Below are 72,089 nucleotides of genomic sequence, written 5' to 3' on the forward strand. Positions count from 1 at the left end.
CTTTTATGTGTTGACAAATTGATTGTGATAATAACAATAATGTAAATGTTGATACTTTGGTTTGAGATCGGCGAACATATTTTATTTTTATTACCGCTATCATGTCATTGTCTTATTCAATAACAATGCAAAGTTCAGTTAGAAGAGCATTGCATTACGACATTTTTTATCACAATGCACTGTCTGCAGGTCGATCCCTTTGCTTCTTGTTATGGTTACAATGTATGGTCTCCAGCATTTTCTTCAGTATAGAAGCAAACAGCATTTTTAAAGTGACACAGCCTCGCGATACCCATGGCTGTTCAGTGATATCAACCCATTGAATAATCGTTGTGTAAAATGCAAATGTATAAGACATTTAGGAGCTACAAAAACCATGGCAGGATAAATCGTTTCCTCTGCTGTTTGGATAGAAAACCATCGGAAATCAAAAAGAAATGTACTTCTTTTACAATTTTTATCTTTGTGAATTACAGCAATACATCTCGGACTCGCCTGTTCGTAAGGTTTTTTTCTGCAATTAATGGAAAATTAGGGTTGTTTTATGCTCAAACTATATTCATGACACGATTTAAAAATTGTCTTATGTTTACAAATTTCCGTTAGTATATTATTAGGTATTTTCAAATATGTATATAATATTCCATCTTAACTTGGTCTTGAAAGTAATATTCCAATCAAATAAAAGGTAGTAATTTGAAAACTTGTACTTTGTTATTACTTAATAGTAAAGAGCTAACAAAGTGTGAGATGGATTTCAATCCTCTCGGACTGTTTGGGTGAACGACATCATTTGAATGTATAATGGTTGAGATTTTACATGACTAAATTTCATTCAAGATTGAAACTTTATAGTTGTTTAACTAATTAATATCTAACGGCCGTGCTAATTTGGTTTAGTTCAAGGGGAATTAATTTTAAGGTATGCCTTTAGATATTTTTAACCTACAAATTAACTTATTTTTACTTTGGATTTCTTATCTTTAACAAATCCCATTTAAATATACGTTAATATTTTACATAATGACTCGGAAACAATTAATAGCTCACTTATTTTAAGATAAGATAATGATAATGTATGTTTTCTTCATATTTATCGACCGATATCATTCTTGTTAATTTAATCGATCAAATCATTAAGACTGATTAAATGCCGAAAAAAAAAGAAACATGCCATACTCAAAGTAAAAATTTTGAATTCTGAAAAAAATTCTCATAGTTAACGAACTAGAGATAATCGTTTTTGAATTGCAAAGTAGCACATTGGAAATACATCAATACATGGAGCGTATCATTAACAAAGCATTATCAAAAACTCAAGACGACTCATGCTATTACGATAAAAGTGTTTTAAGGTATTTAATAGAAATAGGTTATGGAAAGTCAACTCATATTAATTATAGCTGCAGCTTTCAGACTATTACATTTTCAAATGCAAAATCTATGTTGATTTCATAAATATACACTGTGCCGCCTTCAGTTGAGGAACGACCCTGTCAGAAATGCTGTGGTTTCTGTAACATAACTTAATCTCCATAATGGTAATTGCTTCTTCTTTTAACATTTAGCATTGTCGGAGTGGGACGACAGTTTGGCCATTGTCAGTATAATGTGAAATAGTAGGGCGTACTGCTCGGTGTCTTTGGCAATACATTTCTGTGAAGTAACACTAGAAAGTCGGAAGCTGACGGCAAACACGGACTACCGTAGCTCTCCGAAACCAACGCATTTACCAAATACTTTTAAATCTCACAAGTTAGGTGTAAGGTCTTGCTTAACTGACCATAGCTGTGGATAGGACCTTAAACATCATAAGTAATACTATGTAAATGTTGAAGCAAGGTCTACAGTAATAAAACTTTCAATGACGAGTTCTCCAACATTTGATAATATCTTTGTCGAAAATGTATTGCGTTTATATTGCCCTTATTGTAAAATGCACAGCATACAAAGGGAAAATGCAACTTGTAAAATGCTTCGGGCTTTTTGGAGAGAATGCAGTTTAGTTATCACTTTCTTTCATATTTACTTATGTCCATTCATTGTTACAGTGGTTAATACACGACTCCACGAGTGTTCTCAGTGTTCCGGAAAGTTGTCATGATTATCCGAAATTCACCACGATATCCAAAATATTACCCACTTTTAACCAAAACCTTTTTATTTCCTCGGATATGTATGTGTAACTGAGTTTTACGTATCATATTGATGTTTTTTAAAGACTTTAATCTTTTATGGTAATATAACCATTTAACGTTTTTAGCATTTGTCTTTTACCTTTTACTTTGACGTCATTTCCTTTTTGGATCGCCGTGTGTTTCAGCGGTTGATGGCCCTAATCACCTTTAATGTGTTGACGAGTCATTAAAATTGTAATGATAATAAAAATATTTGTCAAAAATGATTATACTTAATATTAATTCAATATATTGTGTTGAATATTTTAAGCTTGCATTTTTATCTTTCGTGAACCAAAATTAACAATTAGTATTACATAATGCAGACCTCAAGGTGATAGCTGTATAAATCATCTGTAGTTATGTGATGGATCTGTCTCATGTATTCATGGTTTTATCTATAAATTTGTTATATGTACATTGACAACATTTAAACGTCACTGCTACATACATTAAAATGATAAATATAAACGTCTGAAGTGATATCTTATCATCTTGACAACAAAATTAACAAACAAGGCATATATGTTCGTAAATTAATTTACTTGCTAATTTCAAATAAAAATGTAATCATTCAAGACAAGAAAAGGAGCAGAATGTGAAAATTAAAAACTATTTCCATTGTAAAAAATAATGTATATTAACCTATCTCGTTTATAAACTTAAGAAGCTGGCATGTCGCACGAATAATACGAACTTAATTCTCGTAAAAAGATTTAATTGATAAGAACCTACATACGAGATCTGTTTTGACATATTAGTGCACTTACCTTAGTCACCGAATTCTTATGCTTCTGGGATGATGCATGCTACATTTAAAAAAATTGTCATTACAGCAATTGTGAAATAAGTAAAAGCCACGTGTTCGTACAGGTGGCCCAATGAATTGGGAACTGAACTCAGGCATGTTAAATCGTGCTATAACATGACCAATAATATCTAATCAATGCACATGCTAGAAAACACTGATTTAAATGATATATATTACCGTAATTGAATTTTTGGCCGATATACACTTTGCGTGAGGTCACACTAACTGGAACAGTCATAAACAATAACAGCGACATCAAATAGAATGAAACCGCTTCATGCCATCAATGTGACACCAGACCTTTATCATCTGGAAAAGCATTGTCTAAACCTTTCAAAAAATACTGTCATTCTGAATATTTTTTCATTTCATTAAAAAATAACAATTCTAATCTACAAAAAGATAATGCGATATATCGGCAATATTTGGACGGAAAATGGGTTTAATTTGTTATTTTATCATGGATCATGGATTGCTAAATTTATTTTGTATATCAATGACATATTTGTTCCCAATTCTATATAGGCTACAAGGTTTAAGGCTTGAAAATGCGGCATCGATGAATAAAACTCCCTAGCGTCACTCGTACACGCTTCCATGACAAAAGTGCTATAAAGGTTCTAGACCCTACATAGATATGATCAATTTAGATATACAATAACAATCTTTAATCATCATTTAATCCAGTTCTAATGAACGTACAATTTATAAAAGATAACGAAGCATAAAATAAATATCACATCACTTTAATGACCTCTACAAAATAAATTTGACAATATAGTGTTTTTGTTGTGGTTGACGATTGTGGCCATGGCTTCGTCACCAAGAGGTTACCACCCAAAAGTGGACTGCTGAACTGCTGAATAGATAGATGCGACAAAAACTGTTAATTGTAAAATTTTCAAGCCATCTACAGAAATGAATCTGTGAGCAGCCGTCAATCTGAATAGCTGAAATTTTGTTGAATATATATACTGTATAGTTAATATTCCTGGTGGCAACCTCCAAACCGCCAAATGGCAAGGACCGCAGATAGAATCGCTGGTGCTATAAGGATTCTATCCTGGTACTTGCCACCGCTGAGCAACCCTTACATTTTATTACAGGTAATGGGTATCCAAAGCAGCCAATACAACAATCGCCAATTAAACGATCTACTGGCTAGTGACGCATGGGAAAAACTTTCTGGGATAGTTTAATATACAAATAAAGACCTTTCTGCAAATTGTGCAGAAAAAAAGAAATTTCCGAGCTTTGACAGGTGGACCCGATCTTCCAAAAACAAGACAGAGTTGTCACACACAATCTCTGGATAATTAATATATCCTCCCCCATACGCCAGATTGACAGTAGCTGCTCTGCTGTTTATGGGTACCCTATGCTTATTCAAATTACCCCTTGGCCTTTCATATCTCCACTTACTTGGAAGTATTTGAGACCATATGATATGAGTTTGAGGTAGCCGAGTCCCAAGAATATCCAGTGTACTCAAAAGGTCATGTCTGAAATGACCTTAGGAAAATCTGCCTACATCATTGCCACCACAATGAATGCCTAAAACCTGAGGGGGCGGTTCATATGTGAGCATTCTTTCCACAGAATTTAAAACTCCGGCGCATTCCTCTTTTACCTTGCCATAACAATTTAATTCCACAGCGTTGGAGACCCAAATGCACACCTTCTGAAGAAAATCTGGCATGCACAAAAGCCCGCTGAATAATAGAGGAGCCTAGCAGCCAAACCTAATACTCCATATCTGCAAAAAGACTTATTCAAGGTCAATTGCATCGTCAAGCTTACAAATAAACCTATCTATAAGTATAATTGGGTTAACTAGGTAAGATTCAACGCCCCAGTTTAACAGTAGTGATTCGTATGTAGGATTTGTAAGCACGAGATTCCCACCTTCCCAAATGCTTTATTTCATCTTCGGTCATGCCCAGCTTATGAGCCCTTGTTGCTGCCCCAATCCTGAAAATATGAGACTTAAAATTCCCAGTCTTAAAGCCCCCTATGAATAGACATCTGTGTAGAATGGTATTAAACTGGTATCTTGTGACAGGTTGCCTTGTGCATATACAGGAGCCAGAGCTCCTGGTCAACAACACCCCATGAAATACTCTGATCCCTTGCTTTTCTGAGACGAAACTGCTGATCGTAATCTATCCAGCCATTGCCTTCCCCTCTTGATACCCCTAATCTAACAGTGCTGATATATTTTAACATTGCCGTTGCTTCATCCTGGTGGGCAGAATAAATTGACATAAAAACTAAAAAGGCATCCGTCCATGCCTGAATATCATTGGTCTTTTTCCTGCTTCTTTGTTAGTAATTTTGAGCTCCCCGTCAGCCAAGTTGATTTTTGGGGGGGTGCTCATCAATATTACCAGGATTGACTAGCATGGCTTTCAAGTCTTTGTATTCATCATTAATTATTTTTTGCTGTAACTTAGTTGCAACATTTGCCCCCAAGTAGCTATAAACACTAATAAAGAATGCTACCAGCACTTTTACTAGGAGCCCTTCTTACACGCTGACCAGAATTACTGGGGTCATACGGTTGTGGACGTCGCCTTAGCCTCGATGGACGAGTAGCCTTGCCTCTTGGCATGTTTTGCTGCAATTAACTATGCCATACAAAACGTTAATACAGTTCAATACTAAAAACTACATGTATAAATTGTCAATAATTGAAAGCCTTAATTTACCTACAATAATGATTTATTTGATTGTTCAACGTCCTATCAACCAATAAGGACGACATATTAACATTTAAATCTTCAAGACGTACACAAAACTCATACCACGAAAAATAATGAAATTACCACTTAAAATAAAATAGATATTTAGCAGTGCTTCCATTATATATTGCCAACCGTAGGAACAATGTTATAAAACATACAGAGAGAACAATTTAATTATGAGATTATTAATATCATAATCCTAAACTACACATGTGCATAAAGCTTGGGGGCAGGGATTATATATGTATAGGATAAATTGAAATAGGCGCATGACATTCAATACACATTTCCGTTGATATTTAATTATGAGACGGTTCATAATCGAACGTAGTCACGTGGTCTGATCATCTAAACTTATCGGTTTTTTTGTAATAGATAAGGTGATGATTTTCCTACTTATGTAAAAATTGGTGCATGAAATTAGTGCCTTTCTGAAAATTTTAATGAGAGCGTGCCGAGGTCATACCCCAACAATAAAAAAAAACCATTCTGCGACGGCCCCCATTAGACTGCTAGATTCAACACACAATACACACTAAACCTCTGTGTCAAACTAAAACTGTATTATACATTGTGACAATTTCATCACTACATCTGATCACTATTGCCACCCTAATGACATATGTATACCAGATAAATTTTAGGAAACAGACGTATATTTAAAAGTGAAAAGGGGGTAGCCATCACTCGAGTGTACACCGTGTAAGATCTATGTAGCGTGGATTTAAGACCAAAACTACACATGCTATAATATTAATCAGGTTAAAATACATGACATAATCACAATCTATTCACCCTCTCTTCTAAATGCAGATGATAGCAGAGAACAATATTATCTGCCTTGAACAACTGACCGCCTCTGGTGTAACCTTCCCGCCAATGTGTAAAAACGATAAAAAGAAGGGCGATAACTTTGATTATACCCGATCCAATAGGAATATGGGAGGCAACTCTGGATAGCAGATACTGGTATAACACCCAAGAGTGGCTTGCAATCTGATAAACAGATTTGTTTATTATAAAATAATCCCAGTATTTACTTTAATGAAGACACGTTACCTGTAGGCTGTTGGCATGCAGTGTACATGTTTGTCAGCGGCTCACCATGACAACTGTTCTAATCGAAAGTTTATTGCCGAGAGAAGCATATCAATATAAGTTAATGTGTTAGGTACTTCTATCTAAATTGTCTCTGTATTAAATTTCTCGACATTTATGCATTTGATGAATTAAATTAACAAAATATTGTTAAAACCATATTGGGTTGCTCAAAAATATATGTAATAAATTAAGACTAACTTACATTGGAAAGAAAAATATCGTGGTTATATTTATTTATAGAAATGTTTACGAAAAAAATCAAACAAACAAAAGAACAACGTAAATAATTTACATTTAGCTAATGAAAGAATATTACATAGAAAATGTAATATATGCCGGAGAGAAAATATGTAAAAAGGCATGACCTAGAAGAGTTCTTTCTGACATTTAATAGTCTACAGGAACATCGTATATATTTACGTCTTGAAATGTATTAATCCAAATTCAAATGTGCTGTGTTTACATGCATTGTATCTTATTAATTATTGCCATAAAAACCTATTTATGATTATTTGTTACAATATGTATAGATAGTACTCGGCAGATTTTTCTAGAAAGCACGGTTACTAGAATGACCTGTGTGTTTCCGGAAGGAAGTTTCTAAATCTATAAAGCGCGGTTATTAGAATTACCTAGGTGTTTTTTTTGGAAGTTTCTGGAGACACATGTAAACAGGTTAGGTACCTGCTAGTCTAGAATCATCTAAAAAAGAACTTTCTAGAAACCTTTAGTGTATATAAACATGATGGAACTGAGCATGAGTTGCCTTTTTGAAGTATTAACGCCTTGAGTGAGCTTACTTTTAGATTTCAGTCTATGAAGTGTGGACTTTTACAATGATTTAGTGATAGTGCCTTGTGGACTTGCACTTGTATATACCCAGCGAGGAAATAATTCTTTAACTATTCTTCGGTTACCCGGTTTTCTGGACAATCTATTGTGAATTCTTCTGGATTTTGAGATTTCCACCGAAAGATAAGTTCTGACTTTTGATCAATTGGTCTAGCTCTGTACACCATTGCAATATTTGTAATTTAACTGTATAGAATGTATTTGTTGTTATTCAATCGTTGAATTTTAACCTAGCTCTGTGATTTTATTTGCTGTACGTTAATTCCGTAACGTAACAGTCTGTACATGTTTTAACAACTGCATCAGCGAATTCCGATGATAAAAAAATTAAACAAGGAGAATGTACAATAGCTTCGGAAGATTTCGTAAAATATATTTTTATAAGCTTCACCAATTTCTTATTAGAAAGAAATTCAATAACTTATATGGTTAGAAACATCTATGATTTGATTATATATAAATGTTTTCTGCAGAAAAAAAGGAAAGACAGGTTAATTCATTACAGTTTTTACAAATTTTAAACAGGCTGTATGAAGTTTTCAGACCGAAGAAGTAGGCCTCGTTAGTTGAATAATAGTTCATTGGTTAAACAAATATAGACAATTATGTTTTTAACAGCTGTAGTCTTTGTGGATGGGGTTTGGATGTTAGTATCCCTGATTGGGTAATCATGAATATGTATTTTATCCAGCGGCAAGCTCGATTAGTATTACTATGATAATGTCTACTTCATAAGTCATGTAGATTAATGAATCACCAACTTGCTTGCCAGTCATTATATGCTTAGCAGCATCAGGTCGAGTGATATACCTATGTAGAGTGACGGAGAGGTGAACATATTGACCCTAGGTTGACCCCGATGTAGGCGAGTCTATGTAAACTCCTATTATGTACTCCTTTTACACACCTATTTTATATGTAAAGTTAGTCTACACCTACCAGTGAACTCCCAAATCACCCCATAATCTTATATGTAATTAATACTTATTTTTTTTCATTCAGCGGAAATATGTCATTGTTCATGTTATATTTAACAGTAAATAAAAAACCATGTACTGTATACATAAGTTATGAATAATTGTTTTCTATCAATGCATATTTTTAAATTTCGACCAATCGGAGTCCAGATTCTCTCCGATCGATAAATGGAATCCAGGTTCGCAAAATTATTTTACCCTTACACACCAAAATTAAATGAAATTGATGAAATGTTGCAATTTCCCATAATATCAAATCGGAAAGCGGACGTCGACATTGTATTCGCAAAGGTAAGACAATTTTATAGAATTATGCACTACTGCATTTGTGTGTTTGAAAGAGTCAGTGTTGCAGCTTTTCTAAAAGACTTGAAAGTAATATATATGTTTTACCATCGAGAACACCAGGAGCTTATCGATAACTTTTTCCGTAATTAGCAAGCTACATACCGAATGATTCATACGTTAGTAGCGTATGTGTTATTGAGCAGACACTCGATAAATTCACGGTACCGTATAAGTATATTTTTAAGCAAGGAACAGACTTCCGATCTTGCTAACTATGTAAACTTTTGATTAATAGTATGATAAAAGACAAAAAAATGAATAAAAAATAAGTAAATGCTGCCACACTAAAACGATGATAATTCATCTTAATGTAGTTACCGGTCGATAACAGTAGAGTTTTGTGTTTGGCAGTTCGTTTATGAATGCTTTTGTATCCCTATCCTACGTTGAAGGGCCCTGGCTAGCGGTTTATATTCAATTAATGTTAATCATATAATTATTGTAATACTAACAACAGGGTGAGAAGAAAGGTAGCAAATTCAATATGCTCTCAACTTTGTTTATGGAACTTTATTATGTGTAACAGATGTATGATTTGACACTAACCTGACCAGGTTTTTCTCATACAATGCGTTCCGTATTTTGTCCAATTATGAATATTGATCAACCTTATGTTCAGAACCATGCTGATGTAATCGAACAACGCACATTTTTGCATGGTGTAGTACATAGCGGACAAAGTCTGGACGGCGGACAAATGATGACTTGACGGCTTGTAGACGATGCACACACGACATGTAATAGGTCTTTTTGGTGCGTGGTGCGACCTCACATCTGTATCTATCTTCAACAGACCATCAACAGAGAAAATGTAATCAACCATATGACCATCCATTTTTGTAATTTTTATTTTACAGTTTATAAACTTAAGAAGCTGGCATATCGCACGCACAGTACGAACTTAATTCTCGGGAAAATAGTTACTTGATGCAAACCTACATACGAGATACGTTTTGACACCTTAGTGTACTAAGCTTTACAGCAATTGTGAAATAAGAAGTAAAGCCCACGTGTTCGTACATAGGTGACCCGATGCATTGGAAACTGAACTCAGACATGTTAAATCGTGCTATAACATGACCAATAATATCTAATCCATGCACATGCTGCAATGCTCTGATTTAAATGATATATATTACCATAAATGCATGTTTGGCTCATAAACACTTTGAGGTCACACTAACTGGAACAGGCATAAACAATAACAGCGTATGACAGATAATGGCCGGACCTCAAACTAATTGCAACAGAAACGATTTATGCATTTTTACACTTAATACTTCACTAATACCCACAAAAAATCGACACATGAGAGTTTGTGGGAAATTCAGAATTTTTAACTCTAACCGTTACTCCCGCGAGAATAGCTATCGCGAGTTTTTGAAATCATGAAAGCTTCAAACAATACATTGCAACAGACTGGAAGTCCCAGCAGAGGTATTTGACTGTTACTTTTAGTGATTCAACAAAGACATGAAATTGATAATAATATCTACCACAGAAAAGGCAGTGTCCCCGAAGGTTAAAATCAGGTGTAGACGATCTAATGCTTCTGTTTGGAGTATTACTAGCATATTCAACTGTCGATTTGAAACTACTAGGATCAACATAATCTCGTCGACAACTTTGATGGACCTTTTGGCCAGGTACAGCCGTAACATTGTCACCTCTTAAATGACTAGCATGGTTTATAATCGCACATCTTTTCAGACGAAGCTGTGCCTTTGTATCATTCCCATCAATTTGTTTTTTGCAAATCACACAAGCTTCCATCAAAAGCTGCAATGAAAAACACATTTTACCTAAACCTGTTGCCAAAAACTGATTTTTGCCATTAATGTGTAGAAAAATAAAGGTATATAGCGATGCGCATCCAGGTGCAGTTGTTCAGAAGACGATTAGTTTCATAAGCGATTATTTCAAAATTCGATGTCTTTGCATCTCGAAAATAAGCCGATAATTCCAATTAAATCTTTGAATAAGACAACGTAACTATATCAAATCACGTGCGAAATATAATGTATAAATTGTATATTTACAGCATTACCATCGTTTTGTGTTGCTAATCACTGATTAAGCTAATTATCTCTTAACAACTCGCACCAGAAATAATTATGTGTATCGCGTCTGGGGAGGTGATGAGAACATAAGTTCGAGTTTTATCGAAATTTGGTCGAATGAACAATTACAGATTAAGAAAGTAACTGAAAAACATCAACTGAGAAAAAAAAGAAAGATCGAAAAATAAACAAAAAACAAAAATCGAAAAAAACAAAAACAAAAAACAATGGATTTGTGCCGACAAGCACCAACTTACCATAGATGTGTGCATTAGCCACCCTCCGGGCTTCCTTTCTAATAGGAATGGAAATGAAAGCGAAATGAGGCCCAAATTCTAACACAAACACAGAAATAAGTAAGAAATCAGATGAGTTAAGAAATATAAGCATTACATTTAATACAAAACTAAAGCTCAGGAATGTTTTTTGCATTTTGTGCATCATGTAAAGTATGTCCGTAATTTACACGATCTGCATGTATGGGCTTCCATACCTTTTTTATTTGGCCGTAATTTCTCGTATGTAGTATATGTATACTCATTGTGTGTTTTCGACTAAATAATTGTATTTGAGGTACGACCATGTTTGTAAAAATAGTAATGTATTTGGTTTGATAATAAACACTGCTTATATAGATAAATTCCCTTTATAGACAGTAAAATTATACAAAATGTCTCTAGATCTACTCGAGTGATTGACATCAGACTAGAGCTGTGTCGACCTTTAATTTTTTTCAATAAAAACAGTTGGTCTTGCTATAATACGGTAAAAGATGCATCCTAGTTATGATCAGTTGTTTATAGCACATAGAATTTGTATTAAAAACATACTTTTTAAAGAGTTACTTATACTTACCACGGCTAAAATCACTAGTATGCAGTGCGTCGTCTGCATTGAGATTATCGCCCTTATGGAACTCTTTTTTAATACGGTGGCCATACGTGCTGGAAAGATCATCGCGATTTCCGACGTTCAGCTACTTATTAATTATGAAGATTTCATCATTTTCCCCTTTGTCGATTTTTGATATGTTGTTTATGGTTAGTTGATGTAATGTTAGCATAGAAATTATTTCTGTTGCAATTAGTTTAGGGTTTATCATAGGGTGACTAGACTAACCGAGATGAAGTTGTCCTTGCCCATCTTCGGATGGTTCATACTTACCTAACACATTCATATGTGTTGAAAGGCGAAGATAATCCTCGGTGCATAGGATGTGATGAGCCATTCACCGTTAATTTTTTTTATTGGACTGCATTGACCTTCTGTCTACTCGAGAACGTTTTTTATCGTACAATTACATGTCTCAAAACCCTTTCTGAAACTGTTGAAATTTGTAAAATTCTACATTGCCTGAAAGATGTTGGCCTATCTAATAGACTATGGCGTACCATTTTAATCTTTTGTGTTAACATAACCATTTAAGATTTTGAGCATTTGTCTTTTACCTTTTGGTTGGTTTAATGCTATATCCATTTGGATCGCTGTGTGTTTTACCGATTGATGACCCTAATGACCTTTTATGTGTTGACGGGCTTTACGAATTTCATAATGATAACAACAATAATAATCTTATGTCATTGAAGAAACAAACTGGAGTCTGAATTATTTTCACTGCATTCCGTTTGAAAAACAAAAAAAACCCCAGAATATTCATGAGTTGTACATATTGTGACAGTGATGCTAAGTGGTCCATGAGTATATTAATTTATCACGCTTATATTGACCTTCAGGTAATTAATTAATCAGAAACACGTGATGACTACTGGAATTATAATTATAATGTCTGGGCTCAGTTTAACACAACCACTTACATAAACATTAATGTACATAAATTCAAAACGAAACATCCATTCTATAAATAAATGTGTCTGGTATTTTCAATTAATCTTATTTACGATTACGACAGAACAGGATTAGCTAATGTTCTGCTCTCTATTCACATCTTAAGATTTATATGACGGTAAATGACTTTTGTTCATGACATGTATAACATTGGGTTGCAGCAATCATCTTTTAAATTGATATAAATGATAAACTTTAATGTGAAATATTGAAACGAATTGTACTATTACATGACTCTTTATTAACAAATGTCAAAGAGATGGAATATGAAAAAGGCACGGATGACAGGCTACAACACAGTTTTGTTCATTATAATATGCAATTTGACCGGAACCATCCCATTCTAAAACTATTTTTTTTTACACAATTATATGTATGGTTGTTGTTATGTATATCGATTATGTCTACGTTAATGTTTTGAATTTTGTTTTTGCTTGTTTCCTTATTTTTGGTTTATAGGTCTTTTGTATGGTCTGATCAACAGATAAGGTCATTAAAGGACGGCCTCCCGTTGTATGCAAGGTGGGCACATGTGTTTAATGTGCTGAATGGTGCATGTGAGAAAGGAATTGGAAGTAATTGTATTCAAATATGCATTTGGCCGAATGTAAGGGACCTCCCATATCTTACATTGGACATTCTGTATTAAAGAACCATATCAAATGACAACTCATCAGGACATATCGGAATGCTTTTAGAAATCTAGTGAAAATATACAAAATTGTTAGGAAAATGAATTTACAGAACAGGAAGTGCTGTAACATTTTAAAAACGTGGTATTTTTTTCAGGTAAGACTACGTAGAAAATATCTGTCTCGACACCTTATTTATAATTCACACATCTCTCACAAGATCAATACACATATCTTTATCACCATCCTGATAGAACAGAACATCATTCTAAGGCGTGACACCAGCTTCCCAGGTTTTAGCGCCATACTTGACAATTTTTGGGCAATCATGAATTTAGGTGCCAAATGTTTGGTGTGAATACCAATGGGGTTTATATTCGAAAATAATTTGCTAGACAAAGTTGTCCTAGTCCCGTCTTCGGATGGGCCATACATACCTTACACGTTCATATATATTGAAAGGTGAAGATAATCCTCGGTGCAAAGGATATGATGAGCTATTCACCGTTAAACATTTTTTATTGGACTGCATTGACCTTCCGTCTATTCGATACATTTTTTTATCATAACGTTACAAGTCGAAAGGCCCTTTATGAAACTGTTGAGATTTATAAAATTCTAGGTTATCTAAAAAAATGTTGGTCTATATGATATACTATGACTCACCATTTAAACCTTTTATGATGATATGCCCATTTAAGATTGTTAGCATTTGTCTTTTACGTTTTAGTTTGTTTGAAATAATTTCCTTTTTTCAGGTTCACGTCCTTTTATGTGTAAATGGGCCTTTAAGATTGTAATAATAATAATTCCCTACTTGTGTGATTTTTTTTTTAAAAGCATCATTTTTAGATACGGTTTTCTTGTCGCAATATAGATTGATTAATATTAGACATCTTTGGCTGAAAACATAGATATACTATGTTCAATTTCCAAAAATTTTCTAAATTATGAATGAAGTTAATCGCAGAAATATACCCCCCTTTTCCTTTTCAGTATTTATTTTTAAGACATTCTTAACATTTTACTTACTTCACCTTCAATAAAGAAGGGGGAAAATTTCCTAATTTGGATCCGAATCCGTTTTTGTATTATATATTACTCCATTGAAATCTACTGTTATCCTATTGTTGTTAATCAAGCTTTACGATTTTGGTGGAGACAGAGGTCATATCCTTGTTTACCTGTTCAATCCGTGCTTCATAATATTTTCGGTCGAATCGAATTAGTGATTAAGGCTTGATACTAACAAATACATTCAGCCTGATACTGTGGATTCATTTTATTTCGTGGGGGTCCAATTTTCGTTGTTTTCGTGGATGAGCAAATCCACGAATTTAAAAACACAACGAAATATGAACTACTTACTAAAGTAATTTTGAAATTTGACCAAGTAATCTTTGCCGACACCGGAAACGTCCACCGGTAATGACAGAAGCCCCGTAATTAGTCGGGAGTCGGGTAGTCTGAGGCTCGACATGGATACGCTAAATTGGTGTCAACGATATATAATTATATATTATTAAACATAACAAAGGGTAAGTACCCATTGTGATGCTAAGTATGATGGGATCGCAGTCGTTAGCGACACTGTGGACACTAGGCTTGATCGGACCATCCTGTCGATTGAAGATTGGATCCGTATTTCTATCCGACTACAGGTTCACAATAATTATTAATAATGCAGATCTTGTTTACACACCTGTTTACACACATGGTCCAATCGATACGCGTGGTGTTTTCATATGACTGCGGTACACCGACTGATCAGCACACAATGTTTATCCACTGAAAACAATTGTTTCTGATAATTACCGATTGATTACACGCCAGGATATATACTGATTTGTGGTTTGATATTAATGCGAGACTGTTATACAGCGTTATAAAAACACAGGACGCCATCTTGAAAAAAACGTTCTTTTATTCTTGTCTTAGCCTTAATACAAACAGAAAAAATTTCGACTGGAAGCAAAAAGAGAAAATTCTAACGTTTTTATTTTTTTCCCACAGAATAAAAAATCCACGAATTTATGAGTCCACGAAACTGTCTAATTTGTAGAAACAACGAAAATTGAACCCAACGAAAATAAATGAATCCACAGTAGTCAGTTTTACCTATATAAAGTGATTTTTTTCTAAGTGTTTGCTACACATTTTCGGTAAGATTTTACAACCTGATAAACGTCCCCAAATTCGGCATTATAGACATAAATTCGATGTACCGAGGTGACATTTAGTGTTTAGTGCCGATTTCGGTCTCTATCACCATGGCGTATTTCGTTGTTTTTTAAGCTATTACTCTTTATTACAAAGAACGTATAACTGCCGTTCTGGTTAAGCTCGCTTTGACCGTTTTACACACAAAGATTACCATGTATATGAGACAATAATGTCTTGCATTTATGTAAATGAGAGATTAATCATGTGTTGTTCTCATGAAACTATTGGGTAAATATGAACCAGATGTGTCGGGCGGTCCTCAGGATACGACAGAAAAGTCGAGTTTTTCTTATCATTACTAACAGATATCTAATATCCTGTTACAAATTATGTATCTCAGTACAAGATTTTCATGAAAATGAAGTAGGAAATTGAGTTTCACTGAAACTGTGTTGCTTTGATGATGTTTAATTAAATTTCTGTAATTAAGCGATGAATACATAAATTTATAAGTAGTCGTAAATATAGCCTGCACGTTGTAAGAATATGCCATGTCTTATGTTTGTCACTATGGCTTGAAATAAAAAGTTATTACCTTTATGACATTTTAAACAGCCCGTGAACATATAAAGGTCATCCAAAAGGAAATGGCATTAAACAAACAAGGGTAAAAGACAAATGCTAAAATTCATAAATAGGTATATTAACACAAAAGATTAAAATCGTACGCCACAGTCTATTATATAGACCAACATCTTTCAGGAAATGTAGAATTTTACCAATCTCAACAGTTTCAAAAAAAGTAATTTTACGATAAAAACGTTCTCGATTAGACAATGCAGTCCAATAAAAATGTTTAACGGTTGGCTCATCACATCCTATGCACTGAACATTATCTTCGCCTTTCAACATATATGAATGTATTCAGTATGTATGACCCATTCGAAGATGACTAAGGACTTCGTCTCGGTGTTTGGCTCTATAGGATGGAGACCATTCACCGATAAAAGGTTTTTACGGAGTACAATTTATTATTGGTATATGTATTCCATTTCTGTATTTATATATTTTGGATCAAATACAAGTGAAAAAGCAGGATTTGGAGGAGGATTTGACTTCAGCTGAAACCTATATTGTAAAGCCTATTGTTTCGACGGCTATATAACGATGGTTCGCTAGCCTCTACATAGATACTCATTGTAGGTGTGGTCTTAAAAACTCTAAGAGCGAGCCTGAGACCTTGGTGATGAACAGTGTCTAATAATTTGAGAGATGAAGGTCTATTAAATCCAAACACAATGGAACCGTAGTTGGATCCCCATGAATTACCCATCTATTCTGAGAGTGATGTTGCTTCAAGGTGAGTTTACCAATATATTGCTTGAGAAGTAATTATGTAGTAGTATGGAATATTATGAAAATTGCAACAGAGGTCATTATTTATTTAAATGCCTCTGCTAGGATTCAAACCCAGGATGTTTGGTTTACAAGTCTGACGCTCAACCGATTGAACTAAAGAGAAGTTCTCTCTAACCGAACGGTATATTGCAACTAGTATTCACCAGGGTTACTACATACTCTAAGACTTTATCCTCAAGTTTCTAGGAGTTACAGCGATGCTTAATGGGTATGGCCATGTATTATTCCCGAGTCCCTACGTGGGCGGCAATGGCAGGCTGACTAGTCTAATGCACAGCCAATCAAACTAAAGAGAAATTGTATTTAGCCAAGAGGAATATTGCGGCTAGTATTCACCAGGGGTACAAAATGCCACCACTTCGTCTTGAAATCAGTAAATATGCACATTTGTATACAAGGTTAAGATCGTGTGATAGCATAGAGATGCATCATCGGAAAGAGAATCCATATCAATCTGTGTAGTGTAGTAATTAGTTAACAGTAGGATTATCTGTTTCTTACACAAGATCAGTTGTGTTAAGAATATTGTCTTCTCAAAGAGGGGAACAGTGCAAAGTACAACCAATTTACTAGTTTAAAAGCAGATATCTTTTATCAGACAAAACCAAAAAGCTGTGGTTGTCATAAATTTATGATGTGTTCCAGATGTATGTTATAGATGTTTGTTACCTGTTTTAGGTCTTCCAGTCTGTCAGGTGTACATCCCCATTCTGAGGTAGAGGAGGAAAAACCCAAAGATTCAGCAATACAGTAATTTATAATGAAACAGACAGATCTAACACTGTCTAAATGCTGGCAATTATTGGTTTCATAGATAGATCTGATATTTTCAGATTGAAGTCCAAAGTCTTTAGGTAATTGATAAAGGTATTATTTGGTTACAACTGTATTGCTGCGTAATGCTGTAGTGTCAGTAAAGTTATGTTGGTTTACTTTTCTTCCATTTTTTTAAAGGAAGAGAGTGCGACGTCAGTCAGCAAAAGTACAGAGGGAGAGCTTCATTGGCCCTTTTGAGTAAGATAATTTTGTATCAATGATTCCAAAACTTATTGTATAACTGTTTTGAGTTATAGAAAAAGTTAAGTTTTGGGGTCAGGTCAGGACTAAAGTTCACAGATGAAACTACAAGTTAGAATGAAATCAATGAATGGTTTTTAGCCCACCATCCTCAGATGTTGGGCTATTCAAATCACTATCGTCCGTCATTTGTCCGTTGTCCGTCAGTTGTCCATCTCTCTGTAAACAATTATTGTTACCGCTTTTTCTCAGGAATTACTGGATGGATCTTTTTAAAATTTCATATGTAGGTTCTTCAGGACCCCTAGTTTTCGGATTAATAACAAAAACCAAAATGGCTGACAGGAGGCCATCTTGGATTTTGACCGTTAAATTTCATTATTGCTAATTCTTAGAGGAATTTTCAAATATCATATACTTCTGACCAAATAACAACGGAAGTAAAAGAAGGGAAAAGATCCAACCTTTAAAAAATAAATAAAGATAAAAAGATGGTGGGCATCAAGTTCCCTCTGGGATCTCTTGTTTATAATGATTTTGTCTTACATAAGTTTTTGATTATCTGTTTCTTATACAATTGTAATGGGCTGTTTTTTCACTCTACAGTTTAACCATTGATGTGTCTACTGAAGAACTGTCTGACCGAGAAGAGTCTGATGATGAGTATGAGGTTTCTTGCGATATAACTATAATGTATGTAATATGTTACTGATAAGTAGTTCATATGTTTGTACCAACTTATGTAAAGCCAGTCTTTTTACTATGTCTGGAAGTTTACACCTTCCCATCCAACTCATTAACATTCTTTACTGGGCCCTGACCTAATACTTCCTTACTAGAATAATAGCAGGAAAGAAAGGTGTTTATAATATTGTCCCCTCAGCTTTGATGTACTGTCTTGTGAAGGCACTAGCAGCTACAGTGTAGATGTATAGATGATGAAATTTATTACAGATTCACAATAGCACAGTTCAAACAATGTTGATAACATTTTTTGAGCTGACATAGATTATACAAGTTTGAATGAAAATGTCATTATTGAAGGCCAGATCTCTTTGGCATAGAGGTTTGGAGCAGGATATTGGGAAAGATGTTTTCATACTTGTATTTACTTTGTTTGCTTTATTTATTTTAGGCCTAACAAATGTGAGGATTTAGAAAATATTGCTGTCGGTGATATAGAGTTTGGAGGTGGGAGCAAGGAGACAGATGAAATTGATACTGATGAAGATGAAGAGATGGGTCCAGGGATACAAAGGGTGCTGACACCAGAGGAAGCCCCAGTTATTACACAGGACAACTGCTTCCTTGTATACCTGAAGCCTCCGATGACATTGGCTAAAAAACATGTACCATCAACCTGTCCAGTGAAAGAATGTGGAGGAATGGTCTCCATCAGCCATAATGTGATTGGGTCTGCAATTTACTTGAAATGGGTATGTGGAAAATATGTACTTTGCTTTTCTTGATTGCCTCAAAGATTCACACACGTTAGGCACCTAGTATAGATAGGTGGGTGTTAAACAGTCTTGCAACAGCAGAGCTCACATGAGGATGGGTGGAAGACAGGAAAGACAAGAGAAAAGTAGTATTATCTCAGAAATTGTATTCAATTCTGTTTACTTGCGTACCACTAACCTTATCTATGACTTCCATTCAGTAAATTCGGCATTGTAGCTTATTCCCTCATGCCCACCATTGAAGAAATTTGACAGGATGTATTGTGATATGGTTATCCATCTGTACGTTCATCATACATTTTAATTTGACAGAAGATATCAAGTCTGTCTTCCACACATTTTAGACTTTATCACCTTGACATTAGATTGTTCTTTTCTGAAAGGTATTTTGGTAATATAATATTGTCCAAAGATATTTTATCAGTTTCCAGACCTTTCTGGCTTGCTTGTATAATGGCATGAAGTTGTACTTCTGTACTTTTTAATAGCATTTTTAATAAGTTCTGTATACTATGCAAAAACTACAAAGAAAATGTCAACAGAATCATAATTGAAACTCAAATTTAATGTAACTAGGGCAAATATGAACAAAAGAAAAAATCATATGGTGACTTCTGAAAAAGGACAAAAAGAACTACTTTGGTGCAAATTATATGACGTGTATGTACATATTACAGGAATGCCAGTTTGGACACCTTGTGTACAGGTGGTGTTTTCAGGCTGTGATGTACAGACGCCTCCATGCTGGTGACCTTATGCTTGCGACTGCCTCACTTTTGTCTGGGAACAACTTTTCGAAGGTTGCGCTGATGGCAAAATGTCTTAAACTTCAATTCCTCAACCAGTCAAAATATGACAAGATCCAGAGTCATTACTTAGTGCAAGCAATTGAAGAGTACTGGCTAGCGCAACAGGAGTTGTTGACAGAGGGATTAATTGGAGAGGATCTAATTATTCTTGGTATGTACTTTATTCTTCAAGTATGACAACAACTCGATTTCTGAAACAGGAGCCATGAGAGAGTGTTAACATATATAATCTCAAGTGGAGATTTGAGATATTTAGTTCAATGCTCCCACACCATGACGGTTCGTGTTTCTCAGAAGATGAAAAATGGACTGGTATATGCTGACATGGTTCTATCCTGGGGCAAGACACTACTCTAATTGCTCTGGATGCCATGCTTTGGGCCTCCAGTATATTGTTCAGTGAAGTAACGTACCACCTGCTTCAAGTAGACCCTGGATATTCACAGGGTGATAAATACAGTAAACAGCACACAAAGCCCTGAAAAACTGACATTTGTAATTAAATTAGCAATATTAAAATAGTGAAATAACAGATGTTTGAGGTTTAGAGTTACTTGAATTTGTTTACCGCTAATACCATAGAAGAGGTCATATTATAGAAATGGCCTGATTTGATCTGGCTTTCATTTGTTGTGTGGATGGCATGTTGGCATGAAATTCCTACAGTGAAATATGCTGATTGTCAAAACAATAAGTAATAATCAAGTTATGTTTTTTTCACCATTTGTTCCTTCTGTACTTGAGACAGTAGAAGATGGTAATTTTGTAATTACTCTTTATCTGAACTTTCTTTTATTGTAATGTAGGTGATGGGCGGATGGACTCACCAGGACATTCTGCCCAATATTCACATACACTGCAATGGACAACAACACCAAAAAAATTGTCCACATGATAACAATGGACAAGAGAGAGACCGAAAAAAAGTGGCAATTTTGAGAAGGCTGCCTTTGTCAAAACAATGGAGGAGCTGAGTGCTAAGGGGCTGACAGTGAAAGAAGTTGTAACTGATGCACACACTCAGATTGGAGCCATCATGAGTATGTAACAATGTGTTGGCATTATCTTTGGAGTATTTTTGCACAAGTTCTAAATATCATAACAGAAAATAGATTTTCACTTGTCCAGCTGAACTTGACAGTATATCATAAAATTAAGTTTTACTTCATTAGTTTTGTGATGGTCAGGAAAGGGCTTGTAAATTTGTACCGGTATGTATGACACAAGTTACATAATGATATAAGATAAACAATTTTGAAGAATGGTATGATTTTTCCTTGTGATGTAAATGATAAAGTTGTTGTAAATACTTTGAAATTTCTAAGAGTTTTATTGATGATAAACTATGATTTTTTCCATGCCTTTATGAAACCTTTAGTTTTACTCCCAAGTGTAACTAGATACTTCAGGTTGTAGAGACAATATCACGGGGTTATTAATGATGTATGTTTATATTTCTATATTTACAGAGAGATCCTTCCCAGACATGAAACATTCCCAGGACATTTGGCATGCTGCAAAAAATTTTGGGAAAAAAATATTTGAGTAAGTATATTTATATATAATTTCATCCTCTATAAAACAGGCATTTTTATAGGCCAGCACAGCATCCACTGTCAGTCCATCCTGTTTCACCTTTTCCTTTCAAATGTCTTTACAAATAGAATCAAATTTTCCAAGCCATTTAGCATACATGACTAATTGAAAAACAGGTGGATATAAATTGAACTATATAAATGTTGCTTTATGACTATTTTGACTATTGCACAGGAAAGCCAAACCAAAGCAAACCGTCCTCTCAAACACTGGGCAAAGGACATCGTCAACCACTTTTGGTATGTCAGCCAAACAACAGACACCTACATGGACTTTGTGGTAAGTAGCTAGACTATTGTTATCACTTGTTGAAATTTTACAACTTGATGTGATTTCATATGTCAATTATTATATAGCTACTGTTATTGGGAGAAAAGGGATACCTGATATACATATTAGTATGTTATGGTGTATCAAAATGTAAAGAGGTGAAGTATTGGTCTGCTTAGTTGTATAAAAAATTCTATATCCTATCAGGATGTGTTTATTTCAAATAAAACATACTGTTGCATTATTATATAATGTAAATAGTAATGAAGTCTGTTTTAACAGGGAAGCTGGTGTGGAATCCTTCATCACGTAGTGGATGAGCACTCTTGGACAGTGCCCTACACAGACTCAGGGATGACAAATTGTGCACATGGTCCTCTAACTACAGGTGAAGGTGACCAAAGGTACTTGGAGAAAGGGACTGATGCACATGTGACCTTGCGGAAATTGGTCCTGTACAAACCATTTCTGAACAAGATACCATATTACCTGAATTTCAGGTTTGTATCGTTATGATTATTATTACTGTCAGTATTTTGCGTATGATTTGTGACATGATCTAAGAGAGCTAACTTCTAGGTGAAATTTCTGTGATTGAGAGATACGTTATAACAAATGCTCTATTGTTCATCTGTCGAAAATATCTATTTCATACATGTGGATGGATTTACATTTAGTGTTGTAAAGGTCCTTACTTATGTTACTTTATCTTTATATTCTTTCCAGAAGTACAGCCGAACTGGAAAATTTCCATCAACTGATTCTTATGTATGTCAGTAAGAGATTTGCGTATACACCTCCAGTATATCAGGCAAGAAATTTCCTGGCAGCATTGGATTACAATGCCCATCTTGACAGAGAAATCCAGAAGAACCAAGAAGGTTCCATCCGGTAAATATTTAAAAATTATTCATAACAATCAAACCAAGAAATCTTACAACGCCTCCTTTGCATGCTACCAGATGACCACTGTAATGTTTACGATATGATTGGCAAATTTTTACTGAAATTTGTTTGCTTGAGTGATTGAAATTAACATTGATTTTCAGCAGGAAAATATTGTTTTCATTTTTGGCATTTCTTACAAGTATCACAGGATATACAACAAAAAAGTGCCCGTTGGTCAGTTGTGCCATACAAAGTGGAAAAGACGTACTCACATATCCAGGGGCTCATCAATCTGATTGTCCAGAAGAGAATTGCAGATCGAACTGGAATGTCAAAACCAAAACCTCTGGACCCAAAAGATCCCAGAAGGATATCGGCGGTTCTTGCTGATGTTCCCCCACCACCCACTGCCCAGCTGGTAGAAGAGAAAAGGTCCTGTTTAAAATGAACGAAAACAAAAAAATATTCGTAGTACAAGACTTTGTCTCTTGATTTTCTAGTCTGACGTGTCCATACATTGATGTCTTTGTGTAATGGTACATATGTTTATTCCTAATATTACCTCTACCTTAGTGTTATAAAATACTGGTCCTTATAATATTCATTTACGATGTCCAACAGTAAAATTATCTTCAATAAACATAAAGATGACGTCAACACTCGCTAACCAATTGATGTCAACACTCCATGGTCATCAGCCTAACTTATTGATGTCAACACTCCATGGTCATCAGCCTAACTCATTGATGTCAACACTTCATGGCCATCAGCCTAGCTCATTGATGTCAACACACCCCATTGCAGTCTAATAACTGATCTTCACAATTACTTTTGTGTCCAGATAATGGAAAGTATTGTACTTAGCTTGTGTGTCTTGTGGATGAACACTTCATAGATATTTTGTTTATGTGCATGTCCAATTGGACTCTCTCTCTCAATGTTGTCTGTGTAAAGAAATGCATTTGTAAACCAAAATTGTACCTGCAGTACTTCATGTGTTACCCATACCAATAATCGTCATTATTCCACAAATGTACTGATGAAATTAGTTTGCAAAGAATTTTTAATTTTTTATATACATTATAACCTTTCTAAACCAAATGCTATCAGGAACAAACGTTTGGTCGGTTTATACAGGTGTCCGGTTTATAGAGGTAACTATTGCTAAGATTGTGAAATGCCAGGACCAAACATTAAGGCCGGAATAGAAAGTGATCCGGATTACACAGGGGCCGGTTTAGACAGGTTACACTGTATATATATATACAGCAAATAAAACAAAACGATCCAATAAAATGAAAAGATTTATTTGTTGTCATTGTGTACACACAAAGTATGTTCTGTCAAAACAATCACAACATTATTTTTTAACGAAACGCCCAGAATTATTCCAAGCGGGAAGCCTTAAAACCAGTGTATTGTCCAAATTGTCCAGATACCTTTCTCGGATCTTCCAAACGGCACAACTTGGTATAACGCGGCGATCACCTGTTCCTCGGCGACCAAGCTGCCCCAAAATGTACTGTCTATAGGCAGCATGTCGATTTGCCTTGTTCCAGTCTTCCTCTTCTAGCAAGGCAAACATATACCGGCGGTATAATCGTGCTAGTGCCAAAACCGCTTCATCTAACACCAACACTTGAAAGTCCTGAGGAGAACATGTAACTTGATCAGGCATACTGCATGTTAAGATTTATTTAGGTCATAAACTGATCAAAGAAGTCAAATTGCATTGAAAAAGGTAAAACGCAAACCAAACCAAATGATTCATCTAATTATTGGAAAGAAGTATAAAGGGATGAATTTATATCACATAAAACTAGGTCTTACCGGCAGATTGGTTATGCAGTTTGCTGGATCCTTCCTGCAACACAAGCGTTCAGGCGCTGTTGACATTTCCCGGCAGTTTCCACAGGAGCACCAAGGAGTTAAATTTGCTCCGGGTGGTGGGTGATATCCTCCACTCCAGCTCCTCCAACATCTTCCACAAGATCAAAGACCATTGACGGGAAGCGTTCAACTACTCGCAAAAGTAGTGACCTGGCATCTGCAGCCTCCATTTCATTAACTCTGGTCTATATATATAAAAAAAATCAAATGTATTATTAGTAAATTACTATCAAACTATGTCCAATAAATACAGTAATACCCATTGTATAATTTCTAATTTTACATCAGATACAGTATTGGTTGGTGTGACACGTGGTTATTTGCTACACTTATATAAACAATATACAACTACGTATCAACTTTCCATGCTATACCCCTATCCAGTGCAGAGAAAATGAGCATTTATTGAGTTTCCTGAATTTTATTCCGCAAGTGTCAAATCTAACAATAAAACATTAGTCAACTATAAACAACACATTAACTAGTCCTGTATCTCATCAAAAATGTCACATTTCATATTTCAGTAGTGCCCTGTCCCAATATCAAGCTTTCAGAAAATGAAGATATTGTAGAAAAATGAAAACTCGAGAAAAAAAGAATTACAGAAACAAAGTATACCAGATAACTTGAGCTACATCTTTTCATACTACATATGTATACACATTTTAATTCCATACATTCTTCCAATGAAGACTCAATAAATGGCAAGTGTCAGCACTTTCCCAGGTTGCAATTTCATGTTAGGGGCATAAAACCTGCATTGCTGTTTATATATATATATTGTAATTGGTTTGACAAAGGAATTGTACTCCTAATGTAAAATCCATACAAACCCTTAACGGCTGCCTCCTTTGTTGAAGGGCATCAACAGCACTGTCTGCTCGTGTCCCTCTAGTCCTTCACTTTCCTCGCCCCCGCCCTCGCCCCCGCCCTCTGCCTCGAGGTCTACTTGCTGATGTCTCTTGACCTCTTCCCCGAATCTCTCGGACTCCACGTCCTCTGCTATGGCCACTTCTTCCTCTTCTCTTACCACCTCTACCTCTTCCCCAGGTTGGACTGTCCCTACCATGTTGACTTAAGGATGATGAATGGGATGATGCTGTTGATGTTGACTGAAATACAAAATCATGTTAGTGAACATGACTGACAACTCAAAACTTACATCTGACATATAACTATTTTTTTTTAGTTCTGTCCAATTGCAAACAAAGACATACCCAGTGATTTTAGTAAATAATAATTTTGTGATAAAACGATTGAAATGGTCCTTACTGTACTGCTATGACAAAGCGGAAAATATATAATGATAGTTATCAAAGAAAAACGCTAGATCTATCATTTTTTTGTGTAAAACTTAGAACGAGAATTGTCTTAATATTTTCAATTTACGTGTTGCTCAGCTTTATGAGCAGAAACACTAGCTCTATAATCTGGCATTAAATCTATTCTTTTTTTTTTTTTTTTTATCTTTCGTTTTCACGTCTTGTGTCGAAACAGGACTGATAGGACTATCTAACAATAATAAGTACGAGATGTCGATCTGCGTTGTAATGGTATGTCAAAAAACGACGTCACAGAGATGGGCTGCACAAATATAGGCTAAATTTAAATTTACCTTCTACTTTGGTCTGTCATTTGCATGCCAATTTTTTACACATGAAACTTCGAAATAAAGAATAACAATATTTATTTCCGTCCACCAATTTACCTCCCAGTCGGGGTCCCCATCTTGAACGTCAACATTTCACATTTATCGCCAGAGAGCAAATAATGAGCATATTCTGCATTTTTATTTATTTCTGTTATCAGTAAAACAATAATAAAGAGTAATGGATGGTCCTAGAGGTTATACAAGTCGTACACTTTAAAAGTAAACATACATTCTGACTCCACGTGACAAATGTTTACACCTACCTCGGACTCCATTTTCAGCTGGTTAAAACGAGGTTACGGAAGGTCACGTGATGTACTCGGCTTTTCCCGATCAAAACATCGAATGGCGGCAGACACAACATCGAACGTTGTCTAGGGATAGATTGAAGCTGGTGATCTTTGCCAGCTTTTCAATAAAAGTGCTATAATTTTGTAAATAGTCTAATTTCAACTGTTACAACTCTTGCCCGAAATCAAATGCACAGAGAAAAAACCCAAATCTAACCATTTAGTCCCTTTAATCATATCCCATACCTTTATGGTGGATGTATTGTAATTTAATTTGACACATTAGATCTCTCAGACAATTTTTTGTGTAAGCGTATGGAACGACGGGATTTCGCTCGAATGATTTTGTAGTTGTTTAAACTATCGCTTGTGGGTTGATTTTTAATTGCCTCAAAGCGGTTTTCCTATTTCTAACAACTTTATCACAATCTTCATTAACCCAAGGTTTTTTTATTCTGTTTCTTTCGGATTTTGGTATACATGCTTCGGCTATCTCAAGAAGTTCGGAAGTAAAGAATTCTATCGGGTCTTCTAAATTCAGGAAATCAATGGTGTTGAGAATTTTAATACTGAGATGTTCAAATTTACTCTAATCTGCTTTATATAATAATTTCCAATAGGATACAGGATCGCTCTCTGTGGATCCACACTACCTTAGAAATATTGGAAAGTTGTCGTTTCCACAGAGATCGTCGTGCACTGTCAATTCGAAATCGAGTAACAAAGATGGATGACATAAAGTTAAATCAAGGTGCGAGAATGTTCCTGAAGCGGAATACCAATAAGTTATTTATCATTGTAAAGACAAAAGTTATTTTCCAATATATTTTTTTTCAATTTTCGTTCCTCTGTCATTAGTGTCGGGTAAACCCCAAAGGTTATTATGACCATCAAAGTCACCAAAAAGTATGAAAAGGGAAGGCAGTTACGATAGGAGATCGTCTAGCTGGTTGTTCTTAAAATCAGAGCTTGAAGGAAGATAGATGGAGCATACTGTTAGCGTTCTGTGGAGCGTGATACGAACAGAAGTTGCCTGGAGGTCTGTATTTAACGGTATGTTTCTGTGAGGAACTTGGTTGTCAACCAGGATAGCAACTCCATCGATTGCTTTGTTGCCAACAGGACCGAAGCAATTAGAAAATGAATAATTTCTTAAATTGATATTTGTCTCGGTTCTGGTGAGCGTTTCTTGGAGACAGATTACACTGGTGTGTCAAGAAAGTCAATCAACGACAACCGATGTTGTTGCACTTCGCTGGAAACGAGGTTAAGGACATTTTCTTCACATTAACAGAGTAGATGTCGGGGATGTGTACGAAAAGCAACCCAAACTATGCAAGTACATTGAGTCTAAAGTACAGTACAGTTGGATTAGGTGATTTGGCTGTCAAACCCTGCGGGAGCGACAGATTTGCTGACCTGTTGCTCGTAACCGCGGCGGGTTTGCGGGATAAATTGGTATATTCAATCGCGACATCGCGGGGAACATGGGCGACAGAGATTAAGTTACTGTATACGGTTCAGACATGTGTACATCAGTCCGCCGGGACATCGCCACAATGACGATCGAAATTGATTAACTTTTCACTGTTAACGTCACATGGTTACGATGTTTCCTTGCTGTATATATACATTGTACGTTTACAAATCGTACGTTCGCGAATTCAGCACCACACCCACATTCTTTGCAAGTTTCTGTTAAGTCCTTTGTGAAATTTTGAGACATACAATGCGGGAATCACGTGAAATCACCGCCAAAAATAATTCACACGTACAGTACAGTTTCACGGACTTCATCTTGCATATTACCCGTATTATAAGACCTATCAAATATATAGGTGGACTTATTGTCCTAGTACATCAAATTATGTCGCTATCCCAGGTAGGGACAGGCCTGACCATAAAATTTTAGACGTTTCCGCCTTAACGCTCGGAAAATGGGAATGGGTACATTCTTTTTTGTCTTAATATATGTGTGCTGTTGATATTTAGGTGAAAACTTGGAGATTAATGACATTTAAAAATGTCAAAATGCAATTGATGTACGGTCTTTACCTGCAATCATTGCCTTTTAAATCTAAAGCCAATTGTTATAAAACAGGTACAGATAGGCATATTTTCCATCAAATGCAGCACGACGAGTCTATCGTTCTGTTCCTGAATAGGAATTAGAGAAAGCTAATGTTTTCTTTATGAATCAATGATGATGTGATATGCGAGTCTTTATAAACTTGAAGTGGATTTGAAAAGAGAAAATATCTTATTCTTCCAGTTATTTGTGGCGATACCAGATTTGTCATCGATATGTTGTATGCTTGTTGATGTCCAGACAGTTGCTGACGAGTAGGTATTTTTGGCACAACACAGGTGCCTCCAGTCGGTACACTACAAGTTGTATTTAGTCAACTTATCCTACCCAGAGGAAATTTGAAACCCTTTCGAAATCCACAGTTCTGGTAAGTTCAGTCGATTTAAAGGATATGAAAGACGCAAATAACTGAACGAATTTTTCATTAAATATTTTCATATAAATCTTACTTCAGTTTTCCTGATCCTGAAATATTATTTTCTTAAATCAGAATCAAGAGACTGATCAACACCACTTTGCGGTCCCCTTGGGTGTCACGTAAGCATGTATAGTTTGTCTATAAATGGTAAGTTTTAATTTGAGTTTGTTTTGCGGTGTAAGGACTCTTAATTGTCCGCACCACTGGGCGGATATACGTCACGGGCTTGACCGGTTGTGCACGGAATGGACACTTGTTTACGGTCCACAGTTTTGTGAGTTCGTGTAGCCGATATGTAAATATAGCTGTTTCCGATATTGTGAACAAGGCACAGACGACAGACTGTGGTAAGTTATGTTTCTTTCTTCCGTTTCCATATGTTTTTTTTCTGGCATTATTTTATCCATGCCGTCAAATCCATCGGGTCAAGCAATCGAGGTGTCGGTGCGCTCCAATCATGCGTAACTATTGTTGATACATGTAGTACACTTGTTTTGTGGTGTGTTTCTGCTATATCATTTTAATTTCATACTTCCTATTGATTTCTAGTGTATTTAGATAATATAAACATAATAGATTGTTGTGTGTAGAATTATTTAATAAATATAGGGTTCTTGTCCGTTTTAAAATTCTATGGAAGCTCTGAGCTAGAGCTATAGCGTTAGTTGGATTGTGTACGCGCACTGGGTAAAAAAGTATGGAAGCCGTGAGACGCCAACTTCTATGAATTGTGCTTAGTCGTGTTTTTATAGCCATTTGGAGCCGCACACTTATCCCTTTATCTTTATTATATTGATTTACGTATATTTACAATATATTAATGAATATTTATATTATTGATAATTAATTATTAGTTAATTAGTATGCCAGGTGAGAGTGAATCTGTGTGACTACAGCATTATTTTCCACTATGTATTATTGTAGCTTCACATGACGGACTAGGAGTCTCAGCTATCAAGCCAGGACCAGTCAGCTGTGTTGGGTCGTTACGTAGGCCTGGGTCAGCGACTTGCTTGGAGGCTGAGTCACAGTATATCTACTATTGGGATGGCTGTCGTGTCAAGGACACTAGTGTGTACATCCCAGCATTCCTGTCGTGTCTTGGACACCAGTGAGTTTGCCAATTTGGGCGTTTCAAGCAAGCATGGTGCTGCTTGATGTGTTTATACCTCTTGGCTCTGGATTGAGGTTGGTTGCAGGTTAGCGACTGTCTTGCACCGGAACTGTACCAGGATCCCATTCGTCGTTGTGTGTGTAGCTACAGACTGTAACTTGTAATAATTGTGTTTGTGAATGAGTGAATTAGTGAGTGTGACGTGTGGGTATTATAGGTTTTTTTATTTAATCTCTTTATTGTCATCATTGTAAATAAACATTTGTCATTGCAATCAATCTTTTCGGTGTTCATTTCCCGGATCGCTGACCGACGCTCGTTCCACGTTAACAATGGGAACGAAATATAATTTTCTAGTTCTTTCCCCTCGTGACGGTATTGTTTGTGTTGTGTTTGCAACGATTGTGCGTAAGTTTAGTGAAGTTATTCCTTCAACAGGGTTTTTCCAAATTTTCTACTAGAATGCTTCTTCAATTTCACAACGCGATCTTATTAGATAAAAGCCTACCTTATAGATAGGTCGTAAGCATTGTATAGTCTGCGCAGATCGCATGATCGCTAACGGTGATTTTGAATTTAAATTTTACTAAAGTACTAGTTTTCAAAACGATATGATGATATATACCGGAGCTTTCAGGAATGATCGGTTATTACCACAGTACTATCCAAAACTTGAAACACAGAACAAAACAAAACATACATCAATACATCCTTTATGTCATCACAAAATTTTCAAAACTCTTAATCTCGCTAAGCACACATCCTGTTTGGGTTTAGGATGTATAAGACAGTAGCTATAGCTACTTTGCCGGACGACCTTCACCAGTGCGAAGCCGTGCCCTCATTGTTTGACGAGGAGTAAAGAAAGTCTCCCTGACTCATATCTTATTTAATTCAATGATAAAAGTGTTATGCATACTGTCTTGCTTTTTTCAATCACAAATCTCTAGTTATAATTCAACATCTTATTGATGCTCATCAACATGATGAAAAAAGAAGAAATTTGTTTTTTCTTCATTCTTTTGACGACCAAGCCATTTGCCACATTTTAAATAACAATGGCAGCATTAGGAACAAAATATATTTAAAGCAATTTGTTGCTGAGGTCTGTGCACCTATCAAAATTCTAAAACTTATCCATTAAAATATACGGAGAATAAGACTAGGCTATCGCTTTCTTTGTTTTAAATTATAGATGTCACTCGCATCAACCGTTATCATATGACCCTGGCTGTTTTTTGGACATTAAATTACGTAAGATCAACCATGTAGGTTGACAATTTGCAATGAAGGCACTCATAATATGCATTGTGTTTACATTGATTTTAGATATGGTGACATTTGCATGCAAATAAGATAGAAAGCTTTGAAGTGGTGTTGGCATCAACTCATGGCATTAATAACAGTTTTCAAAACTTTCGAAGGCTGTCACTTGTTACAAGATTGAGAGACATACTTTTCGTGACTTGCAAAGTAAGGGACACCCATAAAAACAGGTAATATATACGTATCCTATATCCATTTGACCTCTTTTTAATTGAAAAAGGAGAAATGTTAATTCTTTCCAGTAACATATGTCTTATGTAGACAGTGTACAGGAATGATGAGCAAAAATAAATAGCTAAGTTTTGAGTTACTAACATTTTCAGGACTATATGCCATGCCTAGTAAAGACACACGATACATTTTGCGTTACCAATATCCAAAACGATAAGCGTTTTGACGTATTTTCTTCCTGATTCAGGAAGAAGATTGCTTTCAGTTAACTGATGTTCAATAACTATGCTTACGTTTAATATACAGATTTTTCATCCGTATTCACTGATGAACGCCGACACACCTTCACACTTGTTAATAGGTGTAATAATTCTTCAGATTAAGTCTTAGAACAAAACCTAAACACCATGCAAAACTCGGACTTCATTCAAAACGAATTTGGGAAAGATCGTTTAAGTCTGTATTTCGTAGTTGTGTTTCTCTCAACTTCAGGTTATATAATATCTATGCTTATGAGAACGTATTCTACTTTGTCAATCGTATTTCAAACATTAGTCGAATGAGTAGTATACTAATAGAACACTTTTATGACCAGCGAAATTCAGTAGTTTTGTGAAGAAATTCATTTCCGACACAAATAGTAGAATTACTGTGACGTTTAGGTACCTGGTTGCTATCATTTGAAGGTAAATACTAGGACACAAGATTCAAAATCCTTCACTGGTTCCCAAAGATACTCACTCGATGATGAGGAGTTATGTATTAAGTCTTAAAAACAATACTTATTTGGAAATGGGTTCACGTCACGGAGACTGAGTATGTTATTAAAGTACTACTTTCAAAAGACTAAAGAACAATATATTGATTAATAAAAATGTTACAAAAATAAGACAAAAGCGATGCTTTTATTCAAATGACGTTTAAGAATATTGATAAAAAAAACCACAATTCCTTGAAAGAATTAAGATGAAACAACACAATTGTACAAATATTGAGTCAAGATAATGTTATCCAGACCAATAGATAGAATGGTGTTGATTGCTATGTTTATAGCAGTTCGATCATAAATGGATCTTCATTGCAACATGATGAGAAATGTTAGGAGCATCTAGGATGAAGACTTTGCACGATTCCGTTTTTCGTATCATTATTCATCTTTGGCAATGGTAGGAAAAAGGTCGTTGTTGATATGTAAGTAAAACAAGGTCGCTATGTTAGGTTTGCATACTTTATATCAAATGACAAATTAGACATGTGACCCTAATCTTATTTACCTTTTTTTTCTTTGTACCAACGTATAATTATCTTTATTTATGACCTCGTTGTAAAAAGGTGGCTTCTGGGGTCAGACATAGGAAAATAACATCCTTAAACTAGGTTTACTTAGTGCAGGACGAATTTAGAAGTTACGTAAATGAAAAGCATAACGAAATGATATCACGAGATAAAAACAAAAAGGCCATCTGACAAATCTGATTTGAACTTGATGTGCAAAGACCATAACTCCGTAAATTATTTATCAAACCGGTCCCCTTGTTGAACCCATCCGAGAATATGTTACGCCTCCAAAAGTTTCATCAACATCCATTTTGTATTTTCTTATATCATTGTCTCCACAAGGTTCAATAATAAAGCTGCAAAGGACCATAGTGACGACCGAATCGGGTCCCATGTCCAGTTACATCCAAGATCTTTTTGATATAAGGCTGCATAACAAGTTTAATCTAAAAATGTTCATACTAATTAAATGCATCGTGTTTACAAGGCATATGGCAGTAAAACTGCAATGGGCCATAACCATGTGTTCCAGTGATCAAATTTCAATTACTCATAATTTTCATCAAAATCTATCTTTATTTACTCGAGTTATCGTGTTGAGGACGATGGTATAACGATCACAATAGTTTGGCTGTATTGTATCTTACTCATATTAATGAATATGTGTTATTTACCTGTTTGTCTTTTGTACAATTTCACGATCACCTTTGGTTAGGTGACCTAAACACCAAACCCTTCTTTCATGAATCAGATTGAAATTAAATTGTCTTTCCACATGTCAGTTACACGCCAACAAATCATATTTAGGGGGAAAAATGATTGCTCTGAATATGTATACGTTTAGACAAGATTGGCGCGATATCACTCACGCGTTCATCTTTACTCTATTGCAAAGTATATTCAGGTGAAAGGTGACACAGACCTCAAACTGTAACTTCGCGTCCTGTACATTAGCATATGCATGGCATTCTGACAAAAATTGGGGTTTTGCCTGCCTATATATATTCGCCATAAGGTACACGAGAATATTGGGAGAGTATTACCTGCAGCCGATGGAGGAGATAGAAGAGATAGCAATTGTCGGTATCGGCTGCCGATTTCCTGGAGCCAACAACATCCAAGAGTTTTGGAATGTTTTGGTAAACGGAGAAAACCATGTGAAAGAGATACCAAGAGACAGATGGAATCTTGACGCGATCTATGATCCCGATCCAGACGCGTACGGGAAAACTTATGTCCGCAGAGCGGGACTTTTGTCCAAGTAAGTAATACAAATCATTTTTTTTTAATACAACATTCGTGGAAATCTAATTACCAAAGCAATCGACATATTAGCATGGCAACCGTCAGTTCACATATAACAATCAGTTGTTTTTTTTATTAATCGAACTGTCAAGAAAATAATACTAAGTACCGTTTCTGTAGCTTTTGGTTTGTGTCAATTTAGGGACACATCTGCTTGCTGGAATTTATCGATAAATAAACACTTTATTTCATCTGACCTGTATATAACATACAAAACAAACAGAAGACATTGGTACAGGAATTTTGCTTTATTTCATAAAAGTTTAATTTTCAATATTTCCCGTAAGATCGACTGTGCATTTATATAAAACAAAACAAAGTTTAATTCATTTTTAATATATGTACGAAGATTCTGTGTTCGCATTCTTATCTTGTGAATGGGTAGACTGATCATATCGCTGTGAACACATTACTGTCGACAACAGGGTTATTTATTTGTACATTTAGACATCAATTTTTATTATTTATAAGTTTAGGCTTATTATAATGCAGCACACTTAACAATTTTTTATGGTCTAATCCTGTCAGCTCCGGCGATATTATATCGTCTGTGACAGATGCAAGTCGCCCAAGTGTGTTACTATACAATTTTAAGTAAGCATTTGGTCTCAACGCCCTAGGAAGGAAAGGAGGACAGAACGAAGAGTATAAATGGAACATTTTCTTAAAATCACTTCTTCTGTATGATATGCAAAGATGTTATTCCAATTCGGTCCGACGCATCAATAGGTAACTTTTGTTTAAATGATAGATCACGGAACACTCAGGCGGGGCTACTAAGCGATTTTTTAAAATCCTCCTTCTGCAGAAATGCAAGCTTTGTTCTTCCTGAAATAGGACGATAGCACCAAATAGGGGAAATATAGGAAGTTCATTAAATCTTGTCCAAAACTATATCTGAAGCCTTTTTGCGTAACGGAAACTCAGATAAACACGAGAATATTGGGAGAGTATTACCTGAAGCCGATGGAGGGGATAGAAGAGATAGCAATTGTCGGTATCGGCTGCCGATTTCCTGGAGCCAACAACATCCAATTTTTTTTGGAATGTTTTGGTAAACGGAGAAAATCACTTGAAAGAGATACCAAGAGAGGGCGTAACGGAAACTCAGATAAACGGATGGTTCGACAACCAATGGGACAATAGAGGAATCACTTGAAAACAAGTGTTTATTGTTTGCTCTATAACCCGGTGTACATAATGTAGTCATCCAATGAAATCCCAAAGGACTCTGTCACGATCGCATGTACTCAATATAATTTTCATATGTTGTTTTTCGTGTTTAGTCGTTTATTGTCGTGTACGAGTATTTTATGGTGTGTATGGAAGTACGGCGTCAGCGGAAGTGCGGGTGCACGTGCGGAATGTTGTTTTTATCTACGTGACTACAGGTAGGGTATGCCTAGAGTAATGGCTGTTTTGTGAATGCCTGTGGTCGATTGTCGGTTATTAACATGGAAACAGGCTCGGAAATCAGACCGGGCTCTCCATGACGGGATTTAGTATCTGAGCCAATAGGACTCTGCTACACGCTTCGGCGTCAGGACTTGTCCAAGATAGAGTCAGCCTCAGGAAGTTCTGTTGGTGTGACAGGCGAGTCAGCGTACTAAGGGAAGGAGCGGGCGGTATCACTACACCTACATGTGGTCGACGTCTGGTGTTATGGACGTACTGGTGAGATAACCAGCCACTGCGGAGCTGTGCCAGATTATTTGTGCTAGCAGCTATTTTTTCTATACTGTACCTGCGGGAAAGTATTTTGTGAGGATATTACTGTACCGGACATTCTTGCGGAGCGCTTGTCCGTGTGCCTGGATTGCGGTTCAGGTGTTGACCTTAGTGATGTTTGTCGTGAGGGAAACTTGTGACTGTCATGCCGTGCGGATAACGAACTATGAACTTTGAACTTTCGTGTTGGAGTGAGTGTGAATGTGTCTTAGTGTGAAATTTATATGTATTTGTATATGATATATGTAGTAAATAGTTTCATGAAAAACCGTTTGTTGTCTTCAATCCCAAACACCCTACTCAACCGCTTGTCCCACGTTACAGACTCAGTTATTACGCGCTGAACTTTCCGAACAAAAGATAATTGGAAATAATTCCATGAAAATTATTTCCTTGAAGAAATTGCAAAGAGAGAAATCCGCCAATCAGATCAAAGCAGCCTCACACGATATACGTTGAAGTTGTCGTACATAATCATAGGGGCATGGGCAACAAGCACGCCTTTCAGGTTTCGTGAAAATCAGGTAATTCTTTTGAATTCTGTTGTGCGAAACAAAAAAAAAACATCAAATGGACCTTAGCGGTCAGCCTTAGCGTTATGAAAAGTTCAAATTATGTAGTAAAAAAGTAACGACTGTAAAAGTTTTTTTTTAATCTGGCAACGCGGTTTCTAGTGATACAGCGAGAAAAACAATACTCCTGTTTGAAAGCAGCCGGTACTCAGAATTATAAGATATCTTCCTGTCAGCAATTATTTTTTACACTGTTTTTCTACTAAGAACACGCACATTAAAACGTTTTAAAATGACATTTCCGTTTGTTACCTTTCAAAACTGTATGTCACTAAAACAGTTTAAGCAAATGTTACTTAATTACATTGTACGTTATTTACTATATGTTTTTTCTTTTACTCCAACCAGTGAGTTCTAGCAGAAAGGTAAAAACAGTAATCCACATTCTTACAATATTATCGTCACAAAAATGCCAGATGCTTGAAATACACAAATATGTACATTTACATAGCCATTACACTTAAATATTAATCGACTCATATGCCTTTAGTGACACATAGGCCAAGACAATTGAGCCGCATCTATCTTTACATATTATCTACATTTTAACAGAGAATTATCTTTTTTTTAAAATACGGGCATATTCTTCTCGACATGAAGATATGTTTGTGCTAACGCTTGAAATATATACAAAAAGTTGTAAATGAAAGTTCGAATTTTATCAAAGATATAGTGTAATAGTTGCTCTTTAATATCACGGACGTAATTATCTGTTTATTAAATTTTGACGGAAATTTTTTATATGCAATGCAAAAGAATGGATTTATGCTACGAACATGCACGTGGTTATATTGTATATTAGTTATATTCCTTAAAACATGCAATAATTCTTGTACAATGACATTTTTTTAATCAAAAAGTATTTTTAACTCATCTGCCCAAAGGGCAATTGGACTAGGAAGAAAGAAAGGAATGTGAGGTATTATCACATTACAGTCTCAACGGTCTGTCAACACATAAAAGGTTATCAGGGCCATCAACTAGAGAAAGACAGGACAATCAAAAATGAAATAATATCAAACAAACCAAAAGGTAAAAGACCAATGCTAAAACTCCTAAATGGTTATATTATCACAAAAGAATTAAAATATTAAGTCATAGTATAAAATCTAGACATCTTTCAGATAGCATAAGATTTTATCAATCTCAACAGTTTAAAAAATGGTCTCTAGACGTGTAATTTTATGGCCAATGCAGTCCAATAAAAATGGTTAACGGTAAATGGCTCATCATATCCTATGCACTGAGGATTATCTTCGCCTATCAACATATATGAATGAGTAAGGTGTGTATGGCCCATCCGAAGACAAGGACAACTTCGTCTCGGTGGTTTTCTCCGTAGCATGGAGACCATTCACCGATGATAGCTTTTACGGAGTGTAATTTATCATTGGTGTATCGATATGTAAAGTGAGGTTCGACAAAGTTTTGGAAAAGAAATGATCTTGACCAATAATCAAGGTCACAGGTGAAAAATCTGTCGCGTTCAACCACGCATGCGTCGGCGAAACACCGCGTTAAACACACGGACGACCGCTTCTGGGACGATCGCAAATTAACCCAGTAGCATGGAAACGTGTTTAGAGATGATTGAATGTACACATGGCAACACCAAACTGCCGTGCCCAGCAGTTTAGCTGTCAGACAAGGCATCGTCACGTTTGGCTAATATTAGGGTAGATTATCGGGAAGGGAAGTGGGGACTTTGTTCGTCCTGTTTTTTGGTATATTTCTAGTTGGCATATATCTTTTGATGACGTTGTTATTTCCGGTTGGGCAACGCAGACTCCATAGGTCCAATATTTATAGACATATATATATTTTTTCTTAACATATTCGTATAAATTCAATCACAAATATCATGACTAGATTAATTATCAGTTAATTGGTTTCTAATATCTTTTTTAGCCGAGAGTTTAATTGCATATGCTGGTGTGAAAATTCCTCTCTGAAAGATAACATAGACAATATGTACTAAACAACCACAACGTTACATGGAACTATGTAAGCTTAAGCAACTAGTTTTATTCATTACAGCCATAATGTCTGGGATAACGATTTCTTTGGTATTGCCGAAAAAGAGGCATCAGAGATGGACCCACAACAACGATACGTTCTTGAATGTGTGCACATGGCACTGGAGGACGGCGGGATCACAAGAGCAGAGCTTGATGGTTCCTCAACGAGTGTTTATATTGGCGCCATGAACAATGACTCTAAAACATCTAAAGACGGTGATTATTCACTATTGACAAATTACTCCGTGACTGGAGATGCTGCCAGCATCATCACAGCTCGCGTATCGTACTACTATAACCTGCTGGGCCCTTCTCTTACCATAGACACTGCATGTTCCTCGTCTCTCGTGGCTGTCAACCTCGCAACCCAGTCTCTGAGAATCGGTAAGTTGTTATTTTGGTTTCAATGGTGGATGCATATTGACTTTGGATAGCTAAAAGGTACATTCTATACAGCGGGAATAATGTTTTCAGATCCTTTGAGTGTTTTGAGCATCAAATTTAGATTACATTCTCACACTCGAGAAGTAATAAAGGTGAAAAGGTCAAAAGATTGAAAAGATGATTATCAAGGTCACAATCGTGATTTCTTTACAAAAAGTATACAATGTTAAGTATAAGTGTATATATCATATACTATTTCATGTTTCCTTTGTTATTCATTAAATTTGTTACAAAAATAAAAACTAAAGGTGTTGATGAAACACAAATTGTTTAGTTTTGTTCTTCTTCCATATTCTGCAATTGTGTAATATGTATATGACTAGGTTAACAGACATCTTTTCTTATTTGTATTGAATTCTTAAATGCTTATTCCGATATCTTTCTGGGCCAATTTTTCTATCAATGAATTGTAAGAATTTGTTACAATTTTCGTTAGGCATGTCTTCTTGAATGTAAAAGCTTCTAATCGTAAAATTTAATATCCGTAGACTTATAACTATGCAATTCTGCACTAAAATGAATTAAGATGAAATGTGTTTTCAGGATTGTGTTTGCTTGGCCTGCTGGTTTATTGCCAAATGGCAGTAAAATGTAAAACTATTTAACTGAGGGGTGAGCGAGTTCGTTGTTTGTGCGTGTAGGAATGGGAACGGATCCCGTACAAAAACATTATTATATAACATTATTTCCTAACCTTGTCTGGTTATGCACAATTTACTGTACTGCCTGGTTTGTTTAGAGGGGTTTTTTATTTTTGTTTTTGTTTTTTGTTTTTTTGGGTGGTTTTTTTTTTTTTGTGTTTTTTTTTTTTTTTTTTTTGTGGTTTTTTTTTATTTGGGGGGGGGGGTGTACTTATCAAAGCTGAGCTAAAATGCAAAAACTTCTTTATTTAGGGGAATCCTCTATGGCAATTTGTGGCGGTGTAAACAGTATTTTGTATCCAGACATGTTCGTCACTCTGACAAAAGCTCGGATGGCGTCACCAACTGGCCAGTGTCAGGCTTTCTCCGCTAATGCCGATGGCTATGCCCGAGGAGAGGGATGTGGTATTATCATTCTGGAGAGGCTTAGTGATGTACGTTTCTCTCAGCATTTTCCTGGTTGAAAAGGCTTTGGTTTATCTATCTGTGCCTATTTACTTGCTTTTACTTTTATCAATGAAATATACGTTATGCCATAATTTTTTTTCATGAAATGAAATTAACTGTAAAATATACATATGAAATTTGATAACGATCCACATGGTAAATGACTGACGAGAGCGAGGGGAGATTCAGACAACCTTTTATCAAATTGAAAATCAATAAATTGTCAAATTCTAGTTCATTCTAGTAACACAGAGTGATCCTATATATTTTACAAGGTATTAATAATTCTGTATGTCTATTCAGGCACTACGAAATGGCAGGAACATATGGGCTACCATTCGTACGGGCTGCAACCAAGATGGCCATACAGCAAAACCGATCACTGCTCCGTCCGAGATCCAACAGAAGCAGCTCCTTCACAATATATATCTTAATTCCTTCCACATCAACCCAAGCCATGTCCAATATATAGAGGCCCATGGTATGGATGTTGAAAATATGCATGTACTTACTTAAGGAAGAGTTCGGTGTATATAACCTATTTCAAGGACGAATTATATGTCATCGTTGCTATAAGTACAAATAATTTCTGTGTTCATTCACAACAGCAACTGACAACATACGTTGTATTTTTTCACTCTCAGACCATTGTGTAAACGTACTGACGTTTGATAGATATGTGGTATATACTACTAGTGGTATATGATCTTAACAAAAATGTAGGATATTAGGATATTAGGCATGTAGCATGCTTGAGTGAAGTTTACCGAGTTTGTTCAAATGAATGACCCTGGCTGATTTTTATGGTCAGAACGGTCTTTTTTCCCTAACCAAAATGTGTTTGGTACTGAGCCTGCAGCAAGTTGGAACATACGGCTACCGAGTCCGATCACTTGCAAGGTCACGGGGTCAAATATGTTAACTCTTCAACAGGACTAATCAATAACCGAAAGCCTGATCGTGTTGATATTGGTCTTGTAGGATGTTGGACCAAAAGCTTACTAAAAATTGCAACAGGTCACAGGCGTCAAATGCGTAAAATCTTCAAATAACTCCGGGGTGCCCGGGGTGCATTGTAGTCGGTATAATAGGCTACATTACCAAGATTGTTCAAACCAATGTCCTTGAACCATGTGAGCAATTCAGGCTCAGTTGGCCTCGACCATAGATAGGTCCGTTAAGGTAAATAGGGCTCTTGCTATACTTTATGATTTGTACTAAATTACATTTACATTCTAAATTTGTCAGTTTTGCATACTGATTAGCGACGTTTCTCTTCAGGTCCTATCATTAAACCCAAACCAGTCCTCCTCGGCATATTTTTTGTAGTAGAACTAGGCCAAACAAACTCGAATATGGTGTTATTTTACAGCTGTTGGTTATTTTTCAGTGGTTCATGTTCGTTTGTAAATATTGAAACAGTAAACGAATCTAATATATACATTTGCTCCTCTCATTGTTCTGTACAGGTACCGGGACCCCCGTCGGTGACCCCATTGAGGTCAATAGTCTTGGAAGCTTCTTTAAAGATTATCCAATACTGCGTGATGAAGTGATGAAACAGCGATTTATTGGATCCGTCAAAACCAATATTGGTCATCTTGAATCTGGAGCTGGGGCTGCCAGTCTCATCAAAACCCTTTTGATGATGAAGCATGGTAGAATTGTACCATCACTTCATTCACTTCCCCGAAACCCCCGAATAGACTTTACACATTATGGACTCGATGTACCAACTTCAGTTCGCTCTTGGCCAGCACTTCACGATGGTACCAGGGCTGCCTGCATTAACTGTTTTGGATTTGGCGGTACGAACAGTCATGCTTTTGTTAGGCAATGGGTTGAGGATCCGTCTAATACCAGTACAAGAATAATACATGATAAAGATGAGATAGCCTACGTTCCTGTTTCGGCTAAATCTCAAGTATCTCTGATTAACACTCTAAAGCACATGGCAACAAAACTTAGAGAAGAGCCTTGCGATTTGAATCAATTGGCATACACTGCTTCCTGCAAACGTGACCATCATCGATACCGAACATTATTCATCGAGTCAAGTGTTAAAGATCTTATCAACAGTTGTAACAATGGAATAGATATGCTAATAAATAGCACACTGAAACCATGCAAACAACACAGGTTAGTGTATGTCTTCTGTGGTGTTGGAACAGCCTGGACCAATATGGGAATGGAGCTCGTTAGAGACTTTCCAGTGTTCGCCGAAACCTTGAAAAGCATTGATACATATCTTGCCCCACTGACTGGTTGGTCGATTACTGACAAATTACGTGACGGTGCTGAAATGAAAGACCCTTTTACAAGTCATATTGGTATATTTGCATGTCAGATTGGAATATCTGATCTGTTGAAGCATTGGGGAATATGCCCTGATGCGATTGTCGGTCAATCTGTAGGCGAGGTAGCCGCAGCTTACAGTAGCAGAGTACTGTCATTGGGAGATGCTGTCAAGGTTATTTACTATAGATCTAAAATACTTTCAGAAGCATCAGGGGGTAAAATGGCGGTTATAACTAATGTTGATACTGAGAAAGTTGCAAGAATATGCAATGAAGTTGGTGATGTAGTCATTGCAGTATACCTAAGTCCGGTTGCATGTACAATATCTGGTGGAGAGAAGCAAGTCACAAAAGTGAAATCCCTCCTATTAGAATACTCCAAATCAACAAATGATATACCTTTCTTTCACGATTTGAATGTAAAGTGTGGTTACCATAGTCCAATGGTAGAAACTGCAGCTAAACGCATAAGGGAATGTTTAGAAGGCATTGAACCAAAGAGACCTCACACATCAATATTCTCTACTGTGACGGGGAAAATAGCAGATGAGTTTGCTACACCAGAATACTGGCAGCGAAATGTCTCAGCGCCAGTGTTGTTTTATCAAGCTCTTCAAGAATCTACAAATAACTTGTCAACTCTATTCCTGGAAATTGGTCCTAAGCCCGTACTGAAGGCACATTTGAGGACCATATTTGAAGAAGAAGATATCACTGCCGTTTCCTCAATGAAGACAAACATTGGCTCAACACAGATACATACCATGCTCAGGGAGTTATATACGCTAGGTATGAATCCAAAATGGGAAAATCTTGTTATGAAAAACAATCTGACAAATTTACCACAATACCAGTTTGATGGAAAGCATTTGTTAGTAGAATCAGATTATCGGTTCCTTAGAAAGCAAGGATTCATAGACGACTCTTCAGGCAGATACCTTATGTTGACGAAAAAGGAGTCGAAAGGGGAATTCAAGGTCAACGTAAGTCCAAACACAACTCCTTTCGTATACGACCACGTCATAGACGATGCCGTAATCATTCCAGGTGCTGTTTACACCGAGGTTGCCCTTGAAATTGGAATGAGCGTGATGGGTATCCCAGCAGAATGTATGCAGGTTGAGTATGATATCATTAAAGCAGTTCCCTTGACCAAAGGTAAGCCGTCTTATCTTGACGTGACATCCAACGAAAACGAAACAAACGATATCGCGTTCTCAATTTTCAAAGATGAGGTCACTGTTGCTAAAGGATTTGTGAGAAACCGACACAATACACACACACCTATCATTCCAGTTGAAAATGTGTGCGTAAGATCAGGTACACGTATGGAATGCCAGGAAATATACAAGGAATTAGCAAAGCATGGATACAAATACGGTCAATCGGTCCAGATTCTAGAGTCAATTACATTTAACAAAGACGAATGCAGTGGTTATATACACCTCACTGACGAAGTAGAAAGCCAGATCAACCAAACCTCTTTCCATCCTGCAATCCTGGACGCTATGTTGCACTCAAGCGCGTTGATTTTCCTTTCCGATAAAAAAGGATCTTCGTACAAGATCTACCCTATTCGTCTTGGAAACGTTTCTGTATTTAGATCATTCGAGAAACGAATGGTGTGTTACACGCGAATCATACAAGAGGTATATGACAGGATCATCACAAACATCATTCTGACTCGACCAGATGGTCTGGTACTTGCTGAGATAAAGGAAATCGAACACCAGGTCATGGACGGTAGCATGGGAGTTAACACCATGGCTTATCAGATCTGCTGGACTACTGAAGATATTTCTTCTGTGATCAACAATTCATTTGACGAGGCAAAACCGAAAGTGGCAATTTTTTATGAAGACAGCGGAGTTCATAACATTCTCAGAACCTTTTATCCCCGTGGAGAGTCATTCCGACTGTCGGATTTGGAGAATAACTCCGCGTCCATGATATCCCCATCAGACATTGAAGATTTAGACTTGTTCATATTTATTCCTGGTTCTAATGTTGTCCACCAAAGCAGAAGTAGTGATGACGTGTTTTATAATGTTTACAAAAACTGTGAGGCTTTCCTTAACATCATGAAGAAGCTGAAAGATATAAACAAAACTGTAATTATTATTACAGAAAACACTCAAGAAGGTGGTAGTACAAGTGACATCAAAAAGAATATATTTGGTGCAGAATTATGGGGATTTACCAGATCCTTACGACATGAGGGAATACGATGCCGAATGATTTTGATTGATGTTCAGCCGACAATCGCTTCAGAAAAAGTGACACTCCACAATACCATTACATTCCTCATGTCCGCAAACGCCACTTCGACAATGGAATGCCTTATTGTTGATGGTCAGATTCATAGTAACTTTCTACAGCGGAGGCAGCAAAGTGGATTACAAACCCAGCACAGAATTTTGTCAACTGACACACACCTGGACCTCTGTTTACGGTCTACGAAGTCGGACAAAATAGATAGACCGTTCCTGATACCAGAAGACCGCAAAAATGTATCAGAAAAAAACCATGTCACTATCCAAGTTGACGAAATATGTATTCAGTCGTCGTCGGGATTGTGCGTCACGGAACTTGATTCAGGTACAAATAATTCACTTTGGGCAGACTACTGTGAAAACGGATATTCTGTTATTGGCTTAGAATTCATAGGGACTATCTCGGGGCAAAAACAATCGAACCGTGTTGTGACATGTTATCAAACAAGAGTTGCAAATAGGGTGTCAGTACCGGAACAATTTGTATGCGACCTATCAAGTTTTCGGAATTACACACCCGGTTTGATGAGCAAATCAATGCTGATGTGGTCTATAATGCAACGAGTCCCAAGCAAATCGACTGTATGCATCATAACGGATTCAGGTCAATCTGAAAATACAGAAGCAACCCTTCTCCGGAATATGTTGAAGACGGTAAAGCACTGTCGTGTTCACGTCACGTCCACATCCTATCTTAATGATGCAAGATATCGTGAGAATGATGTGTTTGTTTTATTTGAAAAATTCTCACAACACGACATAGCCTGCGTCTTACGATCAGGAATCACTGTCATAGGTTTTGAAGATGAGATGTCTTTCCTGACCTCTCAAGTTTTCCACATGAGTTCAAGAGGTATTAATATCGATACAATCACAAGAGGGAATTCATTTGACAAGAAAAACACATCTTTTCCTAAAGTCAGTCGTTGGTTGAAACGGTATCTTGAACGACATGACTTGTCTTATAACATTGGAAGATCACTTAAGATGCAAACAATCAAACTTCCTGGCGCAAAAGATTTTGGAAAGAGGGACATGAAAGTGCAAGCAGTGGAAGACAAACTGATCCATAAAAATGCAACATACGTGGTTGTGGGTGGACTTACTGGCCTTGGTTGGGAAATCGTCAAGTGGCTGGGCTACCAAGGTGCAGGGATAGTAGTAACACTATCAAGGAAAGGCCACAATCCACAAATGAAAGAACAAATTCAGAACGCCATGGACATACATAAGTATGAAATAATTCCAAAAAAATGTGATGTTAGCAATTATGCAGACGTAGAGAAAACATTTGATGAAATGAGAATACAATTTCCATATCACCCAATTAAAGGGATTTTTCAGGGTGCTGGAGTGTTGAGAGATACTCTTTTTGAAAACATGACAATGGACAAATTCAAGGAAGTGTTGCAACCAAAGGTTTTAGGAACCTGGAATCTACATCTCGTATCGAAGGGTTTACTTTTGGATTTCTTCGTCATGCATTCCTCTACTACATCTGTGTTTGGAAACGCTGGTCAGACAAATTACGGAGCAGCTAATTCCTTCCTGGATTCATTGGCCTTTTACAGACGAGCCCAAAATCTACCTGGACAGAGCATCAACTGGGGCGCATTGTCTGTGGGTATGGCAAAAGACGACGCGACGCGAAATAACCTAGAAGCACAAGGGTTTTATGTACTTGAAGCAGACAAAATCAAAGAATGTCTTCTTGACTCCTTAATGCGAAATCCATGCCAAATAATCTATGGAATGTTTGACTGGAGTGTCATTGGGAAAAACCCCGCAATGATGCTTAATTCTGCATCTGATAAAGATGAGTTAGCTAAAGTAGGGAAGATAACAGGCCAACGACGTGTTGTCAACACTGTGGTGGACCATACTAAGCTCATGGAAGCACCCTTCGAGGAGCAAAGAGAGACACTCAAAGATATGTTGTTCAGCGTTATCTCAAAGGTTTTATCGATTGACGAACTAGAACTAGATAAAGAATTTAATCTTCTTAGCTTAGGGATGGAGTCGCAGAAAGCCGTAGAATTGATCCAAGAAGTGAAAGAAGCCACCGGCTGTCGTCTTCCGGTTGCATATGTCCTGTCCCCAAATTACACAATAGAAATGCTAATTGATTTTGCACATTCGAACATCTTAGATGTTGTAAATATGAGCGCGACTGAAACTTCGGAAATAAAAGATGACGTGCATGGATCACTTTCATGGATGGAAAAATTTTACATTGACATGCGCGAAAACAACGCAGAGGATACAAGTCTATGGTATAGTATTGATTTTAAACTTGGAAGTGGTCTGTCAAATATCAAAATATGGCAATCTGTATTGAGGTGGATCACAATCAGAAATCCGGAATTAAGAACATTATATCTACCAACTGGTCAGCAATTTCGATTTGGTATGAAGAAAATTGTCATGGATCCAGAGGATGCAAAGATAGACCTACGTTGCGTAGACTCGCAAGTGATGACAAGAATGACAGACAAGGATATTGTCAAATATTGCTCTTTCGATATTACAAAAGATCCACCGCTGCGTCTTCTATATTGTAGCACAGGAAAGAAACATCGCATAAGGTTTATCGTAAGTCACGTTAGTTTCGACTTGCAAAGCTTTTTTACATTAGTCCCACAGTTTCGGCTCTACGTACTTTCATATGCTTTTAAGAAAGATATCGTTGTGGAACCGCTAAAACCATTAGATATTGCTGTACGCATGGAAGAGAGTATAGATGCAGACAGAGACTATTTTGAGAATTTCTGGAAAGGAGAGATTAAACGGATAAGAAGTGTGCCGTCTGCAGACGGTTCTCAAAAACCCCTGCCGATATCGGAAAAGACAGAGAAAATAACGTTAAAGCTTCCATACGAATTAGTTGATAAAATCAATAGCAACTATTTTGATGTTACTGCGCCTGTATTACTCTTTAGTTTGTACCGGATGCTTCTACAACAGGTGACCCACGTTTCCGTCGTCCCTATTGTAATGGTGGTTGATATGCGTCGGCACTTTCCTGAGTTCATGGATAGGATATGCCTTGGCACCAACTACATACCTGTCATAACAGAGTTAAATAGCTCGAAGGCAACGTTAGGTGAATGCATTGCAGTGTGTTCGAACCAGATTATGTTAGCTTCTGCGAACAGCCTGTACCCCTTCGAACTTATCAAGCAAATTGACACAAATAAACAAAACTGTTTCCGGCATTTTTTCAACATCAGAGACATATCAAAACAAGTAACTAAAAACACTCAACATTCCAGGTATTACATGGAAAATGTGAATCACGTTACAGGGTTTCTTAACCAAATCGAGACAGCTTTGAATGTTGTGACTGATCGCAAGGCCGGATCAATGGAACTAGTGTTAAGTTACGATTCAAAAAGCATTAGTTCGTCACAAGCAAACAGAATGCTCAATGATCTCTCCATCTTGGCTTTTGCTGTTGTGACAAATTCAGACCTACAGCTAAATGAGGTTCCAGTGGAAAGTTGTTGGACCGACTCCTCACCCAAAATAGACGAGTATATGTCAACAGGTAATTATATAACATATTCTACTGTCAACCATCTCAACATTAAATTTATAAATAGTTATAGTTAGTTCGACCTTCCATCCTTTATTATGGTCAGATCGATTTTTCTGATGAGGTTACATATCCACCAACAAATCTTTGAAGGGTTCGCAAGTGATGCTTTATAAGCAGAAGGTGTGTAGTGCTAGAGCGACCCTAAAGAAATTGCTGGTTGAGTTATATAAAATGCAGTTCCTATGCTGTGTGATACAGTTTGATACATTTTCGCTCCTCTGTTTGGTTTATTTCGCATGTTTGTTGTTTATACATTTCTTCATATCGCACGTTGTATACACAGTTAGTGGAGTTAACGTTAATTCGAATAGTTTTAATATATAAAAAAATTAAGAAATATAGAAGATTTTGGGCTGTTATTGCAGTTATGAAGTTTACGTTTTGTTTTGATATACATTCTGCCAAGCAATATTCGATATCAGCTGCTGACTTAACATGATAACTGCATTCAAACGAATTGGCTTTGTGTTTATGTTGCAGCTATTAGTCTTTTCTCTCTCTTATTTCTCACTCGATGTTAGATATTGAAGTATTGGTCGACAACTGCTCCACAATTTTTAATCAAAATCATCTTCACCTTTTTTGACTTTTGAAACCATAATTTGTTTTCCTTCTTAAAACTTCGCTTTTTCCATACTCACCTCTTGTCCTAATTAGCAAATACCTTTGTACCACCTGGCGACTGTTTTGTTTTCAATGCATGTAGGAGACGTCTGATTGTTGGGTTACACGCCACCTCATCCATCCCCACCCCCACCTCTGCAAGTCTTTCTTCGATGTATTCAATTACGGAAGATATTTCAGCACCCCTTCCTTCTATTATGCCCCACTGCATTATCCGATGTTTTTTTTCTTACTCTTCTGTTATGCTTTTCTATCAATGCTTCGTTTACCATTTTTAGTTTTTATTATTATTATTATTATTATTTTTTTTTTTTTTTTTGTTTCTTTTTTTTATTTCTTTTTTTTCTCTCTCTCTCTCTCTCTCTAATTTATGCTATTCCAGAGTTTCTTCCCTTCTATTCTAAATTAATACCCTACTCGTTCAGGACATCAGAATGTAGCAAAGCTTAGTTGACAATTATTTATTTGGTTCCTAGTTAATAGTTAAATTTACATCATGAATCAATTGTTGTTTATTTCTTATGACTTGGTCAGATGATGACTATTGTTATTGGGGCTTTTTTTATTTTCAATGATTTTTATTTAATCAATCAAAACAAATGTGTCCAACGTAATGATACAAGGACAACGGTGTGGTTCAATACAATATCTATTAGATATTTAATTTGGTTAACTCTTCCCCGCAGTGACATTTATGAAAGAAACGATAAGTGGTTGGGAACATCCGGCACACTTGAAGCTCAGCGAGGTCAACAACATACATCAGATAGCGTGGGTCAATCCGGATGGAAACAGTACATCTGAAAAAAGTGCAATCCCTATGACATGTGTCATCGATGTAGACACCGCAAAAACATGTGGTAAGTATACAACGTATTGAGTCATGAGCATCTGTGGTTCTATGATCATTTTTATGATACCAAACCCCAAAGTTCAGGAATCTATTGTTATCTCGATCCTGTCCGTAAACTCCTCCACATTTAGATATTTTCTAATCTTCGTCAAAACCACTGAACAGACTTTAATGAAATTTCACTGGAAACTTCAATGCGGGCGGGGTTCCAATAGAATAAATAAAGCAAATGCTTTAAAAACCTTCTTCTGTATGAATTCTGTTCGAATTTATTCTGAATCCATTTTTCACGAATATAAATCAATTTGACTTGGTTTAGATTTAGGATCTATCAACCATTTAGACAATTCATTAACGATGAAAATGATAATAACACATCCAAAAAAGTGTAAGAAAACGTCGGTCTGAAAGTTGTGAATTGGTCTGCATTAAATGACAAGCACAATTAGTTGTCAACAAGTCGTCAATAAAGTATGATGGAGGAGGCTGCTACAGTGACATTCAAATCTGAGAGCACATAACAGGCCCAACAGTAGCCCCACCATCCGTGAAAATTTTCCACGTGACAACTGGCTGTTGTGGCGACGTCAAATGAATAAAAAAGACTGATGTCAGTGGTGTTAAATGACAAATTAAATGGTTAGTGTCAATTATTTTGGACAATAATGGACTGGTATTGTGTACTTAACGTAGGAGACAGGAAGTATTCACCTGTGAGCAAACCAATGTCTTAGGTATAATATTCGACAGGAAAAGATCGCTCCTTCCAAATATGGAATACCTTAAAACCAAATGCCTTAAGGCACTGAATATTCTAAAGGAGGTGTCCGACACTGGCTTGGGAGCTGATAGAAAAGTTTTGCTAAGACTTTATAGAGCTCTTATTATATCAGAATTATACCACAGTTCCATAATGCATGGATCTGCGAGACCTTCATATCTCAAATTATTAGACACCCTTCATCGCCAAGGTCTCAGTATGTAGAGGCTAACGAGCCATCACTATATAGCCGTCGAAATAAATTGGCTTTACATTACACCATGCAGCTTAAGTCAAATCCTTCAAATACTGCTATTTCACTTGTATTCGATCCTAAAACAAACTAAATACTTTTGCACCATTCGCTCTTTTACAAAACACAAATATTGATGTTACCAAAATCATTTGGAATTTTGAAAAGATTAAATCAGACACGGACAGTTGCGTCTTTCGTTCATCCTTCTCGAAATTGCAGTTATTATATAATACATTTATGTACTGATGGTTCAAAAGATAATGATTAGGTTGCCGCTGCCATGGTCCCACAAGATGAAACCTATGGATGCTGACTACCGAACAACGCTTCAATATACTCGGCGGAAGCGCGAGATATCTACTTCGCCCTTCCAATATATTCAACAAACAAAATATTGAGAGCTGTTATCCATGCAGACTCTCTTTCTGTAATGTAGTAATTTGAAATAAAAATCAAGAAACTGACAGAGGGGTTGTATTGTGTTTACCAGAAATCAAAGATAATAACTTTAAATAATTTTTAATCTATAATTCTAGGAGGGTGTTCCATTTTTTCCATTCCTTTTCTAGTTTTTTAACAAAATGATCCCCTTTGTAACATGCTATATATTTTTGAACATAATAATGGTCTTTTATGGTATTAATTAAGGCATTTACTGATAGAGTATTTTGAAGGCATCTGGTCTTGTAAATCTAATGCTTGATCATAATTAAAATTTCATTATCTAGTCTATTACTTGTTCCTGACTGTGATACTATGCCAAAGAGGAAAGATTCCTTGTTAAAAGAAAAAGGGAAAATTAAAGCATCCAATGATGTTTAAAAGCTGTAGCGGAAATTTTGTACTAAAGAACAGTCCCACAGTGTATGCACTATTGTTTCCCTATTTTGATTACAAAAAACACATAAAGGGTTATTTGAAAGGCCAGATTTGCATAGATATACATTTGTTGTCAGTATGTGATGGAAAATTCTTACTTGGAGCCATTGAAGTTTTGTATTTGTAGTTATTCGAAATGAAATTTTATATATTTTTCCCATTTTTCGTCGCTAATGTCAAATGTTTTCCCCCCATTTCTTCCTACCTGTTGGAATAACCTTATTTTTAGAGAGTACTACATAACAGTCCCTAGCTCCTTTAGTGTTTTTGTAAAAGATTTCTAAATTAAGAGGCATAATTGGATACTCTAAATCTACTCTGAAATTATGCCCAATATTGTTCTGATTAACATACCTTCTAATTGCTGATAGGATACCATAATATTGCACAAAATTCGTATTTATATTGTATTTGTTATTAAATTCACCATGTGTTTCGAAAGTATTAGTGTTGAAATCTTTTATCATGTCATTAAAAATAGTAATTCCACATCTATACCATTCAGGATAAAAAACACACTTCTGGTTTATAGTTAACCTCTCATTATACCATAGCGGCTGTTTTAAAAATGATGGTTCCTTTTCCATTAAAAGATCTTCTTTATAGGAAAGTTTACTCCACCTTAGCAATAGAAATATCGAAAATATTTTCATTCGTAATACATTAATACTATATCATGAACTTGCCTTTAACTTTCGTGTTGCTTTTTGCTGGGTTCGTGGACACATGGGAATACCAGGCAACGAAAAAAGTAGATCGTGCCGCAAAGGAAGCTTTATTGCTACTACCTATTGTTTTTAAACTTCATTTTACAGATTTTAGACCATTTATTAAACAAATTTTAACAGCTCAGTGGCAGGAGGACTGGAATCAATATACCAATGATAAATTGCACTCCGTAAAAAAGCATGGTCTCCATGCTATATAGACAACCATCGAGACGAAGTTGTCCTTGCCTGTCTTCGGATGGGCCATACATACTTTACACATTCATATATGTTGAAAGACGAAGATAATCCTCGGTGCATGAGCCATTCACCATTAAGCGTTTTTCATTGCACTGCATTGACCTTCTTTCTACTCGAAAATGTTTTTATCGTAACGTTACAAGTCGCAAAACCCTTTTTGAAATGGTTGAGATTTGTACAATTCTATGTTACCTGAAAGAGGTTGGTCTCTATAATAGACTATGACGTACCATTTTAATCTTTTGTGACAATATACCCATTTAAGTTTTTTAGCATTTGTCTTTTACTTTTTAGTTTGTTTGGTGTTATTTCCTTTTTGAAACGCTGTGTGTTTTACTGGTTGATGACCCTAATGACCTTTTATGTGTTGACGGTCCGTTATATATATATGTATATTAATCTTTCTTTTGTTTATCCTTTGCAATAGTTTTATCGAATTAGTGTTTGGATGACGATTATGGTCACAGGTTATTTTCCTGATGTTTTGGCGAAATTTTTTTTTTTTTTAAACCCTCTCTAAAACTTTTGACACCAGTTTGTATCAACCTAACAACCATACTTAATCAGCGTATTGAAATTTGCAGATTTTTGGTGTCTAATCATCCAGACAACAAAGAGGAGGTATTGTTTCAAGACGGAAGACTGTTTCATGGCTCAAGCCTGGAGATCTAGAATCCGGAAAATTATGTCATCATACAGGAACAGATCATCTTAACCCGAAGCAGAATAAATGGGACATGTTGACATCACAACATTGTCTAACGCGGGAAAAGACACGGCTGAAAGACGTCAAGACCGAAGAAATCAATAATCAATTAAAAAACATTTGACCATATTAGGTCTTTAGATTGAATTAGAATGTTTTTAGCTCTATGATCATGTATGCATTTTAAAAGAAAGTTTTAAGGCCTGTGATCGTTTATTAATTTAATAAGAATATGTTTGCATACAATCGTGGGCACATCATTCAGAGAGTTGGAAGACAAGGCTCGTGTTAAGATTTTAACAGAGTTTTAAGCCCCATTTACTAATTATGATTGTATAAGAACGCTTTAAGCCATATGATATTGATATTATATATATATTTATTTAACCGGAACGTTTTTATCACTGTAATCATGAACAGTTTTCGAGTAGTAAAATGGTTTTTTATACTTATGGTCTTGTATATATTCAAGGAGAAATTTTGATCCTATTATCGTTTAAAGAGCACTATGATCGTTAAAAATTATATAAGAACATTTGAGCCCTATTATTAGATATAGATTAATAGAGAAAAGTTGTGTGCCCTATGATCATTATAGATAAAAATAGAAAATTTTGAACCATATGGTCTTTCATACTTCAGGTATGGAAGTTGTAATCTCTACGAGCGTATATGAATAAGAAAAGAAAATTTTAAGCCATATGACTGTGTTTAGATTGAATAGGAAACCTTTGATCGTGTAAATATTTAATTGAAATGCATGGGATCTAATGATCGTGTACAGGTTTAATAGGACAGCCTTAAGCCTGAAGATCATGTATAGAGAACGTTTAGAGTCCTTTGATCGTATGCTAATGTTTGAGTCCAGTTTGGAGATCTATAACATGCATAGATGTAAGAATAACGTTTGGAACCCATCGACTACATATTTATTATGAAGGTTTTGAGCCTTTGAATGGGTCATATGTTTGATTAGCATGTTAGGCGCCCTTTAACTGTGTGCAGATTTAACCAGAACAGTTTATACCTATAATCGTGAACAGATCTCCGTGTATTAAGAGTGTTTTCAGTTATATGGTCTTGTATATATTCAAGAAGAAAGTTTTGAGCCCTATGATGGTCTACAGACTAAATAAGCATTTACCATAAACGGATTAACGATGCGCGCAAAGAATGTGTATGATTATATAAGGTGATATACTATTTGTTATAGGCTTCGGATGTAACTACAAGGTTAGAGCAAACATAAATGAAAGAAAGATACTTCAAAAGTCTATAGCGCATTGATTGGAATTGTCTTCACTATCTTGTGGATGAAGAAGAAGGACTAACCTAGTTTACCGATCTTTACCTATTTTGTCAATGAACTATATATCAATTTTAATTATGTTTTGAACGGACAGTACTATCCTGAATTCGTCATCAAACATGGTCCACTTGAAAGTGGTAAGGGGATATAAGTACATAAAATATTCAAATATTTTGTCACATTATTGGCCTTTTACCAAGTGAGTTCGACTGATATTTGTCATACTTGTGTAATAAAATTCGTCCATTTTCGCATTTTTCATTGGCTGCGCCAGTTAGAAATCAATTATGATGACGTAATATGGGCAAAAATGTTACATCATGAAATGGCACCACAAAATGGCTCCATGTGCTTAATTTTGTCCTTAACATTTATTCTATAGAACTTGTCAAATCTTTTTGCGAATTATATAATGAAACATACCTTAATTGTGTTATATTTCATGTGAGTCTGATCTTGACATTTGAGACTACTTTCACAAATCCATCCATGAATTGAATAATCATTCACTATCTTAAATATGCACGAATCGTGTTGATATGACCATATATAAGTATGTACGATGACTGATTGTGAGCCTCATATTGATGGGTTTAACTTTTGGCGGGCATATCTCATTATTTTTAAACATAATACCCTTCATTATCTATACACTTTTGCCAGTGATGTTTAAGGGCCTCAATGACACTTTTAAAGACGTTTTTTTTTTCTTGACCGTTCGGAAAGTCCTCCACTGCATGCTAGACGTTACACATCTGACCAAAAGTGAGTCTTTTTCAATTCTGGAAATAGATGAAAGTCTGATGAAGCGAGATCGGGCAAATAAGATGGATGTTCAATCAATTCAAAGTCACCATCGTTAATGACAGACTTATCAATAACAGACTTGTGAACAGGGGCATTGCCCTGGAAGAACAAAGCATCTTAACAGAGTTTTCCGCGGCGCTTGAGTTAAATATATGTATCTTTTCAAAGTAGCATATGAAGGGGCATCATTTTGTCTGCATTGACCTTTTGTCTATTTCAGATTTTTTTACGTTACAAATCTAAAGACCCTTTTTGAAACTGTTGAGATTTGAAAAATCTGGGTTATCTGAAAGATGTTGGTCTATATTATAGACTTTGACTTACCATTTTAATCTTTTGTGATAATATTGCCATTTAAGATTTTTAGCATTTTTCTTTTACCTTTAACTTGTTTGATGCTTTTTCCCGTTTTGGATCGCTGTGCGCTTCACTGGTTGATGACCCTTATGACCTTTTATTTGTCGACGGGTCCTTAAGAATAAAATATTAATAACTCTTGATGCTACCAAATCAGTATAGATATTCTAACGTGCTAGACCTTTCTTATGAAAATATTGAATCACTACTCTTGAAGCGATTGTGTCCATCTTCACTGTTTGCTACCTCTTTGACATTAACTTACCAAATGACACCAATCTTGGGGTACATAGCCATAAATAGTCAGGGAATAGTAGATCTAAAAAAGGACACCCCAGCTTTGCTTCTCCAATAAAAGGCTTACAACCTATCAATCAGCCCTTGTATGTATAAAAGTAAATATTTTGGAGCTGTAACGACCAATTACGGTCTTAAAATTCTTATTTGTAGTTATATATTTAGTCTCCACATTATCAACATATAGTTACACTTTAGGAAACAAAATAATTTTGAGTACACTAAAGAGAAAAGAGGCGTTTGTGCTTGATTACATTTTTTTCTGGGCTCTGCCACATGTTTAACTTGTACTGGCAGTATTCTTCACAATTCATTTTTTCTCTATCAGTGATCGGATCATTTCGTCGGCATGTTTTTAATGTTTAACGGCCAAACGTACTGACTCCATTTGTTCTTTTTAATGATGTTGCATGATACATTTTATGTAACTGGCGGTATTGTAGTGTAGACCTACGTGTAGATTACTTCATTAAGGTGAAAGCGATTAAATAATAGATAACAAAAATGACTTTGCTTTGTTTTCACTTATTTCTCTATTTCAGATTAAAATTCATAAAAAAAACTGCTTTGTTCTGTTCTTGCTACCATGACACAGTAGTTTTATTGAGGACCTTGTCTCTAGGTACGTTGATTTGTTGAATTCCGACTAAATTTGCTTCATAGTGTTTTACTTAAATTAGTTATCAGTGAAATGATACCAAATTTGACGTGTAACTTCGAACCTTATCATTCTAGATCTTTTTTGTTCGTAGACTCCTTATTAATAGCAAATAACAACCATAGCAACCAACTAAACTATTGAAGCCAGTGCAATAGTGAATCAGTCTATGAAATAACAATATTAGAGTAATTATGATAAAAAGTCATAAACAGCTAAAATCCCTTAATTTCTGACAATGATAATATCCATTCTATCGAAAAAAAATATGATGCATTCCATTAAAATTGGAATCAATTTTAGAGATGGAAAACACAAATGCCACAGAAGCTGTAAAGCATGTGTCTAATGGCGACTCACCAAAGGGCGGTAGGCAGTAAACTAAGTCATTTAGAAGGAATTCAGATAGATCCTAACTACATTTATCTACTAAAAACAGGACATGTGACATTGTAAATATCCTACACATGTGGTTAGTAAACTTGTTAATTCATTATACCATAGTTTACAGGTAATTGGTAGAGACATCGGTAACTGGTTAAAGCGACTATTACCTTAGATTTCAACATCGGGAAATTGAGAATTCGGCATATGAATAATAAAATATATCCATAATAAAGCGATACACGCGCCTATAACGTCAAATTTATTGTTTTTGTACATATTTTTGGCGTCGGAACATAGTGTGTCTTGGCTATTGTTTATAAACATGTTCGCGCTCGGTTTATTACGAAGAAAGCCGGGTGGGTCACATGGTTTGTCACTTGACGAAGTCATTTACTTCCACCGCAAAGAAAAATGGATTACGAGGAAAGTGTAAACAAACGCACATGTCTTCTGTATGACACTTGCTTTAGCGCCTTTTTTATTTCTTGTTTGCAGCAAATGATTCTACAGTTTTATAATATATCATTTTAACGGTCAAGTTTATTGTTTATCATCACGGTCGTTATTCTCACCGTAACACCAGTATCGTCATATTTTTACTCCTAGAACGAATACCCCCAATTGGGCCGCACTTTACAGTCAACAATAATCACACGTTGTCGATAGCAAATTCAAGCGAATAACACAACTATTTTCATTCAACAATTATCAGATAATACTTTTACTGGATATTGGATTAAAATCAACGACAGGCGGATACGTTTTAATTATAGGGCTAACGTTAAGCTAACCATTCAAGAAGCAGCTTCGCACATTCCGAATCCGTATTCAGACCAAGATCCTCCTTCATCTTTCGCCATCTACCGATCTCCTGTATATATATATATTATATAAATTCTTGCCTGTCCTCTTTTCTGGTCTGACTCCTTTCTCTTACGCTTTTTGGCACTTTCTGTAAGGTAACTTTTAGGTCCTCGTCGCTTTTACGCATTTGCGTCCGCCATATTGCTTCTTTCTAGGCTTATAGGCATGCGCAGCATTATGGTTACAAGCGGTAATGTATGAATTAGATCAAGACCGCACTGTTAACATTCTTTATTTTTTAGATATCAATAAAAAAAATGGTTGCAGTGACTTTTAATTTTAGTAATTAATGAAAAGTCCTAGTTTTGTAACATACCATTGGAAAATAGAACGTTTTATATCGTTTTCTCGTAGTGTGTTTTAACATTATAGTCGCGGTAATTATATATTACTTGGATTGACCGCGATTTACATGGCGTATATCTTCGATGAAGCAAAAGACGCATATTCTACCAGAATACCTGGTATCATTTTGGGTTCACATTTTAGAAATACCTACCATGTCGCGAACTTTTTGTCATTGATTGAGTTACCGCCCTTTATTCGAACTCTCCATTTGAAGTCGGAAACGCTCAAAAAGATGGAAGTCACTTCATCACATGGTTTTAATTTACGACCTTCTAAGGTGCGTAACTATAGATGAGTTTGAGATAATTTCTATGTGAAGAATTGAATACAGCTATTTCACATATTTCTAGAAATAGGATTCGGATATTGATCAGATTATCTCCCAAAATGTTGTAAATCTTACTCTTTCAAAACGATGCGTGTTGGTGCACTGGTGTTAACCGAAAAATAGTACCTAAAAAGCTATGACAATTACTCGTGGGCAGCGAAAACTATTTCAAGGACCAGTTCTTTGCCATCCTCCTTCTTTGAAAAGAAGACTTTAAAGACTGTTTCACCCAGAGCACGTGATCTCGCAAAATATTTCTAAATTTAAACCTAGATCTTCTTCTAGTCTTGATTAAGACAGTAGGGCGTCAGATTTTACAAGTGAGCTGCCGTGTTCTGCCTCGTATGTATTTGGAGGAAGACAGGGGCGTAGCTTCCATAGAAAGAAGAAGCCCGGGCTTACACATAAAAAAATCCGTGCATAGAGTATGTCGGACAAAATTACAAAACTCAGGTTGAAAATAAATTGATAAATAAAAAATATACATAGACAATTGTTGAATAACTAGGCTTAGTGCATTGCTTTCCGAAACTTTATACAAGTCATACTATTCTACTTCTTACCATTATTTCAACGTTCATGATTATAATGTTGTTAAAGTGCAAATTTTCAAAATTTCAAAGGCTTCTGGATTACAGACGTCGATCGACAAGTTTTTCGAACAAAATAAAGTCGAATCGAGTGACCACACTAAAAGTGACACATCAAAGACCGAAGGTACATGTAACATTACAAGCCAGTCTGATTCTCCTGGACCGAGCAAGATCGCCACAGGCACAGACCAAGGCACACTAGGCTTAGACAGAAAGCCATCTCCGAAAGGGCCCACTTACCCTGATATGGGACTAATTACCCAGAAACTCAATGACGAACAGATTCATAATCTTCTAATAAAACCCCAATGGCAAGATTTAGATTCTTTTGAATTTCTTTCTAGGTAACTATATGTAGTGGCATTTCTGTGTGCTGACGTAATATGTGTTTAAAAATCATAACAGCAAAAATGTCTACGGTGACAATCAATTACCGATCACACATACCATATAAGGCCGCTCATTTTTACACTATAAAAACGATATTTCTTTTTTGCGATTTGAAAATCAATAAATTTCACGGATTTAATTTTTGAGACCACAAATCGCCATTGCTGAAATCGTGAGAATATCATCACATCAAATATAATCGGCTATTGGTATGATATTCAATGGTTTCCCGTGTGATATAAGATATATTTCACGAGTATGTCAGATTCTTCAATAGCTTCACGATTGCGTAGCACGAATGGAAATACATGTAGTATGAAAAAAAAATGTGCTATGCCAGTAAAATATAGGCCTATTTCATATTACACGGAGAATAATTGAATTTCCTGTTTGTTGCATTTACAGCCCTAAATTAACATGCAGAAACAGATTTCCAAAACATTCAGTTCACCACTAGTGACTTAGTTGCCTATATATATATAATCTTAGTACGTTATATTATCACTACAGTTGTTATATAGGTAATGACATTATAAGATTTATAAACTTGATAATTCAAAATATTTCACTGCATAGCAATACGTGCGCGACGATGATCAGAAATTAAGTAGATGTTAAAAACTACATCAATGGTCCCGTATTTTTTGTATAAGCCCACCAGTTATGAACTTTCCGCCTTTTTCTATCTATGAAAAGATTTTTGTCTATTTTTGAATTAACCGATAAAATAATTAATCATATCAACCTGCGATTAAGTCACAGCCTATCAAATTGTACGGTTTGGACATGCCTTGTGCTTGTTAAAGGGACTGACCCATTAGATTTTGGTAACTTTATCCGCGTATTTGCCTTCTGGAAAATGTTGTAGTACCTAAAATTAAACTACGTACGTAATTATAGCATTTGATATGCATCAACGACAAAGGTTGACATGTGCGAACTTTCCCTGATCAGCACACATTGTTTTGAATACGGCCATTCGTTGTTTTGATCGGACTCAACCGAGTACGTCACGTGACTTTATTTGCATAACATCGAAGTACACTGTAAACTAGGTCAACCTAGATTTCGTACACTCAAGCTAGTATAGTTCCGATTAATCGAGTTCATAGAGATGTTTGATCGATTAATCGAGTAAGGAATCTGTAATCGATTTTTATCGGAAGTACTGGACATTGTGATGTATGAAAATAAATTATTTTCAACATAAATGAAATCATTATTTAGATTATTAATAAAATTATTATTAAAAAAACGACATTTGTTCTTGATTAAAAAGTATTCTGTGCAATAAACAAGAGGAAGATGGTATATGTACAACATAGTAATTACTTGAATTGCTGTTAAAACATTACACAAAATACTTATTCAGACTTGAATAATATCCAAAACAGACAATTATGAATCAATCGATTTTAATCGATCATCGATCGATTACACAAAGTTGATGATCGATCAGGAAATTTCAACCGATTCCCAACACTAACTCAGGTTTCATTTTTACTGATGTCACCTTTCTACCATGTTCTCAAAATAAGTTTTATCTTTCCCAACTTTGAATCTCGATCTCGTTTTCTTCCTTTCTTTACGTCAGGTAAGACAAAAGACCTACATATTTTTGGCTTTGTTTACATTTCCCCGAACGCTGTGTTATGAATAAATCACGGACCGCAGATTTTTTGTATTTGTATCCATTCATAAAAAAATTGACCATACTAACTTTTGAATTGTATAATAATCAGCAAGTGCATAACTTTTAATGTCCTTTCAGATATTATAAGACATTTTTTAGTTGTGACAGTGAAATCGAATGGGTAAGTCCCTTTCAGAGTCGTTTTTTATTGTGCAGTCTGTGAACCAAACATATTCTAATAATACAGCAGTATATTCGTACATGTCATAACCTTTGGAAGAATTTTGAAAGTGTGTTTTTCATAATCGGCGGACACGTATCGTAAATAAGCCGTTTGAGAATTATAGATATACAATATAACGAAAAATAAAATAATAATTTGAATTCACTAATCAAAGACATCGAGCAACTTTCTCGGGGCCAGGATTTATGAATCCTAAATATTCAGATCCCAAAACCAAAGTCACAAAAGAATTAACATACAATGATATTGCCTACAGACATTCTTATCCATCTTCCCCTACAAATACCTGTACTTCAACTTTTCAAACATGTACACACGCATGCCTGAGAAAAAGCACCTCTTTACCAGACATGAAATTAATGCTCAAGAGATGTCCGAGCCCACCGCCTTCAGACTACTGTGGGATGAGAGTGATGGAACATATTGGTTACAATTTCTCTGCACTGTGGGAAATTGATAACCAACATCAATTTGTAATTACTGTTTCTATTGTATTAAAGTAGTTCTAATAACGATGCATACTTGTGCCTGTAGTAGAGATAATATTACAGTCAACGTTACCAAATGAACTATAAATAAAGATATCAATAGGTGAGTATAGGTAAATGATGCCAGTATTCATTACTTACAGTTGGTATGTATATCTCCACTGTAAATGTAACTTTTTATAACTCAATAGTTTAAGGTCTAAATTCAAAATATGTGTGTTTCTGCAGAGTCGACCTTACCTATTTTTCATGCTGACTCTATAGCTTTTTTGGTAAAAGTGTCTATATTCTGGCTAATATTTTATTTTAAAATATGAAAAAAAAAACAGTAAAATAAAGAATAAAAAGTATTTTTGACCTACCTATTCTAATCTTTCAGGAATGATAGTGGATACACACATATTTTGGCCTTTTCAACGGGTTTAGAGAGTCGGGATAGAATCTATTAAAAGAAAGAAAAAGAGAGAGAGAGAGAGAGAGAGAGAGAGAGAGAGAGAGAGAGAGAGAGAGAATTAACTGTTTTGGCAGTACTTTATACAGTTGATAACAAGCTTCTACATTTTACTTAAACTTTTAAATGCAAAGGATTAACGATTCTCTTTACAAAATCTGATCGGCCATTTTCACTGATAACTTTCTATTGTTCTATTATATATTTGATTTGATGGATAATGAAAGTGTTTTACCTCAAAAAATACAATATAAATAGCTTATTTAATGATCGAGAAACCTTGACTGGAATTATTGTCGGTGACGTTGCCCTTAGACAAATTCTTGAAAAGCAGAAAAGAATGTTCAAGCTTGAATCATCAAAAAGGGAAAGAGAATGGACGGTACTATGCAGTTCGTAAAAACGGACTAAGAAATTATAAAACAACATTTAACCAATTAATGTTAACAATATCTAATTATATTTAACAATGCTATCAATTATGTAAGTGATTAACAGAAGACACAACAACATCTAATAGGATATTATATATTTTAGAATTACTGGTAGCACGGAATAGATTTATTTGCGTTTTCTGTTCTAAATCTGTCATTTTGGAAAAAAATATTGATTAAAACACTTGTAAATACATTTCTTATCGATATCACAATTTAAATTCTTGAGATTAAGATTTTAGAATATATTACATAATGCATGCAGATTTATGTACATATATATTAAGTAATTGCAGCAAATATTTAAGAATTAAATAAGATTTCCTACATAAATTGAGCTGTAATCATGCTGATCGGCCATTATCATTTAAAGCCCCAATATACGTAAAAATCACTATAAAAAACAAACTTTATCTTATTTTCCCCGTAATATATGTAACAAAACAAATACTTTCCTTTAATTATAGAAAATAAAACTGACTGTTTTGAATTTAAATAAAAATTGAAAAAATCGGAAAATAAACAATGTGGGACCCACAATAATTCATACATTACCGCTCGTAGCGATGACATTGCGCATGCGCATATTCCGCGTGTGTAAACATGGCAGACACAGTACAGACGTTCACCAGTCGCTTCCTTTTTTCAATCATACAACAGGCCAATTTTGAAGTCTTACGTTATAATTGTGCGTCGTATCGTTTCTAATCTAATTATTCCTTCTAATAATTTCCCAAAAACTGAATGTTTATTACAGGAATACCTCAAGTCTTCGACAAGACTTCGCAAACAATGTTTGTAAACAAAAACTTACCGTAGACATATCTGCATGTGCTTCCTCTATAAGTAGAAACCTCAACTCTCGCGAGATCAGGTCATGAACTTTCCAACGTGGTTCGGCAACAATCGTAATTTCGATGGCGGCGTGTTTAAAATGGAGGTGTGTTTACAAATAGCGAGTTTCAACTGCTCATATATAAATACTTTATGCACAAAGTCATGGTAACTATTGTTTGAATAACTTAATTTTAACTACATCTTAGAGAATATCTCAATAATTATGTGTGATTCTACACTAAATTTTAGGTGAATGTAACGTCTATTTGGGCTTTAAGTTGAACGGCGACCTGGTTACAAATATAGTTTAAACGGGCTATTTAGTCAAGCAACGTTTTTTATATTCGGCTGAAAATGAAAATATATGAGTCCAGACTAACAAATCTGTACATAATAATTTTCTCCTACGTAGCCAATGTCCAGTGTTTTCAGTTTAAAATCTGGGGAAGCCCCCGCCAAAATTAGCGATAACCCAAATATCACGCGAAACGCTGCGCCATCTGGCGGGAAGAAGACCATTTGTAAACAAATGCACGCGATATAGAGGCATCAAGTGACGAAACGGTGAGTCTGGTTTCACGTTAACTCCTTTCGTATGGAAATCATGAATGAAATTGCGTGGTAAACCTTTGTGAAACATACAAAAGTTACTAAAATTCACGGTGAATTGTTATTTGATGGTTTAAATCTGCCAAACATGGTCTGACATACAAAAAATATCACCAGCGATGATGACTTATCACTTACCAACAGTCTAGGAGAGTCTTCACAACTTCTTCATTACTTTGGGAAAAGTTTTCTTTCTTGAACTTGTCCCACCTCTCGTACTGCTCTCCTTTAAAACAAACTGCGTTCTGGAACAGAAAATACATCGAGCAGTATATAATATAATTAAACGGGCAAATAGTAATATGCATATTGCTGTTGTGGTAAGATAAGGCATGTAAGTAAGAACCTGTTTGACACCACAGAATAATAAAACTATTTACGTCGGTGATATGTTTTGTGATAAAACTGAGATGTATTGGAATACTTAAATCAAATGCTGTCAGACCTCTGAATGATTAGCTTCATTATATTTGTAGAAGTTGATACATATGCTGATTTTGATGACAATGACGAGATCAAATAATACATATAACTTTTCATCTCTTTTGGTTGTTCTTATGGGAAGAAATTTAAGATAAATGTCGTAGCAAAAATAAATCAAGGTTTGTTTGCTGCTATTTAGTTTAGTCCCCTGTCAGTCATGTACGACGCAAAACATAGAGAAAAAAAACCCCACTGCAATATAAAAGTGTGGCCTTAGTCAAACGAACTATATATATTCATACTATGTAACTCACGAAACACTGATATAGATAATTGAATTACAGAAAATTACTATTTATTGCTATAATATTCAGTGCAGTTACCTTCAACGACGTGGTCGTGTCGAGTTTACAATATAGATGCGTCCCGTGGTCGTTCCGTGGCCGAATGCGCCGAATGACTGCGAACTGATAGTTTTATTGAAAAGCTCACTCACTCTCGCACGATACTCTCACCTCTCACACAACATACCTGAATACGTAAACATGTAACTTCCAAATATGGACAGACACGGACATTACCGAACAGGTAACACAGCCATATAAGGACATACAAATCGACGTACGGACAGAGACGAACTCAAGTTATACAGGACACTTACAACAGACAGTGCAAGTTCAATTGTACTTTACAAGAATTAGTACACAGATGTTTTGTATTCAGCTTTCAAATTACTCTAGTCTAGATTGATGTATGATTCATGCTCTAACCTCATAAGGACTGGGAATGTGTCTCTTGTGTCTTTGTCAATAAATTTCTTCTGTGACATGAAAACCGGTAACGCCCACAGGCAGCTGCTAGTATTATTTGTTCGTTTTTATTTTTGTTTTTAAGTTTAAAATCGTGTTTAGTTTAAACATATTTTAATGCCAAGTGTAAGAGCTAAAGGATTAGACACAAGTTATTTCAACTTACGAGGTCTTCTCCTTAAAAGATAAATGTACTTTAAGAAAACAACACGTGATGGCATATAAATATACAAATCAAAGTGCATGATTAACATATAATACAATGCATATATACATGGTTCCCACTTGTATGAAGTCTACCCGAATCTCCCACAGCGCTCAATATATTGCTGTACAGCGTTGCATACTCCTATATTTTTCAAATTAATATATTAGGAGAGCCATATTACGGGCACTTTTTTCAGTCCCATTTTTTTCACAATATATCTGTGTATTGGTCGCTTCAGTATTACGACCAACCCGCTATTCCGTATTACGACCACTTCTTACAGTCCCAACGACCAAAATTAACGATAATTGACCTCACCATTACGACCAAGTTCTGACCAGTGATTAAAGTTTACCTGGTGGGCAGTGAACCGCGAGCATGCGTGTCTTTCACGACCATTATTTTCGTCACGGGTTACCGACCCTGTCACCAGGTAACGTTACACGAAGTAAACATCATTATCGGATTAACTTGTGTGAAACTGCATGCTATACACATTTTAGTAGCGATCATATAGTGATAGATCGGTAGGTATGCGCTTAAAAACCTTAGAAGCCCTGCATACCCAAAAGTGAATTATGTAGTCTTTTCGGACGATATTCCGTTGCTTGCACGTGCACAGGTTGTCGAGGGGTTCTTTGTGGTCAATCTGATCCCTCTCACTATTAAGACCACCTCGCTATTAAGACCACTTTTATCCAGTCCCCAATGTGGTCTTAATAGCGAGGTGGTCTTAATAGTGAGGTGGATCAGATTGACCGCAAAGAACCGTAACTCTGTTTAAGATAAATACTATATATACCATTAAGTAATGTACATGTATATTAGTCAACAATAATAACTAGACTGTATTTAAAATGTTGAATTTTATGAAATGTGCAATACATAAACGAATGTTTGATTCATAATATGTCTGTGTGATACATAAAGCGTCTGTGCAATACATAAAGTGTCTTTGGAAACATAAGGCGTCTGTGTGTTACATAAAACTTCAGTGTTATATAACATTGTGTATGTGATACATAAAGTGTCTTTAATATACATTAAACGTCTGTGTTATATTAAAAAAACGCCTATGTGATACATATAGTGTGTGTGATACATAAAGCGTCTGTGTGATACATAAATCGTCGGTGTGTTACATAAAGCGTCTTTGTGTTACATTAAGCGTCTGTCTGATGCATAAAGTGTCTGTGTGTTACATAAAGCGCCTGTGTGATATATAAAGTGTCTGTGTGATACATAAATCGTCCGTGTGTTACATAAAGCGTCTTTGTGTTACATTAAGCGTCTGTCTGATGCATAAAGCGTCTGTGTGTTACATAAAGCGCCTGTGTGATATATAAAGTGTCTGTGTGATGCATAAAGCGTCTGTATGTAATATAAAACGTCTGTGTTATAGCTAAAGTGTCTATGTCATACATGAAGTGCTTGTGTGATATTTAAAACGTTTGTGTTATATTAAAAGCGCATGCATGATACATAAGGTGTGTGTGATACATAACGCGTCTGTGCGATAAATAAAGTGTCTTTGTGTTACATAAAGCGTCTGTGTGTTAGATAAAATGCCTGTGATATATAAAATTGTGTGTGTGATACATAAAGCGTCTGTGTGATACATAAAGCGTCTGTGTGTTACATAAAACGCCTGTGTTATTTAAAATTGTGTGTGTGTGATACATAAAGCGCCCGTGTCATACATTTATCGTCGGTGTGTTACATAAAGCGTGTATGTGTTACATAAAGCGTCTGTCTGATGCATAAAGCGTTTGTGTGTTACATAAAGCGTCTGTATGAAATATAAAGCGTTTGTGTTACATCAAGTGTCTATGTCATAGGGATATTGAGGAAGCTTGTTTAAATTTTACTGATCAATTTATATCCTTTGCTAAAGAGAGTATTCCATCTAAACTTGCCACTATACGACCCAATGACAAACCGTGGATGAATTCGGAGTTGCGTACAAACATCAGAATCCGCAATAGACTACATAAAAAAGCTAGGTTAACCAAACGTGAGAATGACATATTGAATTTTAAAAGAGCGAGAAATCGAGTAAATAACATGAAAAAACACGCTCGTGAAAACTTTTATGGAAATTTAGATGACGTCATTGACAGTTTTATTACATCCGACCCCAAATCATATTGGAAATTACTTAGAAATTTAATTAAATCAAAGAATGCAACCAATGAGATACCTCCTCTTATAGATCCACATACTGGTAATATAAAATATAACGATACAGATAAAGCGGAACTACTAAATAGTTATTTCATTTCAATAAGTCAGTTAGATGACTCTGAAGTTCAGGTACCGAAACTAGCCCCTAAAACAATTTCAAATTTTAGCAACATAATTATTGATACAGATGAAGTAATTGATGTTCTCAAAATATGAAATTAGGTCAAGCATCTGGTGTAGACGGAATCAGTCATCATATGTTACGTTATACAGCTCACACAGTGTGTAGATCTTTAACACTATTATACAATATGTCTCTCACACAGTGTGTTTATCCTAATTTGTGGAAAAAGGCAAACGTTATGCCACTTTATAAAAAAAGAAGAAAGACATTCACCATCTAATTATAGACCGATAGCATTGTTATCAACGGTTGGTAAGGTTTTTGAAAGAGTAGTTTTTAAGCATATTTATAATTATTTTTCAACAAATTCTTTATTTTATTCAAGGGAATCTGGTTTTATGCCTACAAACTCTACAGTTCACCAACTCATTGAAATCTACCACAACATTTGTCTCAATCTTGAGGAAAAGAAACACACATGCATTGTTTTCTGTGATATTTCAAAAGCATTTGGCAGAGTTTGGCACAAGGGTCTAGTATCAAAACTTAAGTCTTATGGTATATCAGGAAACATTCTGAACTGGTTAATACATTATTTAAAATCAAGACAACAAAGAGTATTTGTAGGTGAACATTTTTCTAATTACCAAACAATTAAAGCTGGAGTTCCCCAAGGTTCAATTTTAGGGCCTTATTTGTTCCTAATATACATCAATGATATAACCGATGAATTATTAAGTGTATCACGTTTGTTTGCTGACGATACTTCATTGACTTATGGTTCTTCCTCCATACTAGAAATCGAACGAATTCGAAATTTTGATATGCAGCGTATAATAGATTGGTCCAAAAATGTCATTTTTATCTCAAACGCGTTATGAAACAATGCCATTCATTTACAATTTGGTGAAACACGATTAGATATGTCAGAAAGCCACAGGCACTTAGGAGTTTTATTGAGTGCTAATGCAAAGTGGGGGAATCATGTTGACTTTATATATCAGTCAGTATTAAAAAAGATCAATGCCTTAAGGCAATTAAAATTTTTAGTAAATAGAAAAACTCTATCTAAAATTTACACCTCATTTATACTGCCAGTTCTTGAATACTCTTGTGAAGTTTGGAGTGGTTGTTCTAAATTTCATTTTGATCTACTAGAAAAATTACAATTAGAAGCAGCGAGAATCGTGACCGGTCTACAAAGTTACGTTAATAGACACTAGACAATCATTATATTTCGAAACGAGGTGGGAATCATTAGAAATGAGACGAAATAGAAGAAATTTGATTTTATTTTACAAGATCCATAATAATCTAACACCTTCTTATTTACACGATCTTTTACCAACAGTTAACAGTAATTTAAACAGGTATGAATCAAGAAATAACTTCGTCATGATGACAAAATCCACTCGTTTTGGACGCGCGATGGGCGTATTTTCCTAAAAAAAAACCAGGAAGCCAAGAAAACAATGATCAATAGCCTCCAAGATCTTACTGACTTTTTGCCTTCTTTTGTATAGGAGTACTAACTTTAATAGTCAGCTTGCTCCTGTCCTGTATTATGTTGCGTATATCCCAGTTACGTGCATCACTACCTTTCTTTGTATTGCACGTGTATCATTTCTAATCTTTATTGTCCTATGAACTTTTTAACTCATATACATGTCTCCTGTTAAGCACATGTCATGTATATAGAATCACAATCATGAAATTTACACTGAACAAAGTACATGAATACTATAGATTGGTAAATATGAGTTACACATTTAACAGAATACATTTATTATGTGTATGGTTAGCGTATGTTTACTGTACATTTACGTACTTACCTGAACTTTTTGGTTTAACTGTATGGTAGATCTCCTTTAATAAGAACATATACACATCTCTCTCTCTCTCTCTCTCTCTCTCTCTCTCTCTCTCTCTCTCTCTCTCTCTCTCTCTCTCTTTATATACATATTGAATTGTTGCCGGTTTACTTTTCTTCAACAACATTTGTGCATATTTTAAAAGTATCACTATCCACTTTTCGCAAAATTCCAAGTAATTCTTATGGTATAAGATCACGTGTTAGCTTCAATCGTTCGACAGATTAATGGGCAAGACCCCAGTCAGATTCTTCTATAAGTCGTGCATATTACTTCTAACTTATCTGAAGCTTCCGATTGTATAGCACATTTACCTGTGCTGTTTTAACCCAGTGTTTCTATTTGACTAATAAAGAAATGTTTTTTTAAGTTCCAACACATACTGATACTTACATGTATTTATCTTTCTGTTTATTTTGACAACACATGTGTTATTTTCCCCCTACATATATTTGTACATGTCAAGACTATTACTTGTCTTTGATATTATATCTTCTACTCTACTTTTTAAGATGTCTAACTATGCTATGCTACAATGTATATGCTTCATACTTTTTTCTCCCTTGCTGTCCATTCTTTATCCAAAATTTTGTCTTGTCAGCCTATATACTTGGACCCCTCACTGTCTAAGGTTTAATTGTAAAAGTATCTTTATTCTTGTTTACTCATATGTCCATAGGTATCATGTGCGCTATATGGTATGTATGGAGAATGCAGTATATGTATGTTTGATGTTTTTCGTACGGATATGTGTGCAAGTTGCAGGGATAAATATGCATAGGTTCTGTGTGCGCACTTGACAGATAAACAACTAGTAGATGTGTATGGGAGTATGTGTGCGTACTGGTTATTTTGGTTTATCGCTTATATGTTTATATGTTTGATGGTATTTCCCGGAAATAGTTTGACTTTTTTCTTACCCCTTTCTCATTAGTGATATGTCAACGATGAATGTTTTTTGTTATAGACACATATTTTTTCTGGTTTCTCTCTTTCAGTGTCGTTTATCCACCCTACTCTTTCATGTTTACCCTATTCTTTCTGCCTACCTTTTACATTCTTTCTCTACCAATCTTTTTATTCATAGTCGACTGTATTTCGATTGATGTCCTCTACTTGTATGTTATACTTACCTATGTTTGTATACTAGATAATGGGTAATTCCTTAGAGGATTATAGGGCGTCAATCGGAAGGTTTAACGGTAGTATCTACTTGTTAACGTCCTCATGTAAAATATCTTGGAACCCAGCATATTTCCTTTTATTTCTTTTAACATTACTTAAAGACATGATTAAGATATATTCCATATGGATTTTTCAACATGTTTATCATTGTCTAGATATATGTATATTCGGTTTTTATAGTGCTGACTTTCCCTTTCTATTTATTATCTTATTTCTAAGTGGAGATGTTGAAACAAACCCTGGTCCTGACAATCATAGCAACTTTGACTTGAGTTTACTCCACTGAAATACTAGAAGCATTAGACATAAATTTTCTTTTCTCGATTCTTTTATCAGTGATTTTGACATTTTGTGCTTTTCGGAGACGCATATAGACGATTCAGTCGTAAGTGATTCTCTTTCTATTCCTGGCTATTCCACTTCTATACGTAAAGAAATGTTTTTGGTGGAGGTGTTCTTTTTTTTCAGATTCTATCAAAGGAGTAG

At 35.6% G+C, this 72,089-nt stretch overlaps 1 protein-coding gene and 2 pseudogenes across 1 annotated transcript; 2 read left to right on the forward strand and 1 right to left on the reverse strand.

The window, feature by feature from the left end:
* Positions 1-16,658: 16,658 nt before the first annotated feature.
* On the forward strand, positions 16,659-23,617 carry LOC132561873 (uncharacterized; annotated as a pseudogene).
* A 937-nt stretch (positions 23,618-24,554) lies between these two features.
* On the reverse strand, positions 24,555-26,128 carry LOC132561874 (P2X purinoceptor 7-like; annotated as a pseudogene).
* An 8,320-nt stretch (positions 26,129-34,448) lies between these two features.
* Positions 34,449-60,061, forward strand: LOC132561875 (uncharacterized). Its single transcript, XM_060226580.1, has 8 exons — positions 34,449-34,657; positions 39,039-39,403; positions 40,357-40,538; positions 40,855-41,032; positions 42,021-48,224; positions 48,426-48,668; positions 50,030-50,203; positions 59,721-60,061. Exons 1-8 carry the CDS (start codon positions 34,449-34,451, stop codon positions 60,059-60,061), a joined length of 7,896 nt encoding a protein of 2,631 aa, XP_060082563.1.
* The last annotated feature ends 12,028 nt before the right edge of the window (positions 60,062-72,089 follow it).

The sequence above is a fragment of the Ylistrum balloti genome, unplaced genomic scaffold, assembly GCF_031769215.1.
Source record: "Ylistrum balloti isolate Yb309-2 unplaced genomic scaffold, AGI_CSIRO_Ybal_v1 Utg371294, whole genome shotgun sequence".
Lineage (NCBI taxonomy): Eukaryota > Metazoa > Mollusca > Bivalvia > Pectinida > Pectinidae > Ylistrum > Ylistrum balloti.

Coding starts and splice junctions, on each gene's coding strand:
- LOC132561875 (XM_060226580.1), top strand. CDS start 34,449: ATGGAGGAGATAGAAGAGATAGCAATTGTCGGTATCGGCTGCCGATTT. Junction 34,658..39,038: donor AGAGCGGGACTTTTGTCCAA/GTAAGTAATACA, acceptor TATTCATTACAG/CCATAATGTCTGGGATAACG. Junction 50,204..59,720: donor AGACACCGCAAAAACATGTG/GTAAGTATACAA, acceptor ATGTTGTTAAAG/TGCAAATTTTCAAAATTTCA.